General features: G+C 35.5%; 1 long non-coding RNA gene across 1 annotated transcript; it reads right to left on the reverse strand.

Moving 5' to 3' along the window:
- Positions 1-40,315: 40,315 nt before the first annotated feature.
- Positions 40,316-45,489, reverse strand: LOC131858691 (uncharacterized). Its single transcript, XR_009359026.1, has 2 exons — positions 45,339-45,489; positions 40,316-40,578 (listed from the first exon to the last, which is right to left on the reverse strand). It is a non-coding gene; the product is annotated as an uncharacterized LOC131858691 (long non-coding RNA).
- Between the last annotated feature and the right edge of the window lie 26,600 nt (positions 45,490-72,089).

The raw sequence follows: 72,089 nt of genomic DNA on the forward strand, positions 1-72,089 counted from the left end.
ATATATACATATATATGTATAACATATATACATATATGTGTATATATGCATATATATATACATATGTATACATATATATATATATATGTATATATATATATATACATATATATGTATCTATATATATATATATATATATGTATACATATGTATATATGTATACATATGTATACATATGTATATATACATATATATATATACATATATAGATATGTATATATGTATGTATATATATGTATATACATATATATGCATATATATATATACATATATGTACACATATGTATATACATATTTATGTATATATACATATATGTATATACATATTGGTGCAAGAGCACCTAGGACTTAGGCTCATAGTCCTTTCATAATTTTGGCTTGTACTGACCTTAGCCAAGTCAAGTTCCTAATAAGGACTCCAAGAGGGTACAAGGAGTGTGTGTTATGTTTGATTTGAGTCAAGTGTAGGCTTAGTTGAGTTGGTTTTCTTCCTAGGTTTGCACTTTGTGAATAGGTAGTAGTTTGAGTAGTTGAGATTGGCCTTCTTGATGGTCAAAAGTGGCATAACTTGGTATGAGAATTAGAGAGGTATATAATGGTCTTAGGAATGCTTAAAAAGTCATGAGTAATGACTTGAAATAGGTTGCATAGGTTGGCAAAGCAAAAAGTGGAAAGTTGTAAAAGTTGTCATGACAACTTTTGAAAGTTGTCATGACAACTTTTTTTCCTAAAAAGTGCTTGGTGGTGGAGTTAGGGATAGAAAAATGCCCTAGAATGCCTCCACATGTGGGGAAGACTATTTAAACCTCCTCTTTCATGGTTACCAAGGTTGGAAGTTTGATTTTGTAAGATTAACAATCTGAAACTACTCATTTTCGGACTGTTATCACAGTTTTGGTCTTATTTTGCATAAAATGAGAATGATAATGGATTGAATCCATTGATCCAATTATGGATTGAAGTTATTTGTTGTGTTCCAGTGTCTTTTATTTCATTTTAGGCTTTGTAGATAGGGTGTGTTAGTGTTTTCATTGTTTTGTTTCCAATCAGCCAGTTTTGGCTCGTAAATAGCAATTTCATGTAAAATGGTTGCCCCATAAAATCCCTCCGTGTTACCATCATGGCCTGTTGGGACATGGAAGGAAACCCCTTTTACAATGTATATATGTAGGGAGGAGTTCCTGGAAGTGAAGGTTGACATGGTTACCACCTTGTTCTAGGCGAGTCGAGGAGCAACCCGGCTAGAGAAGACATGGTGAAATTTGAGAGCATAGTCCAGAGGTGGACACAAAACATTAGCCTAATTATTTGGAGAGTTTCAAAAGGTCCATACATAGTTTCCAATACAAGGAGAAGCCTTAACAAGACCTTTAGATACCCATTCCTCAAATTTGAACAATCACTGCCGGTTAAGAGGCCTAGAAACCCTTGGAAACCCTCTTTTTTGGGTTAGGGCATTGTACGACAAGTTGGGAAACCAAAACCACTAAAATATCTTGGGGATAGGTGAATGATTGAAGAAAATAAAACTCTTTTCAAGGTCTTTTGGACCGTTTTCCTCAAAACCCTTGAAAACCGGATTTTGGAGGCCTAATAGGGGCTGATTCCTTGTAGCTCTATTTCTAGGCAAAATGGTGAAATTGGTAGGAAAGATAATGAATGCAAACCAAAAATGGAACCAAATGGAATTAATTCTATGTTAATTGCTACCTCCAAACCTGTGCAATGACTCACAATAGTATGGGGGTGAATTTGACAAGTTGTTGTCAAGATAACACAATTGAGCATATGGAAGTCACTTGGTAATGGTTGAGTTCCTAGTTAAACACTTGTTGCAAACACCTTGATATTGGCAAAGAACAAGCCCTAGAAGATATTGAAAAGGACTTGGAGGTCTTGGATTAAAGCTAGACCTGGAGAGGTTGGTGGAATTGAGCAACACCAACTAGGTGAAGTGTGAGCAAGCTAGGCAAACCCCATCAAATTGGTATCAGAGCCTATACGATTTGGGCTAGGAGAGTAGATGTCCTCAGTGGAATCTGTAGGAGGCAACACCATGGTGACCAATGTAGAGTTGGCAAACAAAGTGGATGATCAGGAGGAAGAGAATAGACTCTTGAAAGAAAAGTTGATTGAATTAGAAAGTAAGCTTGGTGAGATTGAAACCAAGGCAGTTGAAGTGTTGGTAAAGGTTGAAGGAGCAAAAGGGAAGGGTAAAGAGGTGTTAGAGATAGACAAAGTACCTAAACTTGATCTTGTCTTAGAACAAGAACCTTTCCTAAAGGCATTGAAAGCCTTAAGTGGTAAATCACTAGAAGGATTTCCATTGTTTATTGGTAAGATGGAGGCAGAAGTGGTTCTAGAATGGATAGAGGGCATGGAGAACCATTTTGAGTGTGAAGGCATAACTGAATCCCAAAGAATTAAAGTGGCCAAGTCTAGGATGAGAGGAACTTCTCTCACATGGTGGAAATTTGTGCAAGATTAGAGAAAGAAAATGGGCAAAACACACATCTCTTCTTGGAAAGGGATGTTAGTCAAAATAAAAGAAATCTATCTCCCTGATGACTATGAAGTGCAGATTCATAGGAAGAGACAAAACCTAAGACAAAAAGAGCTTGATGTAAGTGGCTATACGGAGGAGTTTCACAAACTTAGCCTTAGGTCCCATGCAGTGGAAGAAGAAAGTCTCAAAGTTGCTAGGTACCTAAATGGACTACGGTGGAACATCCAAGAGGAAATTAGTCTAATGAGCCCAAAGACAGTTCATCAAAGCTATCAAATTTCCCTTACAGTGGAAGAAAAACTAAAAAGAAAACATGATTCAAATAGTAATAGGGGCAAGGGTAGAGGAAAAGAAAATAGAGGCCATAGGGGGGGCTTTGGAGGAAGAAGTTCAGAACAAAGAACACAAGGCGAGTCTAAACTCACTTAGCAACAAGAAAGTGGCACTGGTAAAGGAGGATTCAATAGAGGAAGGGGGTCAAATAGTGGTTTTAGAGGAAGGTCTAGTGGACAAGGTAGAGGTTCCTCATATTTTGCAACAATGAAGTGTTACCATTGCAACCAACTTGGTCATCCAACATATAGGTGTCCAGAGAAGGGATCATCATCACAGAGTAGTGAAAGGAGAGTGAACTATCTTCAAGAAGAGACTTCAAGCAGCAAGACTTCAGAGGTTGCCTTAGAATCAGAGGCAGGTGACAACTTGATGATAAGAAGAACTTTGATAAAAGAACCTGTCAGAGAAGAGCCTAGCCAAAGGAGGTCATTATTTACGATCAAATGTAAGATAATAGACAAAGTTTGCAAAGTGATCATTGATTCAGGGTCAACAGACAACATTGTGTTAGAAGAGGCAATGAGTAAGCTTAAATTGCAAAGGATAACTCACAACAACCCATATAGAGTCACTTGGTTGAACAAAGGCCAACATGTCCTAGTCAATGAGAAAGCATGGGTGGATTTTACCATTGGGAGGTATAAGGACAAAGTGTTATGTGATGTCCTACCCATGGATGCATGCCATCTTCTATTAGGAAGACCATGGAAATTTGATAGACAAGATATTCATGATGGAGCCAAGAATGCATACTCATTCAAGAAAGATGGAGTCACATTCAAGATCCAATCTATCCTTGAGGAAGGTGAAAAAAGGGCAGCAGGTCCTAATGTTCTCTTAGTGAGTGAAAAACAGTTCTTGAAGATACTTGAGGAAGGTGAAGGTATAGGGTTTGCATTAGTAATGAAGCCTAAAGAGGAAGACAAGAAAGAGCAGCCAGATCTGCCAATAGAGGTTCAAGACCTATTGAACAAGTTCAAAGGAATAGTGAGTGATGGACAACCAACCACCTTACCTCCTAAAAGAGCCATAAGCCATCAACTAGACTTTATTCTTGGAGCATCCTTACCTAACAAGGCAGCTTACAAGATGAATCCCCAACAAAATGTTGAGATTGCCAAACAAATCCAAGAGCTTTTAGACCACGGCCTAATTAGGAAAAGCATTAGCCCTTGTGTTGTACCTACCATTTTAGCCCCAAAGAAAGGTGGTACTTGGAGATTGTGCACTAACTGAAGGGCTATAAATAGGATCACTATTAGATATAGGTTTCCAATTTGTAGAATAGAAGACCTAATGGATTGCTTAGGGGAAGCCAAATATTTTACCAAGATTGACCTTAAAAGTGGATACCACCAAATTAGGATTAAGGAGGGTGATGAATGGAAAATTGCATTCAAGACAACAGAGGGTCATTACGAAAGGCTTGTAATGCCATTTGGCTTATCCAATGCTCCAAGCACCTTCATGAGACTCATGAATGAGGTGATGAAGGACTTCGTAGGTAAATTTTTGGTGGTATAATTAGATGATATTCTCATTTTCAGTAAGGATAGGGCAGATCATATTAATCATTTGCAAAGTGTGCTACAAAGATTGTATGAAGAGAAGCTAACCATGAATTTGGACAAGTGTGAATATGTTAAGTAGGAGTTGATTTACCTTGGGTTTATGTTGTCTCAAGGAAACCTCAAGATGGATCCTAGTAAGGTTGAAGCCATAGTAAATTGGCCTACTCCTAAGTCAGCAATAGAGGTGAGAAGATTCCATGGACTAGCTCAGTACTACAGGAAGTTCATTAGGCAATTCAGTGCTATATGTGCACCAATGTTGGACACTATTAGAGGTGGAATGAAGGAAAAGTTTCAATGGAATGAACAATTAAATAGAGGTTTTCAAACCTTGAAGGAGAAGATAGCTACTCAACCGGTGTTAGTGTTGCCTAGTTTTGAGAAACTCTTCACAGTGGAATGTGATGCAAGCAATGTTGCAGTAGGTGTTGTCCTAAGCCAAGAAGAAAGATTAGTAGCTTTCCATAGTGAGAAGCTAACTAATGCAAAGAGGAAATAATCCTCATATGACTTGGAATTATATGCTTTAGTGCATGCTTTAAGGAAGTGGAGACACTATCTCCTTCCTAAGGAATTTATAGTTGTAGACACATAAAAATTTCCATTAATTTGTCCTCATTTAATTTAAAATTTCTCTAAACATTAGGTGAGTCATTATTACACTATTATTTCTCAATAATTCGTTATTCATAATTTCCATCTTTTATTGTATTGTTATTAATATCTTACCATTTATCCATTAAATTTATTAAATAAAACATTATATCATATTCATGCATACACCTCACGTTATACACATTTCTCTATTTATTTAATAAAACGCTTAAACATCCCCTCCTACCACTTACCATTTACCACTTACCATTTCCCATTCACCACTCATTTTCCCTATACCACCCATCTTGTATTATCCCATATTCATCCCACAACATGAACTCGCCCAGAGAAAATCTATTTAAACAAGCTCCTCTCTCTTATTTGAGCATCTCATCTTTATGCGCTGAACTTATGTCAGTTTGTATTCTCCATCATCTTTGCATTTCATTTTCTTTAGCTTCCTTTGCATTTCATTTTCTTTAGCTTCCTTTGCATTAATCATCTTGAATCTCCAAAAAAATCCATAGCTTCTTGTGTGTGCTTCTGAGAGCAATATTATCTACATAAGATCTTGGTTTAAGGAGTGCAATGGAGTAGACTATGTAACATGCATGTGTGTTTCTTTATTTATTTTGGCTTTGCATGTGTGTTTCTTTATTTATTTTGGCTTTGCATGTGTGTGTTTTGCAGGTACTTCATTGTTGGATGTTGGAAGATTGAATCTTGTATTCAATCCATTTCCTCCATCTACAATTGGCACGCTCGGTGGGACAGCCCTTGTCCTTTTATGAATCTTGTTTTTTGTTTTCAGGTCTTGCATGCTTTACATTTGTATTACATTTTATAGAATGGTTTATGAGATTTGTTTTGCTGTAGGCATCTAAAAAAACAAACTGATTCGTGTGCTTTATCTATATGTTCACCTTGAAGAGCTTTGATATGCTTTGATATGCATTTGCGTTGCTTCTGCTCGTTTCTAATTGTAACTTTGGACAAAGATTACATTATGTTTCGATGCATGTCTATTCACTGTTCCAAAGTGGATCGCATTTATCCTTATGCTTTATATTCACTATTCCAAAGCTTTTATCTTTAACAAAGGTGTGAAATCTACTAGCAAATGTTTTGGAATTTGGCCTCACTTAATACCGATTGTATTTGTTTGAAGGTTTTTGAAACTTTTGTCTATTGAGAGAACTATTTTAGCACATCTATTTTGAGCATATTCTGTCATCATTGCCTTGTTTCTATGATTTTTAATTTTAATTTAGATTAGATTTTAATTTTAGATAAAAATTAGATTTTTAATTTGTTAATTAGAATTAGATTTTTAATTTGTTAGTTAGTTTAGATTTTTATTTTTTGTTAAGTAGATTAAAATTTTAATTTTTTATTTATTTTAATTAGATTAATGTTTAGTTTTGTGTCAATGTGTTTTGATTTCTTTTTATGAACTAATCTTTGTTGCTTTGTGTGCTTGTGCAGGTTCCCTCTTATGGCATCCAATCTTGTGTGTCAAAGATAAACTCCTAAAACTACTAAAGTCATTTTGATGCAAGACGCATGTCGAAGAAATGGTGATTTGAAATAGATTGTTTGATTTTTTAGCTTAGATCACATTTTGAATTGGTTCTTTAAAATTAACCAGTGTCTTTCGTGTATTGAGCATTACGCTCTTTTGTGTTTACCTTTTAGAGGGCCTACCTCCAGAGAAGCCCTTAAGGCTTGATGAGAGGGAACAACCCAAGTGGTGACGGGCTAAAGCCAAGCTCTTCCAAACCACTATAAATAAATGTGTTTGTGACCAAAGTTGCAAGCAACGAGTGCTGATTAGTTCATACCGATGGCATGTCTCCCCATAAACCCTATAGAGCACAACCTCTATAGGCTGGGAGCCTTCCTTAATGGAGCGTACGCTACCACATGTATGGCCACTTGAACATATGCCCTTATTAGACACCTTTTGTGTTAGAAGCCAAAAACCTTCTAGTTGTTGACGTAGGAGGTCAGACCTCTGAAGCGGCTCACATTCTTATGATTCTTAGTAGAGATACAAAGTTTGCCACAGGGAGTTTTTGTGGGGACTGATGCTTGGCTTCCTCAAAGAAGTGAGTGTCGAGGGTGGAGCTAGTGGGGTCAAGCATCTAAGCATCCGCTCTGAATTGCGTAGCTCGAGGTAACCCCCCAAGTGAGATTCAACAACTATTGTCCTGGCGAGCCTTATGATTGTGCTTAAATGTGTTTGTTTTCTGAGTGTGTGCACAAACAAACAAGAACATTTCACAATCAACACCACACTTGAAATTGAAACACTTTACAAAAACCTTGGTCAAAGCTTTGAAGTATCCATCCACATTGTAAAACAACATTGTCCTTGAAACGTTGAACTTGTGTTCTCAAAACAATCATTTCAAATATCTTGAGACATCGCTTTTGAAGTTCTGATCTTTCAGGTCCTCACATAGTCACATCATTCTAGTTTCCCATACCCTTTTAGATCCTTGCATAGTCTTCACCTAGTTGCACCTTTCATCCTTGCATATCTTATTTAATCATACCTAGTCTTTGCATATCCCCCCTAGATTAAACCCATGCATAATCCCCTTAGATCATACCCATAATCTTTGCATAGTCTTCCATCATTCCTTAGGACATAACCTTAGACCTTTCATAAGTGCCTTAGGTCATTTCATCATTGGTCCTTGCATTTCATTATTATTTGCATACCAAAAAAAATCAAAAATAAAAATCAAAAAATAAAAAAAACCCAAAAAACATTGCTTGAACTTAGGATTTCTTATCTTAGGTCTGACATCAAATTTTGATCATCAATCCCCTTTATCACTTGAGGTGCATTTTCCTTGAGTTAGGGAATCTATCAGTGTCTTTGAGTTGGTATTCCGCTTGGAGTTCATCATATCCTATCATAGAATGCCCTCTCTTTGATAACTTATCCTTGTGTCTATCCATCATAGCACAAGTCAAACCCCACATTGGAAATATTTTCAGACCTAGAGTATCCTTAGTCCTTGCATCAAACATCATTCATTCTCATATCCTATTTAGGGTTTAGCTACACATCACTTTCCTATCACATAGATTGCATTTTTACATTGATCCTTAGTTGCATCCCAATTTCACTCATATCATATAGTTCCCCCTTTGCATTTTAGGGTTTTCATTCCATCTAGAGTCTCATACATTTTCTTAGGTCAAAGATCAGAACAATCGCTTATGTCTCCTAACTCAAGAATCAAAATGTTTCAAATCATCTATTTCAAGATGGAGATGACCTTATTAATTTTGATGAAGAAGAACACATTAGTGTTGCAACCAGTGAAACAAGCGATGAAGAAATAAATCAATCCACTATTGATGAAGCATTTCACGACCATAGATTTACTAAACTCCATAAAGAGGTGGTTAAACGTGATCCACAAGCATACTTCAAAGCCCTTGCTGACGAGGGAATTAAATTGCCACCTAATTTTGACATATCATTGCTCACAATTAAGGACAAACCTAGAGTTAGTGAGTCTAGACCCACAAGGACAAACAATGAGGAGAGGATAAAAGATCATAGACCTTTCTACTTGCAACCAGGATATAAGAGATCTACAAAAACATCGAGACCTATGCCTACCAATGATCCCATTTCGAGTGAATTGAGAGCATTGAGACAAGAAATAGACACTCTCAAGAATAAGAAGGCATCGTCACACAAATTTTCTATTGAGGACATATGTCCCTATCCTTTTGATCTGAGTATTCCGATGCCACCTTTTCCTAGTCATTGGGAAATACCAAAATTGGATAAGTATAGAGGAAATGGAGACCATAGAGATCACTTGAGAGAATTTTGCGCCGCTACCTTAGAATTTGCAGTAGATGAAACATACCTCATGAGACTCTTTTCTCACAGTCTTGGAGGAAGTGCCATGGAATGGTTCTCCTGATTACCTCCGACTATCAAATCTTTTCAAGAATTGGCTGATAAGTTTGTCTCACACTATGCTTACAACTGCGAACATGAGGTGACCATGATGGACCTCTTCAACACAAAACAAAGGCAAGGAGAATCCTTCATATCATTTTTACAAATATGGAGACATTTGACCAAAAGAGCACCTTATGACATTCCCGATAAGCAACTCGTTGACCTCTTTTGTCACAATTTAAACAAGGAAATTGGAAGAGAACTTCGCCTCAAGTGTTTGGACACCTTTGATGAGGTCATAGACATGGGATTCCATATTGAACAAACACTTATTGACGATGCTACTATATAGATAAACGATGATAAAGATTACAAAGGATCAAGTTCAAATCATAAAACACCCTTTTGGGCCAAGAACACGGATATCGTTAATGACAAAGTTGTTGATGCGAAGAATACTAAAACATCATCACCTGTTTACAACCTTAAGGGTTCATCCTCAGACAAAGGAAAATAAAAACAAAGAAGCTTCCCTAAATGAAATTTTACACCATTGGGACAACTGCTTGAATCAGCATTGAAAGAACTCGACAATAATCTTATAACATTGCCAGAGATACGAGAATATAATCCTCAAGTTAAACCCCCATGGTGGAATGATGATCACTTTTGCAACTACCATAGACACAAGGTTCATAAGACTAACAGTTGTAATAAACTCTGACATGTCATACAAGACCTTCTTGATGAGGGAAAAATTTCAGTTGATGGACATACTCCTTCCAGTAACTCTGATCGTGAGATATTCAAAAATCCTTTCCCTAAGCATGACCAAGTTAGAGGGAAGGCCCCAAAATCTGGTGATGGTGTGAATTATACCAATGCTAAATATGACTATACCATAAACAACATCAGCGAGGTTGATAATCATGTGAACACTTTTATCATAAAGGAGAAAGAAACTGATTGCAATGTTACCACCCGCAAAGGCACATTTATTCTTAAGGGATCTAATTCTAAACCTACTACACCATCTTCACAATACAACCTTATAGAGCATTTAGGGAAGACACCTGCACATATTTCTATACTTGAGTTGCTACGCTTATCCTCTGAGCATAAATCCATCCTTGATAAAGCACTCGCTACCACTACTGTGCCTACAAACCTACATTTAGATCAATTTCAAGCTATGGTGGGACATATTGCCTCCCCTCATACCCTCACTTTTACCGAGAATGATGACTTGTCCATGCAACAACCCCATAATGCACCTTTACATATTGAAGTCCTTGTCCATAGAGTTAAGATCAAGTCAGTTCTGATAGACGGAGGAGCACGTCTAGATATTTGTACTCTGAAATTGATTAGAGAGCTTTGATCTGATGAAAATTCAGTTGATCCAAAGAAAAAGATTACAATAAAGGCATATGATGAAGAGTAACGCTCATCTAAGGGATCAGTTACATTGCTTATCAAAGTGGGACCAATGGTGAAGGATGTGGTTTTTCAAGTCCTTGATCTCCCATTGACCTATAACATTCTCCTTGGAAGGCCTTGGATCCATGCAATGCAAGCTGTACCTTCTACCTACCATCAATGTATCAAATTTCCACACAATGGTGTTGAAGTAACTATACCAGGAGATCCAAACCCTTTTATGTATTGCAACAATTTGAGTTTGAAGACTGAATCCATCATTCCCAGTAACCGTGAAGCACCTCCTTCTCAAGCATACATTGATCCTGAATCCTTAAAAGCATCCACTTCCAAATCCAATGAAACTAAGATTAGAATAAAAGTAAAAGACCATGGAATAGGGGAGTATTCTATGAGTGGTGCTCTCTGCATTGGAAAGCTACCTTTGTCCCCTCGCACTTATGGAAAACCACAAATGACTGAGACCACATTGGACACCACTACTATAGTTTGTAAACCTACTATTTTTAGAAAATGGGGAGCTTTGTATGATGAAATGGAAGAAGAGGACCTCTTGAGATGGCTATACAAAGATGAAGATACAGAGAAAGCACAAATTGCACAACATGAAGTCAAAATACCATCTGAGCAATATGGAAAGGGATTGAAAATAATGAAAAGATATGGCTATGATGGTCACAGTCCTCTTGGTTTGCACAAACAAGGTATACTTGAACAAATCAAACCTGATGGTGGGCGTAAGGTTCCTAGTCTAGGGTATGATACACAGAACGATAAGACCTTGAGTACTAAGGGTAACTCGAGTGAGGTAGGGGAGTCTTCTAATGCAACACAGACTAATGAGGAAGGTACCATCAATGACTCTAATGCTTTCATTGATATATATGAATATGATTCTATTTGTACCCTTGAGCCTATTCATAACCTTGAACCTAATCATGATCCTTTACCTCTTGTTCACTCACAACTTATTGATTGGGGCCACGAGGGAGACCCCCAGTTAGATGTTTTTCAAAATGATGAGGCAATCATAAACTTTCTTGGAGCACGAAGTGATTTACCCCTTGAAGATCATAGGGCTGGATTCACCATAGAGCTCAATAATGCGACTTACTTTGGGGAAGGTGTCAAGCCTTTCAGTCACAAAATTATGGAAAATATCAATAGGTCTTCTAGTGAAAACCGCTTTGCGGCACTATTAGACCCCAAAAAAGTAAAAATAAAGGACGTATCAAAAGGTGAAAACCTCTTTGAGGCGCCTGAGGATGGAAGGCTTGACACGCTTCCCCTAGCATTATACCATGAAAAGTCATCTATGTTAGTGGAAAAGACAATACCGACAAACTTGGGCACAAAAGAGCAACCAAAGATTATACATCTAGCAAAATCATTGACCCCTGAAGAGAGAGTAGAGCATATCCAGTTTTACAAGGAAAGATAGGTTAATTTTGCATGGTCCTATGTAGACATGCCTGAACTTGACCCTAATTTAGTTATGCATCACTTGTCTTTACCACAGGGGGCAAAATCCATCAAACAAAAATTGAGAAAAATGCATCCTCATGTGGCACTATTGGTAAAGGTCGAATTACAAAAGTTGCTAGATGCTGGATTTATAAGACCTGTTGACTATGTTGAATGGATTTCAAACTTGGTACCAGTTTCAAAACTTGATGGGAGTGTTTGTGTTTGCACAGATTTCAGGGATTTATATAAAGCTTGTCCTAAAGATAACTTCCCACTTCCAAATATTGACATGATAGTGGATTCCACAACAAGACATGAGATTTTATCCCTCATGGATGGGTTCTCGGGCTACAATCAGATCCAAGTTGCTCCTGAAGACCAGATCAAAACAACATTCACTTGTCCATGGGGAACTTTTTGTTGGAATGTCATGCCCTTCGAGTTGAAGAATGCTAGAGCTACTTATCAACGTGCAATGACTACTATCTTTCATGACATGATACATATTTACTTGGAAGATTATGTAGATGACTTACTTGGAAAATCTTACACTAGGGCAAGACATTTAGAAATCATGAATAAAATCTTTACAAGGTTGGAAAAATATAAAGTCCGATTGAATCCAAAGAAATGTGTCTTTGTGGTAACCTCTAGGAAACTGCTTGGATACATTGTATCATCTAAGGGAATTGAAGCTGATCCTAAAAAAGTAAAAGCCATACTTGAGATGCCACCACCGATGAATATCCATCAGTTGAGATCTTTACAAGGGAAACTCCAATCTATCTGTCGCTTTATAGCACAACTAGCAGATAAGTGTCAACCATTTCAGCACCTGCTACATAAAAATGTTTCATTCAACTGGGATGACAAATGTGAACAAGCTTTTCAACAAATCAAAGAATACCTAATGTCACCCCCAGTGTTAATACCTCCTACAAATGACAAGCCTCCACTACTGTATATATCTACAACTACTACAACACTGGGGGCACTTTTGGCTCAACATGACTCTGAAGGAAAAGAACGTGCAATATATTACATTAGTCATACCCTAGTGGGATATGAGCCTAAGTATAGTACTATTGAGAGAGCGTGTCTTGCTGTAGATTTTGCCTCACAGAAATTGCGACATTACATGCTTACACACCAAACAAAGCTCATTGCAAAAATTGATCCCCTTAAATATCTTCTGAGTAAAGCAGCTCTTACATGACGACTGGCTAAATGGGTCATGATTCTTAGCGAGTTTGACATTGAGTATGTAGAAATAAATTCAATCAAAGGACAAGCTATAGCCGATCAACTCGCTGATGCCCCTGTCACCGATGATCATCCACTTGTTACAAAGTTACCTTATGAGTCAATCTTTAACATGGAATCTTCAAACCTTTGGACTTTATATTTTGATGGTTCCTTCACACATGGTGGCTCTGGTGCTGGAATTCTCTTCGTCACACCGCAAGAGGATTGCATACCAAAGGCTTATAAAATACAATTTCCTTGTACCAACAATATTGTAGAATATGAAGCATTACTTTCTGGGCTCCGTATGGCTGTACAGTGGAATATCTTAGATTTGCGTGTTCTTGGTGATTCCCAGTTAGTGATTAGATAGGTTAATGATGATTATAAGACAAAGGATGAAAATCTTATGCCATACAAGAGAATGGTGGATAATTTCAAGGCTTACTTTACCACAATCACATTTGAGAAAATTCCCCGGGACAACAATAGAGCAATTGATGCAATGGCTACAATCGCCTCCCTTGTAATAATGCCAAGTAATGCCGAATTTTGTGAGTTCTTGGTTGAACTGCTCTTGGAGCCGACCTACAATGTACCATAATCTGAAATGATATGTCTCATTGCTGGTCCTAATTCCCAGTGGTATGGAGATATTATACCTACTTACATGATAATACCTTACCTCCTGATCTATCCAACAAAGCTTGAAAACCTTTTATTCATCGAGCCGCCCGTTATGCCATTTTAGCTGAACCTTATATCGTCGGGGTCTTGATGGTACCTTACTTAGATGTCTTGAGCGTGACGAAGCCAACACTGCCTTCCGAGAGGTGCACGAAGGTATATGTGGGGCGCATTCGAGCGGTCCTACCCTGGCTAAGAAACTCTTATGTACTGGTTATTACTGGCCTACTATGGAGAAGGATGCTTATCAGTTTGTTAAGAAATGCAAGCAATGCCAAATACATGGAGACTTGATACATGCACCAACATAGGAATTACAACCGCTTATTACATCTTGGCCCTTTTGTCAGTGGGGACTCGACCTCGTGGGCAAAATCCATCCACCCTCATCCAATGGGCACAAATTCATCATCACTGCTACTGAATATTTCACAAAATGGATCGAATTCATTCCTCTTACCCATATCACTGGAAAACAAATTGCCACATTTATTTTGAATTACATCATATGTCGGTATGGTGTCCCCCTTTCCATCATTACTGATAACGGTCATCCCTTCAAGAACCAAGATGTTCGTGAGCTTTGTGAGAAATTTCATATCCAGCACCGTTTCTCCACACCGTACTATCCTCAAGGTAATGGCCAGGCTGAGGCCTCTAACAAAAACATCCTTAGAATCCTCAAAAAGATGGTCAATGAAGCTGGTCGTGATTGGCATATCCAATCAAACCCTGCCTTGTGGGATTACTGCACGAGTGTCCGCACTCCCATAGGTGCCACTCCATACTCCCTTGTTTATGGTTCTAAAGCTATATTGCCCATTGAGGTCGAGATACCTTCCCTATGGGTCTCTTTGCGTAACCTGATTAGTGATAAAGACTACAGAGTCTCCCACTATGACTTGGAATTGTTGGATGAAAGAAGACAAAATGCTTTTGATCACCTCAGAGCATATCAACAACACATGTGTAGAAGTTACAACCCTAGAGTCAGATCTCGCACATTTGAGGTTGGTGATCTTGTCCTTAAAGAAAATCCAAAGAACCAATAAGACAAAGAGAAAAGAGGCAAGTTTGAACCTAATTGGCTTGGTCCATATATTATCACTACCATGTATGGATCAGGAGCATATCAACTAGAAACTCTTGAGTGTGAACCACTTGAAGATCTAATCAATAGCATTCACCTTCATAGATTCTATGCTTGAGTATTTCAGAAAATTTTCTTTAAAAGATCCTGAAAAAATACAAAAAAAAAAGAGAAAAAGATCTTGAAAAAATACAAAATAATGATAAAAAGATCCTAGAAAAAAAAAAAATCTTTAAAAGATCCTGAAAAAATACAAAAAAGTGAGAAAAAGATGCTGAAAAAAAATACAAAAAAAAAAAAGAAGAAAAATAAGTTTGTCCATTGGTGAAAACTTGGCAAACAGGCGCCTTGGGCAAGTACCATGGTGAAAACCGGACAACCGGCGCCATGTGTAAAGATTTGGCTCCTCTTTCCTTCAGTACTCTACTTGATCATGCCTTATCCATATCTACTCTCCCATTCCATAATAGCCTCCCCCCACCATAGCTTGTGGATTGTTTGCATACCCCGCACGCAATGCTTCTCGCGCATACTACACTAGTATTATCCCTCATTGGGGCATCTTCTTAACCTTAGGAATGGGTTGGGATAGTCGGCGTCTCATGGTTGGAGGAACTATCTTCTAAAATGTCCTGAAAAAATTGTAAAAATCATAAAATGTCCTAAAAAAATCTTAAAAATCATAAAATGTCTGAAAAAAATCTTTAAAATCATAAAATATCCTGAAAAAATCTTAAAAATCATAAAATGTCTTGAAAAAATCTTTAAAATCATAAAATGTCCTAAAAAAATCTTAAAAATATAAAATCTCCTGAAAAAATCTCAAAAATCATAAAATCTCCTGAAAAAACCCTAAAAAATCATAAAACTCCAAAAACATGCAATAAACATTGCGATGACACAAACATGCAATAAACATTGCGATGACACAAACACTTCGGACACCTGAACCCATCAACTGTGAACAAAAAAATCATTCGACATGAAACATATTGTTTGCTTATTTTCTCTTGATTGTTTTTTATTTTCCTTTTTGGTGACATGTCTTTTAGCTTTTCCAGGATGTCTCTGACTAGAGATTTTATCTCCAGGATGTCATTGACTAGCAAGGCGAGGATGGGGCATGTTCACTTGTTTGCTGCTTATGGGATGTTCCTTAGGAATATGATGACACGTCTTAGGACATGATCGCTTAAGATCATCGAGGACATATTGGTCTGATACACACTAAGGCATTCCTTTATTGTCTGATATGTTTTCCTTCTCGCAATTGGAGTGACTGATTCATTTGGGCCTCATTCATATCCAGATGATTTTTTTTTTCCTTTTGCTATAATAAGCTCAATGATGATACAAGCACTTGAAAAAACACAAGAATTCTCATCACCTTTCATATCCTCTTTCTCATCACTCATTCTTTTTTTCTCATCACTTTTCTCTTCTCATCCTCCTTTTCATCTATCTTTTTCATCATTTCTTTCATCATCTTCTTCATTCTTCTTATTGCAGCAAGATTAATTAAACACTTTATCCAATTGACGCATGTCTTTGAATCTTTAATCTCTTTATCAACCATCTTTCTTCTTGCAATCCCAATGCCCTGGATCAATCAATCAATCATTGGATCACCTTATCTTGCGCTAGCATCCATCCATATCAGCTTAATCAGCTTATCAATTCGACTATACTATTCATTTCCATCAACTGTTCAGTTACGCCTCATCAACTATGCATTTCTATCAAATGTACATCTCAATCTAATCACTTGCGCAATATCAATCATCTAATCTTCTCTCCCATGATCTATCGAGAGATCAATCCCCATCATTTTGTTCGATCAATCTCTCGAGGGGGCATAACCAATCAATCATCAACCTTACCAAGACACCTCTGGGGCATATATCAGTTGATCATTTTCTTTGAAACAACGCGACACACTGCATTGTCTCAAAGAGGGGCAAAATGTAGACACATAAAAATTTCCATTAATTTGTCATTTAATTTCAAATTTCTCTGAACATCAGGTGAGTCATTATTACACTATTATTTCTCAATAATTCATTATTTATAATTTCCATGTTTTATTATATTGTTATTAATATCTTACCATTTATCCATTAAATTTATTAAATAAAACATTATATCATATTCATGCATACACCTTCATGCATTCACGTTATACACATTTCTCTATTTATTTAATAAAACGCTTAAACATCCCCTCCTACCACTTACCATTTACCATTTCCCATTTACCACTCATTTTCCCTATCCCACTCATCTTGCATTATCCCATATTCATCCCACAACATGAACTCGCTCGAAGAAAATCTATTTAAACAAGCCCCTCTCTCTTATTTGAGCATCTCATCTTTATGCGCCGAACTTATGTCAGTTTGTATTCTCCATCATCTTTGCATTTCATTTTCTTTAGCTTCCTTTGCATTAATCATCTTGAATCTCCAAAAAAAACCATAGCTTCTTGTGTGTGCTTCTAAGAGCAATATTATCTACATAAGATCTTGGTTTAAGGAGTGCAATGGAGTAGATTATGTAACATGCATGTGTGTTTCTTTATTTATTTTGGCTTTGCATGTGTGTGTTTTGCAAATACTTCATTGTTGGATGTTGGAAGATTGAATCTTGTATTCAATCCATTTCCTCCATCTATAGTAGTTTATATAGACAATCAATCTTTAAGCATTCTAAACTCATAAGACAATCTCAGTGACAAACACATGAAGTGGGTGGAGTATATGCAAGCCTACACATTCACAATCAAGCACAAAAAAGGTCAGTTAAACCGGGTTGCTGATGCATTGAGCAAAAGACTTTTGACAGTCCAAGAAATTCAGTTAAGGAGCATAGGTGTTGATAGTTTTAGAGATCTATACCCAAATGATGAAGACTTATCAAATGCCTACAAGGTGTGCAAGGAATACCAAAATCATTTTCATAGTGAGTATTCAGATTTTACCGTGCAAGATGGATTATTGTTTAGAGGTGGACAACTTTGTGTGCCTAGAGGGTCAATGAGAGAAAATCTCATACAAGAGAAGCATAATGGAAGCCTTAGTAGTCATTTTGGAATCAACAAGACTCAAGAGTTGGTTCAGAGGTATTACTATTGGCCTAGGATGAATCAAGATGTGAAAAAGTATGTGGAGACATGTATTGTTTATCAAAAGGCCAAGGGCACTTCTTCAAATGCCACTTTATACCAACCTCTTCCCATACCAAATAGACCTTGGGAGTGCATTAGTATGGACTTTGTAGTAGGTTTACCAAGGAAAAAGCAAGGGTTTGACAACATTTATGTCATTGTGGACAGATTTAGTAAGATGACCCACTTTGTACCTTGCAAGACCACTCATGATGCATTCCAAATAGCTCATTTGTTCTTCAAGGAAGTGATAAGGATACATGGTTTACCCATGAGAATTGTTTTAGATAGGGACTCAAAGTTCATGAGTCATTTTTGGAAGACACTTTGGCTAAATCTTGGCACCAACCTATCTTTTGGATCAGCCTACCATCCACAAATAGATGGGCAGACTGAAGTGGTAAATAGGAGCTTGGGAAACTTATTGAGGTGCCTTACCAAGGAGTATGGTTAGAAATGGGATCAAGTGCTTTCACAAGCTGAATATGCTTACAATCACACAATAAATAGAACCATAGACAAGAGTCCTTTTGAGGTGGTCTATGGTCTTCACCCAAGGGGTATATTGAAGAAGGGATTTAGGAAATGCAGCTACAAGAAGTGGATATGCAGAAGACTTTGCTCAGTCAATGAAGGAGATACATGAATCAGTCAAGCAAGCATTGATGGAGAATATAAATAAGATCAAGCAAAAAGTTGATGAGAGAAGGAAGAACCTACAATTCCAAGTAGGAGATCTTGTCATGGTCCATCTAAATAAAGAAAGGCTACAGTAAGGAGTACCTAACAAGTTGCAAATGAGAAGGTTAGGTCCATGTGCCATTCTAGCCAAGTATGGAGAAAATACATACAAGGTGGACCTACCTAGTGACATAGGATTGTCACCGGTTTTCAACATAGCAAACTTAGTTGCTTACAAAGGACCAATTCAAGGTTCAAATTGTAGTCACTTAGAGGTATCAGATGATGTAAATAACCTTCAAATACCAGCAAGACCAAATCCAAAAGCTGAAATGGTATTGAGTTCAAGGATTGCTAAGAAGACAAGACACCAAATCTATTGGGAGAACCTAATCAAGCGGCAGGGTATGGATGATGCTGAAGCTGCATGGGTGCTTGAGACAAAGTTTAAGAAGTTAGGCATTGATCAGAATCCAATCCCCAAGGAGGTGACTTAGTTTTCTTTTATTTGGGAGAATGGTGCACGAGCACCTAGGACTTAGGCTCATAGTCCTTTCATAATTTTGGCTTGTACTGACCTTAGCCAAGTTATATTCCTAATAAGGACTCCAGGAGGGTCCAAGGAGTGTGTGTGATGTTTGATTTGAGTCAAGTGTAGGCCTAGTTGAGTTGGTTTTCTTCCTAGGTTTGCACTTTGTGAATAGTTAGTAGTTTGAGTAGTTGAGATTGGCCTTCTTGATGGTAAAAAGTGGCATAACTTAGTATGAGAATTAGAGAGGTATATAATGGTCTTAGGAATGCTTAAAAATTCATGAGTAATGATTTGAAATAGGTTGCATAGGTTGGCAAAGCAAAAAGTGGAAAGTTGTAAAAGTTGTCATGACAACTTTTGTCCTAAAAAGTGCTTAGCGGTGGAGTTAGGGATAGCACAATGCCCTATAATTCCTCCACACATGGGGAAGACTATTTAAACCTCTTATTGCATGGTTAACAAGGTTGGAAGTTTGATTTTGTAAGATTAACAATCTGAAACTACTCATTTTCGGACTGTTATCACAATTTTGGTCTTATTTTGCATAAAATATGAATGATAATGGATTGAATCCATTGATATAGTTATGGATTGAAGTTATTTGTTGTGTTCCAGTGTCTTTTGTTTCATTTCAGGCTTTGTAGATAGGGTGTGTTAGTGTTTTCATTGTTTTGTTTCCAATCAGCCAATTTTGGCTTGTAAATAGCAATTTCATGTAAAATGGTTGCCCCATAAAATCCCTCCATGCTACCATCATGACCTGTTAGGAAATGGAAGGAAACCCCTTTTAAAGTGTATATATAGAGAGGAGGAGTTCTATAAGTGAAGGTTGACATGGTTACCACCTTGTTCTAGACGAGTCCAAGAGCAACCCGACTAGAGAAGACATGGTGAAATTTGAGAGCATAGTGCAGAGGTGGACACAAAACCTTAGCCTAATCATTTGGAGAGTTTAAAAAGGTCCATAAAGAGTTTCCACTCCAAGGAGAAGCCTTAACAAGACCTTTAGATACCCATTCCTCAAATTTGAACAGTCACCGCAGGTTAAGAGGCCTAGAAACCCTTGCAAACCCTCATTTTTGGGTTAGGGCATTATACGGCAAGTTGGGAAACCGAAACCACCAAAATATCTTGGGGATAGGTGAATGCTTGAATAAAAATAAAACTCTTTTCAAGGTCTTTTGGACCGTTTTCCTCAAAACCCTTGAAAACCGAATTTTGGAGGCCTAATAGGGGCTCATTCCTTGTAGCCCTATTTCCAGGCAAAATGGTGAAATCGGTAGGAAAGATAATGAATGCAAACCACAAATGGACCCAAATGGAATTCATTCCATTTTAATTGCTACCTCCATACCTCTGCAATGACTCACAATAGTATGGGGGTAAATTTGACAAGTTGTTGTCAAGATAGCACAATTGAGCATATGGAAGTCACTTGGTAATGGTTGGGTTCCTAGTTAAACACTTGTTGCAAACACCTTGAGATTTGAAAAGAAAAATCCCTAGAAGAGATTGAAAATGACTTGGAGTCCTTGGAGCAAAGCTATACCTGGAGAGGTTGGTGGAATTGAGCAACACCAACTAGGTGAAGTGTGAGCAAGCTAGGCAAACCCCATCACATATATAGGTATATATATGTATATGTATATAAATATATATGTATATACATATATATGTATGTATATAAATAAATATGTATGTATATAAATATATACATACATATATACATATATGTACACACACACACACACACACACACACACACACACACACACACAACCAAATCGAAATTGGCTGTGCATTAAGAAAAAAATAGAATGCACAAATTATACAATGGTGTGCATAAGGGGGGGGAGTGGGGAGTGGTGGTTGTGGTCAATCCCACAAACGTGGGCTTTACCCACGACTATGGGTTGCCACAACAGTGGCTCCCACAACTGTGGGGCCCATTGTTGTGGGGCTCCCATGATAGTGGCATCCACTGTTGTGGGGCTCATGGTTGGGGTTGAACCCACAACCCCCTCGGAAACACAAAGCCATAAACACATTTATTTTTTTATAAAATTTTGCAATACTCCCCAATTTGAAATTAATAAAAGTTGTAGGAATTCTTCCATAAAATTTATGAATACAAGAATGCATTTAAATCACAAAAACTCCAGATTCATTATAAGAAAACACAAAGGATGAACTTAAACCAAAATAGATTCAATTACAAATATTTCTTTCTCAGAAGAAGTAGACAAAAATAAGCACAAATATTTCTTTCCCAACAACACATAGATTTGTTTAACAACACTGAAACTTAATAAACAGAGGTTTTAATCCCAACCTTATATGCTTTCCTAAAGAAAAATTGAAGATGAATCTAATGGATGCACACACAACAATCCACACCAATCCTTCCAAAGCTTTTCACCAAAATAAATCCCTTCAAAATCTCATCAACACCTCCAAGAAAAAACCCCCAATCCACAACAGAGAGGAAATTTTCCAAAATGCAAGAACTCCATATTCTGGAAAAATTCCCCGATATAAAGGATTTTTACCTAAATATCGTTTTAGGGCAAAAACATTTTCCTAAAAATTAAAATTGAATTTCTTTCCTCCAATTTAATAACACTCGTATTTTTAATTTCCTCACTCACAAACAAGCCATCTAGATTTTTAATTTTTTAAAAGTTAAAATAACTTTTTACAAATAAACAAGACACAATATTAAATCCACTATATGATATATACAAAACAATTAATTTAATTAATCAACCTAGTAGGATTGATTTATTTATTTTAACATATAAGGTGCCCATATTAATTTATCCTTAATTTATTTTATACATGACAATACAAGTTAATTATTAATTACCATAAGGTATTGATAATTAATTTCACATAAAATAACACTAGAAGAAATTTAATAAAGTCATAAAACGCATAACACACAAACTCATCTTAACAAAATAAAGACTTGACTTTCATACCAAAATTGGAAAGGTTGACAAGAGACTGACAATGCTCACTATCGATCAAGGCTGGGGCTGATATTTAGGGCCTTAAGACTATTTCCTCCACTTCCATCTGGTTAATTAGGTATGCTCAGACCTGTGGAGCCAGGTGGAGTCAGTACCTTCTACTTGCAATTCCTGCATCACCGAGCCACACACACACACACACACACACACACACACACTGCCAGGAAACCCCGAAGGGATTAAGCTAAAACACAAGAATAGAGTGCAAATATTTTTTTTTAAATTTAAACACAACATAATGATACAATGAGATATCATAAGTTCAGATAACATAGCGGAAGACTCAAATAACACCTAAAGAGTTTCCCAACGTGATTACTTAATTCGACACTTAACTTGACTCGTGCTAATTAATCCAATTAAGCTGAATAACTTAATGACAAGATAATACTTAAACAAAGGATAATTTCTTCCGATAAATTAACATTATAGATAACATGATAAGGTTCATCCATTGAGGTTAAAAGTAGAGATAACATGATTAAGTTCATCCAATAAAATTTAACCATACATTATGTTCAAAATTTCACTAAAACATAAGTCATGCATCTAATTTCATTACATACTTTAATTTCATTATAAACTAACGAATACTTTCCAAGCATACTTTAAATGCATTATCAAGAACTGAATACATTCCATGATTCAAATCTACATTCTTTCGTGATCCAATTTACTACAATTAATAAGATGACTACATACATGCATTTAAGATTAACTTCATCTAATCCATATTATACATTCTAACATAATGTCATCCATACATGCTAAAATAAAGAGGAAACATAAGAACATAAACACCACATAACACCGAAATGATATCGGAGTTCACCCCTAGTGGGCTACATCTCTGGGTCCTCTCAACTGCAAGACCCCTCTGATTAAATAATAGGGTGAAGAATACATAAGGTTCACGTCATTTGCATCCTTCCATCAAGGCGTACATAATCCAATAATACATACGACCACATCGGTCAAATAAATACAAGAATGATCCCTGAAAAGGAAAATGATCCAACTGAACATAATAAGAAGCAAATACAAAGATCAACTGGAGCATCCGCGAAACTAAGTCTTTGCAACCCATCATAAGCAACCCATGGTCTAACATGAATATCAAGTTCTCACAAGGGCATAAACAACATGATGACTCCACAACAATGCTCCTATCAAAGACAACACAACAACACACTAGTGAACATAAGGGACAAGTGTCATCACATAACCTGGTATGGTTACCATGACAGGTCTTCGTAGGTTTCGGTCCCATCCACTAGGTTACCCTGGCAACCTATTTTGAACCTCCGACCCATCCAAGCCTCATGTGGACCCACACATCCTTTTGTGAAGACTAGGTTGTTGATTTTCCATTTCAGGCCTTCTCACTACATGTCGAGTCTGCACTAGCCCTCATCCCATGCGTGAGGCATAGTTATCTTACTTAGGGTTTTGAATAACTAAACTATCTAATATGCTATTGGGTTATCACTTATTTAGACACACTTTCGATGGGTTACCCAACAACCACTTTGGGTGTGGCCCCCAATCGAAAGCCACTTTCCCAAATGACACTAGACTATACTCAAATGAACTCCTAAACCAAGGAATACAAAAGGTCAAGTAAACATAGTTCAATATGGTAGGGATACCCACTTGGTCAAACAAGACTTCATACAAGGTGCACCGACTGACAGTACTCTAATTAGAGACCTGACCAATATAATATACACAGAACACCCAATGATATAAAACCAATTATTCATTAATCACATAAAAATATGATATTCATTTTCAAACTAAAACATCATTTTCATTCTATCTTGACACAGTTTACCAAACTTATTGTTGGTTCGAAGCCAAGATATCCTTTCTAGAAAACATAAATATACATTTTAAGAAAACTTAAACTTAGATAATCATTTCCTAATGAAATAAAGTTCTCGAGCATATATTAAAACGATATACCAACTAAAGATATCGATTAGTATATATATCTCTATATATATACCTTAATTAATAAATTAATAACTTGAACAGTAATTAATATATATTTAAAAATATAAACTAATTAAATTAGCAATTAATATATATAATTAATAATATATATTAATTTATAAATTACTGTAATTAATATATATTAATTAATAATTAATAATTAATATATAATTAATAAAATATATTAATTAAAAATTATTAATAATAAAACATTTAAAAAACAAAATTTAAATTTAATAATTTTTGTTTTGTTTTAACAACCACCATGGTGGCCCCACAGTCGTGGTCACCGTGGGCTGTGTTGTGGTCTCCACATTGTGGAACCACAACTGTGGCCTCCACAAGGTGGAGCCACAACATGTGGAATCCACAGTCTGTGGTCTCCACAACGTAGAGCCACAGGCCGTGGGTATCCATGGGGCAGTGGGTAGAGCGAAAGCTCCCCATGCCCAAAATGCCTAACCAGTTAAATTTAATTAAATTTAATTTTTTTATTTTTTAAATAGCTTCTTAAAAATAAACAAACCCCCATTTTTTTTTAAAACAGTCTCAGGCTGAGACTTAAAACATTTTTCCAGCAACCCCATGGTTTTAAAATGATAAAATTTGTTGAATAACCTCCCAGAATAGGCAAATTTTCTCAACCAGAAACCCATATTTGGGCATAAATAATCATTCCTCACAGATTTATTCAACCCATCTGCCAAATTCCAAACTAATTCCAATATGAAACTTAATCTGAGAACATTTAATGGGGATTTAACAAAGTCTAATGAGAACAACCAAAATTCAATCTGGAGATTTGAAAAGGGAGCAAGGAGGATTTAAATTCAGAAATTAAACTACAACCTTTCATTTTCCCCAAATAAATGAGATTTTTCAACAACACAACTAGATTTCTTCCAAAAAACAAACAAACTCTGATAAACAAAGAAATCAAAGATATAAACCATAATCTTACCTCATATAGCAATCCTGTAAAAGATTTAATGAAGAGCCCAACCTGCAGGCTCAAGAAATTTCTTCTCCTCCAAAATCCCCAAATTTTTATTCCCAAAAATCTTTTTAAAAAATACTCTCCAAAATAATTCCCCCAATATTTTTCCAAAACCTAGGTTAAATGGGAAAAGTTTGACCAAAATCTCATTTTTGGATTTAAAATACTCTTTTAAATATAAATAAAAAATCATTCTTTCAAACTATATCAAATATATATATTAAACTTGCTTTTCTAATAAAAATTGATTTTCTCAAATAATTGAAATTAACCTTTCTATTCCAAAATGCCAAAGAGGTAAAATTATTTATATTTCAAATAAATTTATCTTTCCTTTCCAAAAGCATAAACTGAATAAATTTATCATTAAAATTAACCATTTAATCGAACTTGCTACCAACTTGAATTGAGCAATTCTAATTAATGATTAATCGCATAAAAAGGGAACCTATTTAATTTAGTCCCTAAAATGCTAATGCATAATCACACATTAAATCAAATTAAATACTAAGGATTAAATACTCAGTTTAACCACACACAAAACACACAACCCAAGATAGTCAAACAAACAGACGACTTGCATACCCAACCAAAGGGGATACTGACAGACGACTGACGACACTCACTTGAGCACGACTAGGGTCAAACGAGGATCTTACGACCACCTAATCCAATTTCTAAGGGTCAATGAGGGGCACTCAAACCTGCGAATCTAGGTGGAGACGAACCTCGTACCTATGCGGTACTGTACTTGCAATCTTCTGCAACCAAGAGTCATACATGCATATATATATACATATATATATACATATACATATACATATATATATATATATACATATATATATATATATATATATACATACATATATGTATGTATATATATGTATATATATATATGTATATGTATATGTATATATATATATGTATGTATATATAATGGAAGTGTTAGCTCGAGATTAATAACACAAATCAAGAGAACAAATAAACTTACATAAGATTTGATGCAAAAACCGCATTAATAGGTACACACAATAATCATATCATCTGACTATAACATTATAACATGGTAAACTAACCAAGGTCAAACCGAGATTAGAACCTGATTAGGGCAGGGGTACTACATTCTCCCCCCCTAGGTTTTGACTTACTCCTGGAAGTCGTAAGGCTAGATGGAAAGCATGCAACACACATTAGCCCTGAAACTCATTTAACAAATATCAAATTGCACATCTAAATCTTTTCACAAAAAAAAAATGAAACATTATTGCTAAATCCTCTACGAATGCCATTATACATTGGTAAGTTACATCTAAATCCATACATTTCTTATAACATTCTAGGAACTATCAATATTCATAACGGAGAAACAAGAGTTTCCTTCCTTTCATTACACCAAATTAAAGCATTAAAATAAGTAAGCAACAATTACCATACTCATCTACCAAATATAAAAAGAAACATGCCATTGCAATCAATTTCTTTTACCAATCCATCATCTTTATACAATTTATCGCATATAACTAGCTTCAAAATTCACATTCTACAACCAAGTTAACTTTCATGAAATAAGAGCAACATATATAAGTCAATTGTTTACACCTGCTAGGCATATAAAAATCTTTCCAATGACTATGTCCCATAACATAGTGACAAGGTAACACAATTTACTCCATGATTGCACATAATAACCATTCACATAACTGGAATGAATAACTCAAAAGGCCACATGTGAGCATGTCTAATGCTCGGTCATAGATAAAATGCATGATTAACATCTCTATGCCTGATCTCAGAACAATGAACATGATCATAAATATCCAACATCTCACTCAAGGGCTTGATGGTGCTAGGGTACACCATAGCGGTGTTACCTTCCATACAAAACCTTCATGAACATCCCTTTTTGAGTAAGGTGGTTAGCCTCCAAGAGATAGTCACCACACATAGGTAGGTAGTGGGTCCTAGCTGCATCACAGCCTTACATACCCCCATCCTCAAGGTTCCCTACGTCTACTTCCTCGTATACACTCAACCAAGACCGTCTCACACGTCCTTGGAGAGGAATTCACTTTTCAACACAGGACCAACATGCGAAAACAATAAGGATAAACTAGTTTAGCCACCAAAGTACATATGAATAAAGAAAATAAACCATCAATTTCAATAGTAAGGCAAGAAAAATCCAGAAATTTGCAACACCAAATCAAGTAAGCAAAAGATCGCAAGATCGTGGCTAAACCTTCAAAGTCAAAGTAGAATAAATTGCTGGTCCACAAAGAAATAAATAAGAATATCACAACTGCACATAACATCACTATGTGACTAGCATCTAGCCGCCAACGAGGAAGGAAGGAACAATTGTCTAGCTATTGCAGTAGCTCATCATGTGGTGCGGCCTAGTCACACATCCACACGACATGGCGACATGCACCTCGACATCACCCCGCATCACGTCGTCACATGACATGGAAATACTCCAAGCAAAGAAGACACACAATGGATGTATCTCACATGGTAGTGTACCTCGCGGAAGAAGGCACACACAGGTCACATCCCGCATAACGACGTATCTCTCGGGATACTCGCCGTAAGCCAACGGTATAAATGGCTAAGGTCCACCCACATCTACCAACACCTACTAACCGGCAACTCATGTGGATAAACCTACCTTTCATGAAGACAAGGCAAAGGATCCTCCAAAATACACCATCACTATGCTCAAGAATTGCCATCAAAATGCTCAAATAAAAGAGGGGAATTGGCTGGCACACATAAACCTTATAAATTGGTTCATCAAAAAGGGAAAGTATTGAGTACACCTTTAATACAGTTTCATTATATAACTATATTTTTCCTCAAAATAGAGAAGCTAAAGTTGCTTCACGTCGACATTACTCGTACGCCGATCCATACTATTCAAGGAATGGTGACTTCTAATACTACCCCTTAACATATTGAATTGCCAACAACCCGAGGTTTGGTACTCAGTAGGGTAACAAATAAGCAACATCACATAAACAATATGGTTTCCCATACTCAAAGTAAACATATCCTCCATGGTTGATTACTTCACCATCCCATGGGCACATATAGCAAGCACAGGTTTCTTACAATACACAAAGAAAGGACCAATACTAGTTTAGTCACATTTATAGGGAGTACTTTTCAGTACACTATCCTCAACTCAGGGAAGGTTTTAATTATGCTTCCCACATGAATAACTGAACAAAATTTATTCTAGGTACAAGTACTGAAATTCTTAACAATTCAAAATTACATAAGGAAGTAATGTCATTCCTATATCTTTCACTAATTCCACTAAGCATTCATATTCACATTACTAGACATACAAATTTTCTTTCTGAAGCATAAGACTTCCATCTTCCATCTTTCAATATGAAGCCAAAATGCAAAAAATACAATTTCTCATGCTTTATAAACATTCTATTTAAATCAATGCATTCTTTAGTAGCATTTCTAAAAAAACTTATAATCTAGGTAAAGAGAAGGGAAAGAGAGTTTGATAGACAAACTATTTCATACATAGACACAAAATCAACAAGATCACACTACATGCTAACTTTTCTCACTAGAAGTCTATCATTTTAATTGAATGGTTTTCATTTCACTACCATTTTAGAAGAATTACCAATAGGCCCAACATGACATATCCAATTATTATGGTTGTAATAGAATTTTGTAGTTTTCCAAACAACAGAGATCAAGACAAACAATCTTTTCGATAATGCAAAACCTCTTGTGAACACTCACTATTCTTAGTTCAATACGAAACATATCATAATTTGCAACCTATCATTGAAAATCAAAGTATGATAAGAAGGTAAATGAGGAGCTATCAACTAAATAATACATATTAATGCATGCACATCAAACAAGCTTTTCATTTGCACTTTCTAATCATAATAAGGCAATTATATATATCCAAAAGAAGGTTCAATATAGCATTGTTAAAATAGGTCCTCAATTGAATCGGTATAATGAAGCACATAAAACAATCTTTCATGGAACACATCAACACACTCTTAGCTACTATAACATGTTCCCTTTTTATATATCTTTTACAAACAAGGAAGTTTCACATAACAACTATTCACACACTAATGCACATTACTTAAGATAGAATTTAATAATGTTACTCCTACAATACCCATGGATAATTCTTAAATGTAAACATACAATTTTCTCCCAATAACCAATGTGAACTTTCAAACCCATAGCCCTTTTATTATCTAGAAGCACAAGCATCATTAGGCTCACACAAGGGTTCAAGAAGTCACAACCTTTCTCTCACAATAAGAAAACTCACATAAGAGATAATTACACATATAACAGACATTTTAATTTCTAGAGAGAAAAAGGAGGAAGGGTGATAATCATTCCATTTGCTACAAAATAAGCATTCAACATTTACCATACAAATCCTTCAAGTGGACAACACTAAGCTAGATCATAGTCTTAAAACAAACACATTACGTACTTCCAAATTCAAGACAAGCACTGACCACCCCAATGAATTAGTCTAAAGAGTACAAGAATCAAAAGGGAGGTACAAACGACTCTATCTCTAAATAAGAGTAATCATAGAACAAGATATCTACTAAGCCACAAAGTACATATAATCACTCAAAAGCACCAACATCAAGAAGGTGAAAGCAAGGTGTGAACACACACGTTACACACAATTAAGGTTTTCTCGAAAGAATACACAAAAGAACAGAAAATGAGTCCCTAAGATCTTAAAGATCCCATGCCTCAATCACATGCATACAAAAGAGGACAAGCACACAACATAAGGTAGATACACCTCACACCAACTAAGGGCACAAGTGACACCAGAGATCCCAGTGTTTGCAACATGGGCTCTGATACCAAATGTAATGCCCCACCAGGAAACCCCGAAGCGATTAAGCTAAAACACAAGAATAGAGTGCAAATATTTTTAAAAAAAAATTTAAACACAACATTATGATACAATGAGACGTCATAAGTTCAGATAATACAGTGGAAGACTCAGATAACACCTAAAGAGTTTCCCAACGTGATTACTTAATTCGACACTTAACTCGACTCACATTAATTAATCCAATTAAGCTGAATAACTTAATGACAAGATAATACTTAAACAAAGGATAATTTCTTCTGGTAAATTAACATTATAGATAACATGATAAGGTTCATCCATTGAGGTTAAAAGTAGAGATGACATGATTAAGTTCATCCAATAAAATTTAACCATACATTATGTTCAAACTTTCACTAAAACATAAGTCATGCATCTAATTTCATTACATACTTTAATTTCATTATAAACTAACGAATACTTTCCAAGCATACTTTAAATGCATTATCAACAATTGAATACATTCCATGATTCAAATCTACATTCTTTCATGATCCAATTTACTACAATTAATAATATGACTACATACATGCATTTAAGATTAACTTCATCTAATCTACATTATACATTCTAACATAATGTCATCCATACATGCTAAATTAAAGAGGAAACATAAGAACATAAACACCACATAACACCGAAATGATATCGGAGTTCACCCCTAGTGGACTAAATCTCTGGGTCTACTCAACTGCAAGACCCCTCTGATAAAATAATAGGGTGAAGAATACATAAGGTTCACATCATTTACATCCTGCCATCAAGGCGCACATAATCCAATAATACATATGACCACATTGATCAAATAAATACAAGAATGGTCCTTGAAAAGGAAAAGGATCCAACTGAACATAATAAGAAGCAAATACAAAGATCAATTGGAGTATCGGCAAAACTAAGTCTTCACAACCCATCATAAGCAACCCATGGTCTAACATGAATATCAGGTTCTCACAAGGGCATAAACAACATGACGACTCCACAACAGTGCTCCTATCAAAGACAACACAACAACACACTAGCAAACATAAGGGACAAGTGTCATCACATAACCTGGTATGGTTACCATGGCAGGTCTTCATAGGTTCCGGTCCCATCCACTGGGTTACCCTAGCAACCTATTCTGAACTTTTGGCCCATCCAAGCCTCATGTGGACCCACACATCACTTCGTGAAGACCAGGTTGTTGGTTTGCCATTTCAGGCCTTCTCACTATGTGCCGAGTCTATACTAGCCCTCATCCCATGTATGAGGCACAATTATCTTACTTAGGGTTTTGAATAACTAAACTCTCTAATATACTATCAGGTTATCACTTATTTAGACACACTTTCGATGGGTTACCCAACAACCACTTTGGGTGCAGCTCCCAATCGAAAGCCACTTTCCCAAATGACACTAGACTATACTCAAACGAACTCCTTAACCAAGGAATACACAAGGTCAAGGAAACAAAGTTCAATACGGTAGGGATACCCACTTGGTCAAACAAGACTTCATACAAGGCGCACTGACTAACGTTACTCTAACTAGAGACCTGACCAGCTATGGTCAACCATAAATCAGCATTCGACACCTGCATAAAGGACATGATTAGATACAACACCATTACATGAAAATAGTCAAAACTCGAGATCAAGGACGTAAGCAGGTTCCCAAATTAACATATGACAATATTCAACAAACCAAAATCAAGGACTTGCCATTTCTTAAGCAAATGCAAATACATAAAATTAAACATGCATAGGCATAGATCGGGAAAGACAATCTTCTTCCATATTGTTTAAACATTAAATTCGGTCCAGTTTTCTAATGGATCTAAGTTTAATTGCAGTATGTCTACCATGTCTAGGTACATGTCACTCATGGTTTTCTAACTCACTAAAGGTCGATTGCATCATACAATAATTTAAATACTTCATTGTGAGTTTTCAACCACAAACACATTAATATAAATATAATATACGCAAAACACCCAATGATATAAAATCAATTATTCATTAATCACATAAAAAATATGATATTCATTTTCAAACTAAAACATCATTTTCATTCTATCTCGACACAGTTTACCAAACTTATTTTCAGTTCGAAGCCAAGATATCCTTTCCAGAAAATAGAAATATACATTTTAAGGAAACTTAAACTTAGATAACCATTTCCTAATGAAATAAAGTTCCCGAGCATATATTAAAACAATATACCAACTAAAGATATCGATTAGTATATATATCTCTATATATACCTTAATTAATAAATTAATAACTTGAACAATAATTAATATATATTTGAAAATATACACTAATTAATAATTAGCAATTAATATATATTTAATAATATACATTAATTAATAATAATAAAACATTTAAAAAACAAAATTTAAATTTAATAATTTTTTTTTTGTTTTAACAACCACCACAGTGGCCCCCACAAGTTGCGGTTACCACAACCGTGGTTTCCACGAGTTGTGGTCTCCACAGCCATGAAGAACCATAGACTGTGGTCTCCACAGTCGTGGCCTCCACGATGTGGAGCCACAACACGTGGACTCCACGGTCTGTGATCTCCACAACGTGGAGCCAAAGGCCATGGGTATCCACGGGGCCGTGGGTAGAGCGAAAGCTCCCCACGCCCAAAATGCGTAACCAATAAAAGTTTATTTTTTTTTAATTTTTTAATTTTTTTTTAAAATAGCTTCTTAAAAATAAACAAACCCCCATTTTTTTTTAAAACAGTCTCAGGTTGAGACTTAAAACATTTTTCCAGCAACCCCATGGTTTTAAAAATGATAAAATTTGTTGAATAACCTCCCAGAATAGGCAAATTTTCTCAACTAGAAACCCATATTTGGGTATAAAGATTCATTCCTCATAGATTTATTCAACCCATCTACCAAATTCCAAACTAATTCCAATATGAAACTTAATCTGAGAACATTCAATGGGGATTTAACAAAGTTTAATGAGAACAACCAAAATTCAATCTGGAGATTTGGAAAGGGAGCAAGGAGGATTTAAATTCAGAAATTAAACTACAACCCTTTCATTTTCCCCAAATAAATGAGATTTTTCAACAACACAACCAGATTTCTTCCAAAAAACAAACAAACTCTGATAAACAAAGAAATCAAAGATATAAACCAGAATCTTACCTCATATAGCAATCCTGGAAAAGATTTATTGAATAGCCCAACTTGCAGGCTCAAGAAATTTCTTCTCCTCCAAAATCCCCAAATTTTCATTACCAAAAATCTTTTTCAAAAATACTCTCCAAAATAATTCTCCCAAAATTTTTCCAAAACCTAGGTTAAATGGGAAAAGTTTGACCAAAATCTCATTTTTGGATTTAAAATGCTCTTTTAAATAAAAGTAAAAAATCATTCTTTCAAACTATATCAAATATATATTAAACTTGCTTTTCTAATAAAAAATGATTTTCCCAAATAATTGAAATTAACCTTTCTATTCCAAAATGCCAAAGAGGTAAAATTATTTCTATTTTAAATAAATTTAAATCTTTCCTTTCCAAAAGCATAAACTGAATAAATTTATCATTAAAATTAACCATTTAATCGAACTTGCTACCAAGTTGAATTGAGCAATTCTAATTAACAATTAATTGCATAAAAGGGAATCTATTTAATTCACTCCCTAAAATACTAATGCGTAAACACACATTAAATTAAATTAAATACTCAATTTAACCACACACAAAACACGCAACCGAAGAAAGTCAAACAAACATACGACTTGCATACCCAACCAAAGGGGATACTGATGGATGACTGACGATGCTCACTTGAGCATGACTAAGGTCAAACAAGGGTCTTACAACTACCTAATCCAATTTCTAAGGGTCAATGAGGGGCACTCAAACATGTGAATCTAGGTGGAGACTAACCTCGTACCTATGCAGTACTATACTTGCAATCTCCTGCAATCAAGAGTCATACATATATATATATATAATGAAAGTGTTAGCTCGAGAATAATAACATGAACTAGGAGAACAAATAAACTTATATAAGATATGATGCGAAAACCACATTAACAGGTACACACAATAATCATAATATCTTACTATAACATTATAACATGGTAAACTAACCAAGGTCAAACCGAGATTAGAATCTGATTAGGGCAGGGGTACTACAACACACACACACACACACACACACACACACATGTATATATATGTGTGTATATATATGTGTATATATATGTATATAAATATTTGTGTGTGTGTGTGTGTGTGTGTGTTCAAACACGGTAAACACACCGATGAAGGAGAATCGTGACGTTCTGTGTCTCACAAAAGTGAGTGACGTAAAATCATCTCCTCGCACTCCATACAGACTCCACACATACACGAAGATAGATACATAATGCAAATCATAGATAAGGTAAATGTGTTAGTCCATGATCAATAACACATAAATAAATTAACATCTAATCATCCATAAGGAAATAACACATAATCAATATTCAGTGAATCACACATCAAAGCATAGTCCATCATAGCATAATATTTGAATAAAACTTCACCACATAGTGTATCCACAAAACCACTATAAATTCAACCATGTTCAAAAAGAGTATCGAGCAAGTCTGATCAAGGGAGGGGTACTAGACAATCAAGATACACAAGACACCACTTCACAAGATTAGAAAGTAAGGATAATAACCAAAGAAACATCCAAATAACATCCAAAAAGACTTCCAAAGAAATAATAACTATCAAAACCTTCAAAGAGCTAACAAAAGACTTCCAAAAACTTTTAGAAAGACTCCCAAAGGCATTCTACATAAAAACTGACACAATAGGATACTAGGATGCATAAGGAGACAGTGTCATCACATAGCCTCTCATGAGTTACCCTGACAATTTGAACCTCTCCTAACTCCAAACTTTGACCCCCACAGAGAACTCATGTGGTATTGTACAATCCTTCTCATGAAGACAAGGTATTGCACAACATGCCAGCTCCAACGTCTCTTCAGACAGACATGCCTTCCCAATCTCATACTTTATCTATACGAGCACATGAGGCCATGAGTGGGGCACAAAAAAATATCTTATTAGTGTGTAAAACCCAACCCATAGTTCTATTATTAATGTTATTACTTATTAATCTACTCTCCAATGGGCTACCCTTGTAGCCACTTAGAGCCCCAGGCCCCATAGAGAGCCACTCCCCCATAATGCATCTAGATAACCTATCCTCTATGGCTCAAAAAAAGCATCATGAAATATATGATATATAAATAGGAACATCATGAATCCATACACATGAATAGATTGTGTGCAATATGCAAATAGGACTTCCATTCAAAGACCAATCATAAGGTCAAGTCCTAAAACTAATTCATAATATCAAAACATTGTTCCTTTTCAAAAACCAAACTAGGAAAGGGGATATGAACACCAATCCAGTCAAATTAGATGCAAAAATCCAAAATTGACAAGAAACACAATCACCCTAAGCCTCTAGGACTGACCAGGAGTCAAAATTAGGTCAAAATTGTAAATTGAGATAAATGCATAAAAGTTGCATAATTGATCACTAAAGTTGCACATTTGAGCTTTTGAGTGCATACAATTGAAGCCTAGGGTTGTGCAACTGAGCCCAATTTGCTACACAGTTGAGTCCAATCTGTTGTGCAATTGAAATAACGACTCCAATCAAAATTACAACAAAGAACCCTTTTAAAAAGGACCTGATAACATCCCAAAAACATAGAAACACCAAACAAAGGGTTTCATACAAGGATTTCAATCAAGCACAAAGCAAAACAAAATAATTGAAACAATAAATCCCCACACCCGATTTAAGTCAAACACATTTTTTTCATAGCACAATTAAAAAATATTTTCAAATGGTAACTATAATCAAATACACATTCTCAAATCCCCTTAATAATTCATTGCAATTAAAACTGCAAATTAAACTAAAATTAAAACTGGGAAATAGAAACTACTTGGAGAGAGAGAGAGAGAGAGAGAGAGAGAGAGAGAGAGAGAGAGAGAGAGAGAGAGAGAATTGCAGATAAATTTTGAAACATGAATCTCTTTCCAATCAACAAAATCCAACAATTAAGCTCAAGAAATCAAATCCACACTTCAAGCAAATTCAGAAAAACAATCTTCAATCAACATTGAAATGTTGCAAATCCTCCAATTTCACGACACAAAAATCCCTTCAAAATTTTCCACAAATTCAACAATTATTCTTCTCCAAAACTTCATAAAAAGTCACTTCCAAAATATAATCTCATAAAGAACAAATAAAATTCAATTATCACCTAAATAAAGCTCACAAAATCATGCACGAAAACCCTAAGTCAAAAATCATAAAAATAGCGTTAAATCAATAATATTAAATTAATTTTGAAAATAAAAATCCCCACCAAATAATTAAACAATAATAAGAAAATATTAAATCACCAATTAAAAATCCCCTAAAAATAGTTAACTCCCACTTGACAACCAAGGAAAGAGTAAATAATCAATTTCAACTAAAAAATATAATTATCCATAAAAATAGGACAACTAGTTCCACCAAGAAAGAATAATTTAGTTCCATAATAAAATTAAATTTTCACAATAAAATAATCCTCTCAATAAAAATAGTCACATGCTCAATAATAGATTACTTAATAAATAACATCCAATAATAGAATATATTTATTAATTTGAAAATACAATTAAAATAACAACAAACAATAATTAGTTATTAATTAATTTATAACGCTAAAATTATAATTAATATCAATAATTAAAATAACATAAAATCTCACTCACTCAAATAAATCATAAAATAATACCAATATCAAAACAAGACTTATCACCGACAACAAGGTGATTAGATATTGTCTATATGACACATCCGATGAGATAAAATAAAGACTACATAATTGTCCCTAGGTTAGGACAATGGCTAGGGTTAGATACATTTTGGGTTTTGTACTATCTCCTATACCACCATTGGGATTTAAAGACACACTCAAACCTGTCGAACTAGGTGGATTCAATGTCTGGTACCTACAACCTGTACAAAACATGTTGTATACATACATACATACATACATACATACATACACACACACATATACACACACATGTTTGTATATATATTGTGATGGTGAAAAATTAGGGTTTCCACAATTAGATCTATGAAAACCAATAATTTTTACTTGGGGACCATTACATTAAAAAGGGGTAAACCTAATGGATCTAGCCATAAATTAGCAAGGAGAAGGACTGAGAATTGGATTGGATTTACTGGATTTTAATTGATTTCCCTCTTTTAAATTGAATTGTGAAAATGTTGAAATTAGGGCAAATGTGTTGGAATTGATGCAAAAACGTATGAACAATGAGCTATAGTTGTCAGATCAAGCCACAAACCTGGATCTAAGGAATATAAATATATTCGGATATGTTCCCAGAAGGAGTTCCTGATTTATTGGGACCAATATGGTGGTTTCTCTGGTCCTTCGCACTTTTCATACTCCAATATGGGATTGATTCGTCACTGTAAATAAAGCCAATTTTGAAGATTGCAGCTCTGTGCCTATTCCTGCACACACTAGAGAAGGGAAATAGGTTGGGAATAGGGGTTTTCCTTAGGTCAAAACCCAGTTTTGGAATTAACCATGAAATAGAAATGAAATATGACTGAATTTCAGTAATGACAATGTTCTCCTTTTGAGGGAGATGCTGAATAATGATTGAAACACTGATAACATACCTCCTTGAGAAGTTTTGTTTGTCTCCATATGGAACTAGGGTTTCACGAAGTCTTCAATAACATAGAACATAAAAATCAACTCTAATGCTTGAAAGAAGACTGATTGCTTGCTCACTTGAACTTGAATGCTTGATTTCTTGATGTTGAATTGAATTGATGTGTGTGTGTGTGTGTGTCTTTAAAATGACAGGGGTAGAACTACTTTAATATCCACTTGTCAAAAAACAACTTAATTTTCTAACATGAGCCGACACGAGATCTAGGTCCCCACCAAAAAATTATGACCATTAAGGGGCCTCAAAATAGGTCCTAATTGAGAGAACCAGGGTGCTAGTTCCCTAGTCCTGACCAATCAGGCACCAAAAAATGAGGGTAAATGAAGTGCAAGAGGAAAATCATGACAAGTTTGCATAATGTGAGCAGAATCAAGGCTCTGATTAGGCCTCGGGACATGCATGACAAGGTGAGGGCCCAAATGAGGACAAAATTGTAAGGGGGTACAATCTAGGATGCTACATTTATCCCCCACTTTAGTGGGAGTATAAGACTAAGCATGCTCTCAGTAAAGTATAAAGATTCACATTGAAAGACTTTTATCAAGATGCCAAGGAGGCAAGACACACCAACCCCCCAATGGACTTCAGGTATCTTACAACTTCAAGATCAAGATAAAAGGGACATCATAAAAAAGAGAAAGAAAGAGAACCATGACTACTAGCCTAGTAAGGTTCACTTACCATAAGTCGTGAAAATACAAATACCAAAATTACAGAGCAAAATGCTAAGTTTGCAAAGTAACTTGAGCATCAAGACATGCAAAGAGAGAAATATTGAGCAGAGTGTATGCCCCCATATTAAAGCGATTGCGTACACCACAATGGGAGCAATTGCGTTAAGGTAGTATATATGCATTCAAAAGACAAGCACATTATCACAATGATATGGCCTCAATAAAGGAAAAATCAAAGGATGATAATCACAAAGCACAACACATAAGTGTTCTACTTAACTCTAGGGTCACTATATTCTTATGATAAATAATGTATATCATGTATATATTTGCATTCAACCATCCTCATCTCCCAAAGGAAGTAGAACCACAATGGAAGAAGGGAACATGTGTCTTTTGAGTCAACATGGAAGAGACCAAAAGGGATCTCAATGCTTTGCATCATCCTCAAGTAGACAACACTAGGGACAAAAATAGAAGAATTGAGAAACAATATATGAAGGTTGCAAACAAGCAAGAGGGGAGAGAGAGAATCTATAACATGAATGAAGCTAATCAAGCATGTCATTTGCCTCCCAATCTTGTTGAACATTGTTTTTTGAAGGTCTAAAATATGCAAGAGGAGCAACTTCAATCACGGAATATGTAGCTACCACAAGTTCCACACAAGGACTATGCTCTAATGATGGATCACTTTATCTGTCACTAGGAGCTAGGATTAATGCTTGTGAGAATTGTTTAGATAAATCATTGTCAACATCAACATATTCATATTCATCATTAGAATCATTAGCATCAACATTGTTAGCATGAACATCATTTTCATCCATCTCTTCATCAAGATTAATAAAAATCAGATCTTTAATTGGAATAGAATATGAACCATCATTTTTCTTAAGCATTTTATTTCTTGGAGATTTAGGGCAAAATTCCTCCCTAGGGTTAGGCGAAGGTTGGAAAAATGAGATCATATCAACATTTGATGTCTTCGGGGAGGAAATAGGTTGAGAAGCAAGTTCACAAGCTTTAGCATGGTGTCTCCATCATTGTTCTCTTGCACAACAATTTTTTTAAAATTTTAGCAGAGGGTTGTGAAGGTTTAGGATCAATAGGCATAGGATTATTCTCTTCTTTTAAAGAAGGATGCACAGGAGAAGGTTTTCTTGGTTGAAAGATAAGAGATGTCAAGCGCTTCCCTTTGTAAGATGTAGGAGGCATAACCACAACATATAAAAGAGGAATAGAGGGTGTAGGAAGGAGACTAGGTCCATCATGAGGAGGTGGAATATATTTATCATGAAGAAGAGGAATGGGTTTAGGATCTCTAGGCTCACTAAAAAATAAGATCATTCCATTCTTTCACTTTTGATATGACTGAAATAGAGAACCACTTCTAGTTTTAAGAGGTTCAAATTGTTTAGACCAAAAGTAATCAAGATTAACATCACCATGCCTCACCATGAGTTGATACTATTACCAAAATTTTGCTATAGCTAAATTTTGGTGGCCTATTACAAGCTTTACAGAGTGCAATTGGAGGAAGGTACACAAATTTTTTCACTAGTTCTTTAAGTTGCATGTTATGCTTTAAAGGCCAAAATTCATTTCATATATGCAAATATTTTAGACAAATGATAACAAAAGATTTCATAAAAATATCTTTTTATTACGAAAAAATGTGTAAGGTGTCCCACACAAGCCGTGGGAATAACTGACATAGCTATAGGCATATACTCTAATAAAATTATTCACCTAATCTATATAAACAAATGAAAGAATGAGCATGACAATAGGGTGACCTATTATTGCCTGGAATGACGAGCCTGATTTTGAAGAAGTGGTTGAGTTTTCATCTACTCGTCCATCTTCAACTGCTTCAGCTCTCATTCCATTAGTACCTGAAAGAAAATTGAAAAAACATGTTAGAGAAATGAAGATAACTATACTATCACACTCAAAGTCATCATAATACATAGCCTATTTGCACAAGAATATCAAAATATACATCTATAGCCATCATAATGGTAGAATCAGAGACAAGGAGGCAAGGCAAAGAAAAATGCCATGAGATAGCAGCAAGTATCATGTTTTATCTAAAGTGTTTGTTTCATGTGTAGATATAGGGATCAAATAGTGAATTATATGTTTTATCATTCAAGTATGTGGAGTAAAATGGTCTCCCACAAGGGTAGAGCTTAGCATATTGAGTAGTGGTGCCAGAACATTTAGATACTAAATATCAATCATTATATGAGCCATCAAAGAACAAGTACCTACATCCATTAGCACACACACTAACACATGATGGGATCAAATAATCAGATGACAGTGGGTGTACTTGTCGACACCTAAAAATGTCTCGTTAATTCTACACTAATTATTCATCTATTTAATTAAGTACTTATTTAATTATTTGATTAAACTAACTATTTCTTCTAATCATCGCCCTTCAACACTTCTAATTATTCTATTTCTATTCTTGAATCATTTTAATCAATTAACCATATATCAATTATTAATTAAATATCAATTATTTAATTAATTACAATTTATTCCTTAATTAAATAATCTTTATTATTTAATTAATTCAATCTCCTAAGTTTAAATAATTTCATTTAAATTATTTAAATTAATTAAATAAATTCCTCCAATTCCCCAAATTATAATTCCAATTAATTCCATCTAATTTCATTTCATTTTTCTTCAAATTTGATTTTCACTTCATTTCAATTAATTTCACATTTCCAAATTCACATTTCACTAAATCTGAATTTCAGTTAATTTCATGTACATTTCAGCATTCGAATGACCAAATTCAAATCCAAATTGAAAATGAAAATCAAATTCAATTTCAAAATCCTACAACACATGCTAAATTAAAACCGATCGATCAAATCAGTTGTCTAATCAATTAACTTAGTTAACTTATCAATCATCCTTTTTAACTCAAAATCATATTTTTATGACCAATCCATCAATTCAGACATCTCCCTAGTCTATTCAGTTTACTGATCAATCAAATGAGTTTACTAGCCAATCTATTGAGTTCACTCTCCAATCAATCTTGTTAACAAGTCAATCAATCTTAGTTAATAAATCAATCAACTTTGTTAACTGATCAATCTAAATCAATTGTCTCCCAATCAGGACTTGAGTTCTATTTCTCACCTCCTTTGTGTTGAAAATCTATAAATTCAACATCATTTTCTTAATTCAATCTAGCATTCTAAAATCACAGAATCTGAGTTCAAAATATTTGTATGCAGGAAATTGGTGCAATACCTAAGAGCCACCAACCACTCAAATTGGAGAAGCACAATGGAAGCAAAGATGCAGAATGAGGGAGTCCTTATTTGAATTTATTCCTTATTTCGTTTTGATTTTAATTGATTATGTTTGTTTGTTTGTTAATTAGTTGAGAATTGGTGATTCGTTCTTATTTGCTAATTATCTTAATAACACATAACATTCAGGTGTAGAAACAATACTATTAGGTGCAAATACAAGTCTTCGAGCAAAAGACTATCACAATGATAGAGCAAGGAGCAGTAAAAGTAGATCATAAGATTGCCATTCATCACCAAATCATAATGTGCAATCTGTCTCAGTCATTAAAATAGAGACTAATAATAGTCATTTAATGACATCCAAAAGATAGTCATATTTTTGTGACTTTAACAGTGAAGGAAGCTAATAAAGTAGTATGGGTAGCTATCTATACATATTCACAGGGAGAGTAAGACAACCATCCATCCAATAATCATGCTTGGAGAAACAATAATAAACCACAACCCTTGGTCATAGTCACCATGATAAGTCCAACATACATAAATATAGGGCAGGGTTAAAACCAAGAAGCCACCATTAGCATTCACATGACCTTCAAGAAAAAATCAAAGATGCAGTCCTTGAAAATGTATGAGGACAGACATCAAAGAAAAAATAGTGAAAGAATGATAGTCTGCTAAGACTATAGACAAAGTCCTTGACAATGAATATCGACATTAAGGGACAGTCCATAAAAGTGGATATACACAATGCCAAATATTCAAAGTAAACAACCAATGTCATATAGTACATAGACATTAAAGGTTTTTGATCAGAAACCATGTAGGCCTACGGGATAAAAAGAAAATGCTTGTGACAAAAATAGTTCCAAAAGTGCCATGAACAATGAGGCAACCAATGCGCTCAAGATAGTATTATCACAAGCACAAAGGCTATTTATCACAATAATTGAATTCCCCTATAAGGTGTAAGAGCATTCTTCATTAGCAATCTTCAATATAGCTTATTTAAGAATCTCAAGCCAAATAACACTGTAGAAACTTAGTATTGCAATAAGTTCATGGATGCAGTGGTTCTACATTATGATCATCATACAATAATCAATGCTCAACAGTGCTAGGAATAGCAACATCCATTAAGCAGTTATAAAAAACATGAAGTTCTTATCACCATAAAGATAACAACTTAAGGATATAGAGATTTTACATCAACAATACCATATCATAGTGGACCGCCATGACAAATAACATCAGTTTTATAGAGTTTCTGCACATCACAATGATGAACTTATGATAATCTACGCATTTCATATCATGATAAGGTTGCAATTGTTAATGAGCAAATACAGTCTTCAAAATACTATCACGTAGACATCAAGAATGCAGCTATGAATGACATATCAACACAGTACCTCAAATGCATTGACAAGATTGTTGACAGTTAATAGTTTTTAGACCACATAAGGAAAGTACAGTTTAAGGAAGCAACTATTCAATCCATTATACAAATCTTGGTATGATAACAAATAAGAGAGATTGTGATAGTCATGTTCAACTGTCAAGAGGATAGATAGAGCCAAGAGATATTTTGAGAACAAGTCTACCAGTCACCAAATCAACATCCAGTTATTAAACCAGAAAGATTTGATGCATACACAATCATCACTAGCAAAACAAAAGGGTAGAACAACTGCACTAGTAAACAAAGAGCCCTAAGACAGTCACTGTTTTTTCATAGTACAACAACTTTAATGAGAGTACAATCTTCAAAGCTTTAGAGTTGGGACAAAATCACTGCCAAATAAATCCTATAGCACAAAGAATACAATCAAAACAATTTGAAAAGCTTTTTGAGATAGTTATACCCAAGGAGTAACCATGACAAGTGTAAAGATGAAAGGCCTTTATAAGCACAAATAGTAACCTTCAAAAGAAAGGCACAAAATCATAGTATACAGTTTGTCATTGGTTCATTCACAGTCCAAGGTTGAGAGCATCAAAGTTTTAAAGAGATGAATCCCAATGAATCAGAGCAACATCTCCATTTTTTAGAAAGACACAGTGGTACATCAAAGACAAGAGTTATAGTCCTTAAAAAGAGAGAGAAAAACAATCACATGTATTGGCCTAAATAATTGATATCACAATGTTATGCATCTAGACAGAGTCAAGGAGATAGTGGTAGAGGACTGTCATAGAGAATACAGTGGTAAAAGAGTTAGGAAATGTAATATCCAAAGCCATATCACTATTATAAGGCACTAATATCAGTAAAGTTACCTTGGAATCACTATTGGGACAATATGGTCCATGAAAAGGGTAATTGTGATAGATGTAATCACCAGTAAAATTACATTCGATAAGGTGTATTGCATGGTGAAGATCTTAAGTATGGATTTTATTCCATAAGGGTGTTTATTACAATATAACGACACTTCAAATCACACAAGATTGGAATACACATCAAAGCCAAAGAAATAAGATATCGTAGCAATCACTATATTGGAGCCTCAATGATCAAAGACAGTGATTAAATGATCATAGTCATAAACTGTTTAACATTAAGAGCAACTTTTGACTTTAAGAAAGAGCTTCCAAAAACCCACAGTGTAGAGGCAACCACTTTAAACAGAAGAGCAATCAAGATAAATAATTTGGTATTTGTCAAATCCAAAGGGAATTCATTTGAATATGGATATATCCTTGCCAAATATGATTGTCCAAACACATTCAAAAGAGGCAGTAGTCACAATGAAGATGATCCTCATTCAAGTAAAACAGTCATTACACAAGAATATCCTGTTATAGAAAAGAAGCTCTATCAATGGAAGAATACAATAATGTTTGAATTGAGTGAGAGAAAAGGAAACAATGAATAGATGTTTTACTATTTTGATATAAAAAGAAAAGACAATCATGCTATTTAGGCACAGTTTATAGTCACAGAGAGTTCATCCAGCAGCCTCCATGGCCTGAAAGGCGGTATAAGTGCAGTCTTCAAAATATGATAAAACCTAAAGGAATCATGAGTACAGACCTTAATGAACCCACAAAGTAGTATAAGGTATTAAAAAATAATAGGATAGAAAGATCTCCAATATAACACAGTCCATTAATTTCAGCCACTGTCCTAAAGTCACAAGAATAGCATGAATGTCTAAGAAAACACAACCAAAAGAGCAACCATTATACTTTTTTTTTTGTAGTAAAGGACATGCAAACACATAAATATTTCAGATTCAGTCACAAATTTCATGCAGAGGAAGGCTTCATGCAAAAAAACCTAATAGATGCATATGAAAAGAGAAATATATCTGCAACAATTTTTCCAAAATAGCGGCATGAGAAGAATGAAGAACAAAATCACATACCACACAATCAAATCCCTATTGAATCTCTTGTTCAAACCATATTTTAGACTCCAACTAAATCATGCATGGTGGCCACAATAAAACTTCTCCAACAAAAAACATAGAATGAAATAATGCATGCATTAGGGCTTTTTTTTCTTTCTTTCTTTCTTCAATATTGCCCTAATTCGATGCATAAAGATATCTTCTCATTTTATTTGTTTTTTAAGAAAACAAATAATTCGTGCATCTATTGTAATATCAAGGTAAGGACTTATTGTCTTTCGACCTAGGCTAAATAAAGCCTAAGAAGGGGATCGAAAGGCTTTTAAAAGCTTTTTATTTATTTTTCTTTATTTATATTTAATATAACTTAGTTAAGGGCTTTTTATTATTATTTAAAAAACTTTAATTAAATTATATTAAATAATAAATAAATTAAAAGTGAATTATTCAAAATAGATTTTTATTTTTATTTTAGCACTTAATTAAAATGAATTGTTTTAATTAAATGTTAGAATAAAAATATTTTAAAGATAAAAGGCAAAAATAATATACCCCATCATGCAAAAATCAAAAAGAAGAGAGGTGTTTTTTTATAGCTATTTTTGGCTCAGAGTCATGTGGATTTTTCAAAGAGATTAGTGCTTTTTCAAGGAGCTATTTTTGGCATTATGTAACAGTTTGAGTTACTCATGCATACAGTTTCAGTTGGGAAGCTATTTTTAGTAGCAGGGACTATCATGATGAATAATTATTTATACCAATAATTATAATAATATAATAAATGATAATAATAAATTAAAGTCCAATAAAATAAATTAAAGGAAATATAAATAAATGCTCCAATTAAATATAGAACCACAAATAATATAAATAAACAAACAAACAATTATGTAATATTATCCTCACAATCACAACTCCCAAGAGGGCCAATCATAACAAGGTGTACGTACATAAATAATAATAAATAAATAAAATAAAAAATACAAATAAATAAATAAATAACCAAAAAAAATAAAATTAGATAAACAATAAATAACCCAACAATAAATAAATAAACAATAAAGAGGATAAATAAATAAATGTACAGACAGGCATAAATACCCATCCAGTAATTAAATAATAATAAAAAAAAAAAATCCAATAAATCAAAAGCTCAAATAATAAATCAAAACCAATATAAATAAATAATAAATAAATAATAAATAGATGAGCTAAAAATAAATAAATAGATAAACAATAAACAAATAGTTAAATGTACATACATATTAATGCTCTAGCCAATATAATTTAAACTCAATACTATAAATATCTCCCACATATAAAATAATCAAATAAATAATAAATAAATAAATGGATGTACCGATAAGCATAAATAGTCAACTAATATAATTTCAGCAATTAATTATTAATTAATTCCTAGTGTATATATATATATATATAATAATAGTTCACACATTAATATCAAATATTCATGCCATCCATTAATTTAATTTAACACTAAATGAACTATATAAACTGATTAATTATTAATTAATAAGTAATCACAAACTCACAAGGCAACCCGACATAAGGTTGAACAACATACCACATGACGCAGACCAAGAATTCAAGCCAAGACACTAATTGACAAGGGTATCAACTTAAGCCTAGAGTATGAGAGGGAATCACATGCCATCTCCAACAACTTGCCATTGGGATAAAGACACTCTCAGACCTATGAGACCAGGTGAAGTCGAAGTCTAGTACTTGCAATCCTACATCCACCACTAAATGCAATACAACATATATACAACACATTTGCATCATAAATGATCAGGCAAGTGATAGAGAATCACAACGTCATATCGTGCTCTCAATGAGTGGTATGACATCGTCTCTAATAACGAAGACACTAGAAGACAACTCACAAACATCATAGCATCAACTCAGTCATCATAATCATAGAGTAGGGTTAGCGTAATCATGATGTCATCAAAATCCCATAAGCAATATGATCCATCATGAATAATGTGTTGGTATTGTGTTGTCATTGATGTCAATGGTATAAGGTGGCAATCGGTGTGGGAGATGTATGTGCAGTATTGTCATTGATGCATATCAGAAGTGGTGTCTTTGATGTCAACTAGCTTAGTAGGTCACTGGTAAGGAAGAGAGTGTCATCCAACATAATGATCATTGGAGTCACCGGTACACAAGTTAGTGTTGACTTGTGTTGAAGACATGGACTAGAGACCGGTATGGTATAACAATCGGTAAGTGTTTTGTTAGCAGTGCATTATTTCCAACCGACAAGTGGATCTGCAAGGTGAGCTAATGCATAAGTGCCAGCCGGTATGATGTGTGGATGTGAAACAATGGGACTCCCACCGGATAAAGTTGAAGTCACCGGATAAAGAAGATATCACCGAATGAAGAGAAGACTGATAGAGAGTGTGCCCAACAGGATCATATGTGCATGTTTGAAGATATGCCTACTCTAACAAAGAAGCCATATTGGTGTAATGTCGGATGCAGATGACAAGGATCCACTCCCACCGGTAAGTGGAACTTATCTCCTATTATGCATCAAATGCATCATAGTCCTTCGAGATAAGACAAAAGAGTAGAAGGTAGGTGATTGAAGACTCACACCAGATCAACCGGTGAAACACTAGGTTGTCTTAGGTGCATGAGATTAGAGATATGTGCCAGATTAGTGGGGCAGACATGATGTGTTGCCGGTACAGAGAAGGAAGGATAGGTTTGTCACTTTGACAAACCAGTTGAGATGATGTTCAAGATGATGAAAATAAATGTAACGGTGAACAATTGCAGATAGAGGATGCAACCGGATTGAAGATGGAGAAAGGTGTTGCTACAGATGTAGACAGATGGAGATTGTTAAAGGTTGATGACATGGTTTCATCAAGGTGGTTACCGGTAAGTATGTCCACCAATAAAGCTGACAAGGTGCAAAAGTGAAAGGCTCCCATCTATTGAAGATGTGCATGAGGTAGGTTGGCAAGTGTACTGATTGGTTTAGGTGTTCCACCAGAAGAGAAGCAAAGTACAAAGTTGCAGGCAAACTGGCTAGGGTATAACCGACAGGGCTTGTGAATCGGTGGATGAACCTGGTTGTGTGCCATTGGTTGGTGACCAAGTTGGACTGACATAGTAAACCAAGGTGGATGCCGACATAGGTGCCACATGGAGTTGAAGTGGCATGCATGCATAGGTCAGTGTAGTGTGTCGGTGAGGTTGTTGGTGACTGTTCCAACATTTAATGATGACTACGAAACTCGAGGAATGAAGGCAGAGCTTTGCGGCTCGAGATCAAGGAAATAGCAAGGATCCAAGACAGACTGATCTAGTAGAGCAAAGTGGGTGAAGGAAACCGCATCATGCATGTGATTGACCAGACACAAGGCTGAAAATCATGCTACAGATGGCTAAAGATAGAAGATGTGTGTTGAAAGGTAAAGAGTATGGTGATGCTGATTGATGATCTATAGATCATAATCAAGGACATGATAACTGATTGGATATGATGTGCCATGATGATCAGAGAAGAGGTTTGATTCAGATCCAGTGCATGGTGAAAACCCTAGCGTGCCAATGTTCAAAATCATGTTTAGGTGGGAAAGTCTGGCTATATGAGTGTGAACCAAAGATGTAAATGATGCTACTACATGAGAGAGAAAAGCCAGTGAAGGGAGTCAAAACCAGAGAGCTAACCAGTCAAGTGCTCAACAACAATCAAAGAAGAGACTAAGTGTGTGAGAGAGAACCAGTTAGAAGAGTTCAACCGGTGAGGGTGAGGTAACAGGTAAACTGTCATTGAGTCAGATAGTGAAGTGCACCGGTAGTGATTGAACCGATAGAGAAGATTGCAAAGAAGAGAAGATAATAGAGAGAATCAGTGAAGAATCGGTAAGTTGTGAACTGGAAGTGATCCATTAGTAGACAACTGACAAAGTGAAGAAGGCCAGTGGTGGTTAGCAGCAGTGTGATAGAAGAGAACCGGTAGAGAGAAGTGTACCGGCAAAGAAGAAGCAGAGGTTGAATCGATAAGGTTGTAGAAGAGAGTGAGCTGTAGTAGGAGATAAGGTTGCAGCAGAAGATAAGGTTGCAACAAAGAGGTGAGTAGAGAACCAACAGAGAATTGGATAGAGGAGAACCGATGGAGAGACTTGCATGAGAGTTACAAAGTTCTTTTCTAGCAAGGAAATTACTTTTGTATTTATTATATGATCTTGTAATCACTGAGTTGGAGCTCGGTGTAGGGGTTGGTTCTCCTTGGGTTGGTGCCCTAAATGTTGTAACCAAATGTTTCATTGTGAGGCTGGATTGGAGCATTAGTCTCCAGCAGCATTTATCACTAAGATTTTTCCCATCTTGGGTTTTCCTCGTACATTTGATGTTATGTGATGTCCCTTTTATGTGTGGTTGTATTTGTGTCATCCTCCCATCTAACTAGTATGTCTGCTTTATGTTAGATCTGTTAACCGGTATACACACATAGGATAGAAAAGGGTTAAGTTTGGAAATCACTGATTCACCCCCCCTCTCAGTGGCATCTTGTGTTCAACAATTGGTATCAGAGTGTAGGTTCCCGATTGATAAGCTTTCTCTAGCTTGGGTAGATTCTGGTATTTGAAGATAATGGTTTTCTTAGTGTCAATCCCTACTCCAGTTTTTGATGGTTCAAATTATTCTATTTGGAGTCATAGGATGGAAGTCTACCTATCCTCTTTAGGGTTTGATGTATGGATGTCAGTAGTAAAGTCAGTACTCCCACTGGTCCTGAAGCGGAAAGAAGAAATGCATGCAATGTCTAAGCCATAAATTTTATACTCAATGGACTATCCGGTGATGTTTGCTCACAAGTGGATAGATGCAGATTGGAAAAAAAGCCTATGGGACAGATTGAAGAAACTTTATGGCAATGAACCTTGTACTGCAGAGCCGATTTGTGAGAGCAAGAAAAGAAATGGATCACATAGGTCTGCAGATGAAGATAGATCAGTGAGCAGCAACAACAATGATGAAGAATGAACCCACCTCTTCATGGATCAAGAGTCAAATGATGAGAAGCACACATCTATGAGTGATCATGTAGATCATTCCTACTGGAAAGATGTGTTTGGCAGTAATAGTGAAGATGACGAAGAAGAAGAAGCAGAAGTTGATCTTGAAGGAGAACTAGTAAGTGCACTCGAAGAACTTAGAATGAATACAATTTTTTCAAGAATGTTGCGGTTGTGGAACAAAACTGGTTAATCAAATGCCTTGAAGAATCTAAGAAATGTATCTCAGAGTTGAAGACTCAACAAGAAGACACCAAGGAGTGTCAGTCTAATGATCTAGCATCTGAGATAGAGGCCAAGGATAAAAAATATCAACAGCTAGTAGAAGAAATGGAGAATCTTTGAAATGACCTTGAGATATGTCAGGATGAACTCAAGATAAAAATCTGGTTTGATGGCATCAATGATGCCCTAGATAAAATGTTGAAGAAGAAAAAAAATTCCAAAGATACCGGAGGATTAGGATGTGGTACCGGTGAATGCTCTACAAGAGAGGAGACCTCCTACAAAGATATTCAATTTGTCTCCTCAAATGGAAATGGCAAGAGTCAGACCTTCATAGTTAGAAATGCTTCAAGGAAGAAGGTTGACTTGACAACAACCGGTGAAGACATGAAGCTAAGGATGAAGACCGGTGCTGCAAGAAGGAGCAACAATACAGATCCCAAAGGAAAAGGAAATATAGGAGAAGGGAAATTCACCAGAAGAAAGAACAGAAGAAGACAACATAGAAGACAAGGAAATGATACCGCCCACAAGACAAAGCAAGTGTGGGAAAAGAAGGGATTAGATGGAAGAACTATAGAAAGTTAACATCCCAGGATCCATCCCTGGAGAAGTAGACATGGAGATACTAAACCGGTAAGATCTCCACAAGCATTGAAAAATAAATTTGTAAGTTATGTGCCCCCTTTCTCTAGTTATTGTTTTGCATGCAAATAATATTGCCATAGGGAAGATGAATGCAAAATGAAGTCTAGGAATAGACAATATGCTCTTCCTAGAAACAATATTGTTGTTTGTCGGAGGTGTAATGGCTTTGGCCATAAAAGTCATGATTGCAGAAGGATGAACTTGCAGTCACATGACAATCGGTGTAGCAGCTATGCTCAATATGAAAATGGGTATAGAGCATATGAGAGACAAAGGGTTTCTTGGAACAAAAGGAGAAATGCCCATGTTGGATCAAGAGGTCCATCAGTTCTGGTAGCCGATTACAACAACATGACCAGAAGAAGATGGTCTAACCAGTTTGATAGAAGGTCCCCCAATCATGTGTATGGCATGAACACCATTTGCTTCTACAACAATGCTTCCAGTCATGATGTTGAATTTGGTAGAGCAAGGACAAATCAACAAAAGGAAGTAAGACCTACTCCCAAGACTGAAAAATGGGAAGAAGAGTGAAGTCAAGAAGGTATGGAGGAAGAAGCAAGAAGATGCAACCATGGACCGACACTAGGCATTCAATGCATAGGTGATATCTCCTAAGGCTTAAAGAAAATGCAGAACCTTAGGGAGAGTAGTAAATTGACCATATCATTCACCTCCTCAGTGAAAGAGGACAAATGTAAGAATAGGTTGTTGTTGGTTAGAAGGAAAAAGGTGAGATAGGTGTGTGTGTGGTTGCTGCATTGGCTACACACCAACAGATAAAGATGGATCACTACTGCATGTGTTAATGGATGACAAATTTGCAATTGGGATAAAAAATAAAATTGACACAAGAAGACAGGAGTTAGAGGAAGGTGCTCAGGTAGAGATGATGGATCGGTGTAGGAAACCAGTATGTGCAGTATGTTATCGGTATTTGTAGGGTATGTAGGAAAATGAGGTCCAGGATAATTACATTAACTTTGATAGCATGGATTGAGGTGTTTATTTCTCAGGTGGTACTAAAAAAGTCCTCAATGACATATGTTGGCCTAGTAGTTGATCTTGTATGCATGCATCCTTTGTGGGCTAACCGGTTTTATTTATGGCATGATATTGTATGGCATTGTGTACACCTAGGATTGTGTCATATACTGTGATAGATATAATGGAGCTAAAAGATCATTAGTTGATCATGTAATGCCCCGCCAGGAACCTTATAGGGAAACAACACATCTAGGCAACTAAAAGGTGAAATAATTTTTTTTTTATAAATACAAAGATTACTAAAATTTCTCCCTCCACTCTGAGACAACAGAGTCTAATAAAACACATCAGGAATATAATTTTATATTTTTTTTTGTTTTCTAAAATTTACTAAAATTTCTTCCATAACATTTACTGGCAAATAAATCTTGCCAAAAGATTCAAAACTCTAAGGCAGAAACGAGATTGATAAAAATCCAAATTCCTTTAAAAGGGAAAATCTTCTTACTCAAGCCATAAGGAATAAATTTTTACCCAGATTTCTAAATCTCTTTTCCAACAAGAAGAACACAATCAAATGCACAGGAAGAAATTATTTGAAGCAAAGGAGGGTAAATCTGGTAAAATTTTGCCAGCATAACCTCCTACATTTTCACAAAATCAAAGCTAGATAACTACACAGAAAGGAAATAAATAAAACAATATACAAAATCAATACTCAACCAAAAATGGAAGACACATCCATATTCTATTAATTTTTTCTTTTGCAAATACACAGCAGAAAACTACAGAGAAAGGAAAGATATTAGCTAATATAACAAAATAAATAACCAGGCAGAAGCTATCCAACCTTGGAAGAACTCCTGGAAGATCTTGAGGAATAGCACATGCAACCAGATATTCACGCCAATCCTTCCTTCGAGATCCTTCTTTCTCCAACATGTATCCAAGAATTTTTTTAAATTTCTTCCTACAGACTGCTGCCTCCTTCCCTTGAACTCCTAAAAAAATTTTTTGAAAAATATATTTAACCTAAACCTTTTTAGGTTGAAAATATTTTTCTCTCCAAAATATAATATTCCATTTTTTAAAAAAAAACTAAAAGGATTTTTATTTTATTTTCTAATTTCAAATGAAACTGCAATTTTCCAAAAATCATTACTTTCCTCTTTTTTTCTTTTCTCATGCCCGTTTAATTAACTTTCTAAAAAAAATATTTAAGAAAAGTAAATTTACTTTATTTTATTTATTTCTACTTTATTTTTAAAATCTAGAGAATAATAAATTCATTTAATTTTATTTATTTTCCCACTAAAGTTTAAATAAAATTATATTTTTAAAATAATGCAATTTGCAAACTAATAAAGGAAAGTAATTTTATTTTTAAAATCTAGAGAGCAATAAATTCATTTAATTTTATTTATTTTCCCACTAAAGTTTAAATAAAATTATATTTCTAAAATAATGCAATTTGTAAACTAATAAAGAAAAGATTTTATTTTTAAAATCTAGAGAACAATAAATGCAATTCATTTATTTTCTACTAAATTTAAATAAAATTATATTTCTAATATAATGCAATTTGCAACTAAATTTAATCACTTCACTTGATTAATTAAATACATAATCACCTAAGCATTATAATTCATAAGTTAAATATGCTAACTATAAAGTGACGCCATAAACTCAATTAATTAATCCAATCTAATAGGGCACACAAACCGAGAAGACCCAAACAAAGACTCTAAAAAAGTCAAACAAATCGACTCGATGACCGAACAAAACCAATAGGGACGACCGACTGACAACACTCACAAGAGTGTAACTAAGGTACAATTAGGGTCAACCACTATCTCCTCCACTCCCATCAGACAAATAAGGCACACTCAGACCTGTGAAGCTAGGTGGAGACGATACTCCATACCTACCCGATACTTGTACCGGCAATGACTTGCATCATCGAACCACATATGCATATATACAAATATAGAATACACGACACACACACCAATGAAGGAGAATCATGACGTTCCCTGTCTCACCGGAGTGAGTGAAGGAAAATCATCCCCTCGCATCCAATACACTCGCAAACATGCAACATATGACTACACATTGCATAGATAAAGTAAAGTGTCAGTACATAGCAATAATCCATAAAATACCACAAATCACAAGTACTGAATTACTGTAAATAAAGTATGCATCGCATATCCAGATAAAGCATGAAATAATGTAATATAAGTTTGAATAACACATAATGGTAATGTCTTTGATCATACCAGCTCTCCTAAACCGGTAGTGGAACTTGACTTGGATGAAGAGACTATACAGATTGGTAGCGGTGAAGTTACTCCGGTTGGTGGCGCTGCAAAGAGGACCAGGGCTAGTGTCAAGAAAGTTGTGGCTGCTTCTGCAAAGGATCTCCATAATCGCAGGGATAACATCAAAGAGTTGCATGAAATTAGCAACACCCTAGTGAATGCCCTAGAAAAAATCAACTAGTTTCTCTCTTGGAGTTCGGTTGGCTTGCTGGCTTTGTGGGGCTTTCTCTTGTTTTCTTTGGTTTTCTGCTGGCTTTTCGATGGTCTGTTCCTTTTTGTATATCTTTGCTTTTGTTGTTTAAGTCCTGCTTGTAAAGGGTTTCGGGGCCCCTTCAAAACCTACTTTTACCTTAATCAAAAACACATAATGGTAATGTGTCCACTGAAAGTAAACAATAGTAAAATATGAGTCTAATAAGTTCAATCAAGGAGGGGTACTACATTCTCCCCTCCAAAACTAGGCTTACACTTGGAAGCCTAAAACAGATAGGAATAGAGCTCTCTCATCTTCACTGCATCCTCCCAAGTCGCCGAGGTCTCATAGGATCCTTACCTGGTTGATGGTACAACCCCTGAGGGTCAAATCCCGACACTAAAGAATGCGCACAAGCTCCATGGAAAGCTGCTCGTCCTTGACCTACAAGGAGTTCCAATCAAGAACATGTGTCACATCAGGATGATAAGGTCAAAGAACTGAAACATGAAAGACATCGTGGATGCGGGATAGACTCGGTGGCAAGGCAAGATGGTAGGCAACAGATCCTATCCTCTCGAGGATCTCAAAAGGGCCAACAAAATGAGGCACCAACTTAGAACCCTTTCCATAATGGATCGGACTCTTTCGTGGATGTACTCCCAAGAACACACGGTCGCCAATAGAAAACTGATGATCAACCCTATGAGCATTTGCATACTTCTTTTTCCTATCCTGTGTAGCTCCCAAATGCTCATGAATCCGCTCAACCTACCGCTCCATCTCTCAAAGAATATTCAGTCCTATAAGCACCCTATCCTCTAGCTAATCCCAACTCAGAGGAGTGCGGAAAGGATGACCATACAATGCCTGAAAGGGGGACATACCTATGGAGCTATGATATCCATTGTTATAAGCAAACTCCACTAGATAAATATAATCCTCCCAGCATGACTGCTAGTCCATAACATACATGCGAAGCATGTCCTCCGAAACCTAATTCACTCACTCGGTCTGACCATTTGTCTCTGGGTGATAAGCTGAACTAAAGTTCAACTAAGTCCCCAAAGCTTGCTGAAGTGAGGTCTACAATGCTGAGGTAAAGACATGATCTCTATCAAAAATGATCCGCCTTGGAATCCCATGCAATTTCACCACATCCTCTAAGAAAACTCGTGCCACCACTGCTGCTGTATAGGAAGCTCGAATAGGAAGAAAGTGAGAAACCTTTGTCAATCTGTCATAAATGACCATGATGGCATCATGATGACGCGAAGAGATAGGCAATCCAACAATGAAATCCATGAAAATGATATCACATTTCCAATCCGATACCAAATTAGACTGTAAAAGCCCTACCGGGTATTGATGCTCTGCCTTCACTCACTGACACTCTAAACACTTCGACACAAAATCAGCAATGTCGCATTTCATACCACCCTAATGATAAATTTTTCTAAGATCTACGTGCATCTTCTTGACACCTGGATGTGTCGAATAAGGTGCATGATGGGCCTCAATCATGATCAAAATGCGAAGACTCTCCAAAGGAGGTACATAGATCCATCCAAGGTGACGAAGAAGTTCATCTGCCTCAAGGTTATATCTAGAAAATCTACCCTCTAAAGGCCTTCCAGACTCTATCATGGCTCTAACATCCTGATACCAAGAATCCTGAGGAAGAACTCCAAGGATCCTCCCTCTCAAGTCTACTCCAAGGGACAATGCTGAAAATTCCTGCCGCCTACGACTCAAAGCATCTGCCACCACGTTCTCTTTCCCCTGAATATAATGAACCTCAAAATCATACTCGCAGAGGAATTCCATCCATCTCTGCTGTCGAGCATTCAAGTTCAGCTGTGTGAAGATATACTGCAAACTGCGCTGATCACTATGCAGCTCAAACCGATGCCCTAACAGAAAATGTTGCCATCTAACCAAAGCATGCACTACAACTGCCAACTCCAAATCATGAACTGGATAGTTTAGCTCATGGTTCTTGAGTTTGTGAGACTCATAGGCAACCACACGTCCATCCTGCATAAGCACTGCACCCATACCTTCTAAAGAGGCATCGGTGCATACCATAAAATCTCTAGATGGATCAGGAACTACCAAAATCAGAGCAATGATAAGGAGTTCCTTCAAGGTACAAAAAGCTAACTCACACTGCTCTGTCCAAACAAACTTCTTCCCTTTCCTCTGAAGAGAAGTGATCGGGTGCCCTATCCGGGAAAAGCTCTGAACAAAGTGACGGTAATATCCGGCCAAACCCATAAAACTCCAAACTTCTGAAACATTGGTCAGCGCTGGCCAATCAACAATGGCTTGGATCTTTGAAGGATCCATGGATACGCCTTCTCCCAAAACCACATGACCAAGATAGTTCACCTCTGACTGGAAGAAGTCACACTTTGCCAAGTTGGCATAAAGTTGATTCTCTCTCAAGTACTGTAACACCTAACGCAAGTGACCCTCATGATCTTCCATAGATCTAGAATAAATCAATATGTCATCCAAGAACACAAGGACAAAATGATCAAGGTAGGTGTGAAAAACCCTATTCATGAGGCTCATGAAAACTAAAGGCGTGTTCATCAACCCAAATGGCACCACTATGAACTCATAGTGTCCATAATGAGTACGAAATGTTGTCTTATGAATATTTGCATCCTGAATGTGCAACTGATGGTACCCAAATTTTAGGTCAATCTCAGAGAACACCTTGGCTCCCTTTACCTGATCAAAAAGATCATCTATATGAGGCAATGGATATCGATTCCAGATGGTTACCTTATTCAGCTGTCGGTAATCAATGCATAACCGAAGAGAACCATCCTTCTTCTTAACGAAGATAACAGGCGCACCCCAAGGAGAAACATTGGGATGAATGAACCCCTTGGCAACCAATTCTTCTATCTGCAACTTCAACTCACTCAACTCATGAGTAGTCATCCGATATGGAGCTCTTGAAATAGGTTCTGCACCAGGAACCAAGTCAATGTGAAAGTCTATGTCTCGCTTTCAAGGCATACCAAGAATATCCAACGGAAACACATCAACATACTCTCAAAGAATAGGGTGACCATCAAGAGTGATTTATCGACTCTCTTTTTCATCCACATCCTCAAGAGTAACTGCAAAAAGCTGACACCCTCTACACATGCACCACTTAAGTTGCATAACGGAAATCATACGTAGGGATATCGATCTCTGAACTCCAACAATCTCCACTTCCCTGCCAAGGTCATCTAAACACTCCAGTGTCTTCTTGCGGCAGTCTACATGAGCACTGTGAGATGAACGCCAATCCATCCCCAACACAACTCCATAAGAACCCAAAGGAATGACCCGAAGGTCAACTGAGGTAACTACGGTTCCTAGGTCCAACTCACAACTAGGAATAAAGGCATCTACATAAACATGCACACCTGTAGCCAACTCTACTTGCCACATACAAATATAGAATACACGACACACACACCGATGAAGGAGAATAGTGATGTTCCCTGTCTCACTAGAGTGAGTGAAGGAAAATCATCCCCTCGCATCCAATACACTCACAGACACACAGCATATGACTACACATTGCATAGATAAAGTAAAGTGTCAGTAGATAGCAATAATCCATAAAATACCACAAATCACAAGTACTGAATTACTATAAATAAAGTATGCATCCCATATCTAGATAAAGCATGAAATAATGTCATATAAGTCGGAATAACACATAATGGTAATGTATCCACTGAAAGTAAACAATAGTAAAATATGAGTCTAATAAGTTCAATCGAGGAGGGGTACTACAGATCACATATGCACAACTCAACTAGTATATGGTGCAGATTGGAGCTCTGGTTTAGAACGTGACAAGCAATAAGGACCTAAGATCTATGACTTAGGGGGAGTTGATAGCCATATCTTCTGATTATTATCAAACATGTTGGACACAGGGGGAGTGCGAGTATCTATGGTTGTACTAGTATGATTGAGACTTTGGGATATGCTCATCTGAAGTTGAGAGGTATTTCAATGACTTTTAGACTTGTACTTTATTGAAATTACAACTGGACCACCAGGAGTGTTGCTTGCAAAGAGGGAGATTTACCTATACACGAGAACATACAATTGCTATCAGTGTAAGCTTCAACACTTGATATCAGCAAATTGAGGTCAGAATAACTTCTACATATCAAAGGGGAGATGATGCAGTCTGACCGATAGGTAAGTTTTATTCACTGACACATGTTCATTCAATTGGTTTCAGACTTGTATATGCAATTGGCATCCAGTTTTTATATAAACTTGGTTGTTGAGCAGTTGGTGTCAGTTGGTTGTTGAGCCCTACATCTCAAGTGTTGTGATTTGAGAGGATGCAAAGTATGAAGGTAAAAGGAGGAGAAGCAACTGGTAAACAAAAAGGGAGAGAGAAAAATATGTCAGTGCATGGTAGAGACAAGGAGGAGAGAAACCCTGTCAGTCCCCTTTGCCATGGTTGTCAAAGGGGGAGAAAGAATTTGTAGTATATCGGATACTACATGTGTTGACATCAATGCCTAAGGGGGAGATTATTAGCATTGTGTTGTCATTGATGTCAACTAGTATAAGGTGGCAATTGGTGTGGGAGATTTATGTGTAGTATTGTCATTGATGCATACCAGAAGCGGTGTATTTGATGTCAACTAGCTTAGTAGGTCATCGGTAAGGAAGAGAGTGTCATCCAGCATAATGATCATTGGAGTCACCAGTACACAAGTTAGTGTTGACTTGTGTTGAAGACATGGACTGGAGACCGATAAGTGTTTTGTTGGCAGTGCATTGTTGCCAACCGACAAGTGGATTTGCAAGGTGAGATAATGTAGAAGTGCCAACCGGTATGATGTGTGGATGTGAAACAACATGACTCCCACCGAATAAAGTTGCAATCACAAGATGAAGAAGATATCACAGGAAGAAGAGAAGACTGATAGAGAGTGTACCCAACATGATCATATGTGCATGTTTGAAGATATGCCTACTCTAACAAGGAAGCCATATTGGTGCAATGTCGGATGCAGATGACAAGGATCCAATCCCACCGGTAAGTGGAGCTTATCTCTTATTATGCATGGAATGCATCATATTCCTCTAAGATTAGACAGTTGAGTAGAAGGCAGGTGATTGAAGACTCACACCAGATCAACCGGTGAAACACTAAGATGCCTTAGGTGCATGAGATCAAAGATATGCACTGGATCAGTCAGGTAAACATGATGTGTTGCCAATATAGAGAAGGAAGGATAGGTTTGTCACTTTGAAAAACTAGTTGAAATGATGTTCGAGATGATGAAGATAGAGAAAATGGTGAACAACTGCAAATAGAGGATTCAACCGGATTGAAGATGGAGAAAGGTGTTGCTATAGATGGAGACAGATGGAGATTGTTGAAGGTTGACAACATGGTGTCATCAAGGTGGTTACCGGTAAGTATGTCCACCAGTAAAGTTGACAAGGTGCAAAAGTAAAAGGCTCCCATCTATTGAAGATGTGCATGAGGTAGTTTGGCAAGTGTACTGACCAGTTTAGGTGTTCCACTGCAAAAGCAACAAAGTGCAAAGTTGAAGGCAGATCGGTTAAGGTATAACTGGAAAGGTTTGTGAACCAATAGATGAACCTGGTTGTGTTCTATTGGTCGGTGACCAAGTTGGACTGACATAGTAAGCCAAGGTGGATGTCGACATAGGTGCCACGTGGAGCTGAAATGAAACATATGCATAGGTTGGTGTAGTGTGTCGATGAGGTTGTTGGTGACTGGTACAACATTTAATGGTGACTACAAAACTCGAGGAATGAAGGCAGAGGTTTGCAGCTCGAGATGAAGGAAACAACAGGGATCCAAGAATAACTGATCTAGCAGAGTGAAGTGGGTGAAGGAAATCGCATCATGCACGTGATTGACCAGACACAAGGTCGAAAAATCTTGCTATAGATGGCTAAAGATAGAAGACATTCGTTGAAAGGTAAAGACTATGGTAATGGTGATTGATGAGTTGCAGATCATCAATTAAGGACATGAGATCTGATTGGATATGATGTGCCATGATGATCAGAGAAGAGATTTGATGCAGATCCAATGCATGGCAGAAACCCTAGCACACCAATGTTCAAACTCATGTTTAGGCGAGAAAGTCTGGCTATATGAGTGTGAACCAAAGATGTAAATGATGTTGTTGAATGAGAGAGAAAAGTTAGTGAAGGGAGTCAAAACTAGATATTTAACCAGTCAAGTGCTCAACAACAATTAGAGAAGAGATTGAGTGTGTGAGAGAGAACCAGTTATAAGAGGTCAACCGGCAAGGGTGAGGTAATCGGTATACTATCATTGAGTCACATAGTGAAGTGCACTAGTAGTGATTGAACTGACAGAGAAGATTACAGAGAAGAGAAGAGAATAGAGAGAATCAATGAAGAGTCGGTAAGCTGCGAATTGGCAGTGATATGTTAGCTGACAATTGACAAAGTGAAGAAGACTGGTGGTGGTTAGCAGCAGTGTGATAGAAGAGAACCAACAAAGAGAAGTGTACCACAAAACAAGAGGCAGAGTCTATTCTAGTAAGGCTGGAGCAGAGAGTGGGTTGTAGCAGGAGATAAGGTTTCAACAGCGAGGAGAGTAGAGAACCATCAGAGAATTGGATAGACGAGAACTAGTGGAGAGACTTTCATGAGAGTTACAAAGTTCTTTTGTAACAAGAAGATTACTTTTATATTTATTATATGATCTTATAATCACTGAGTTGGAGCTCGGTGCAGGGGTTGGTGCCCTAAATGTTGTAACCGAATGTTTCATTGTGAGGCTGGATTAGAGCAATAGTCTCCAGCAACATTTCTCACCGAGGTTTTTCCCATCTTGGGTTTTCCTCGTACATCTGATGTTATGTTATGTCCCTTTTATGTGTAGTTGCATTTTTTTCATCTTCCCATCTATCTGGTATGTCTTCTTTATGTTAGATCTGTTAACCGGTATACACACATAGGATAGAAATGTGTTAAGTTAGGAAATCACTAATTCACCCCCCCTCTCTATGGCATCTTGTGTTCAACATAATGAATACATGTAACTCATCAAATATAGATCCATCATCATATCCAATAAAATCATGAAATAGGGTTAGTACATAACATGATGCCATCAAATAATCATAAAATAGACTAAGCTAGATCAATATATTCCTTTGATGTACAAAAATATAGGATGAATCAGGGAGGGGCACTACATCCTCCCCCCCCCTTGGGCTCGACTTACTCCTAGAATTCATCAAGGGTTAAGTTGAAAGAATACACACATCAACTCAAAACTTCTTAATTCAAACATTTCCTAGCTCGAAGTAAGATAATGACAACAAGAGTTTCCTTACTACACTTCAATTATTCAAAGTGCATGCATTACATAAGAGATAAAACAAGTCATAAAACTCTTACCAGTTACAAAAAGCATGTTAAATCCGTAAAATATCTTCAAGAGAACTTTATTTAACAATATTTTGCAAGACTAAAACTATAATTCCTATCTCCAAGTTAACATCTATAAGAAAAAATCACAATAACTCACACCATTCAAGCATGGCAACACTACTTTAACATCTAGTTATATGCAATTAAGCAGATAAATATGCATTTTACACAATATTTTACTCATAGGCACATCCTTATATTATTTAAGAAGTCTCATGTCATACACCTATATGAGGAGAATTTGGATAAACTTCATTCCAGACCGAATAAGATCAATAGAATCTCACAATTACCAGAAATCTAAATCCTATAGTTTCAAGAAAAACAAGATTTACAGTATTCAAACTACTCAATCTCTACCCCACTTCCACTATGCTACTCTAATAAAGACATTCATGGACCTTTCATCCAATCAAATTATTCAAGGCACTCTAATCCATTAATTATGCATGATATATATATACACATAAGCACTCCTTGAAGGTATGAAATCAATAGTTCTTTTGCATTAAACTATTTCATATATTACAAACTTCTCAAATCCAAATGCACTTCTATCTAACATCCATACAATCCTGAAATTTACCGGTGCATTTTATCTCATTAACATATTTCATTTATTCAACTGATATTGACTTTATCTAATTATTCCTTAAGTCTAGTGTACTTCTATATGGTGTCCTCCCTTGCACACACTAAAAAAAACTCAACGGAAAAAAATCTGAGCGGTGCATGTCGCTAGAAAAAAAATCCGGCCTGCTGGGGAAAAAACACAGGTGGTGACAGAGGCAGCATGGCAGTGGTCGGCGGCAACAAGGTGGCCGACAGCAACGATGACAGTCGGGAGCGGTAGGCGGCTACTGTGAGGGCGGTTGGGAGTGGCAGGTGGCTTCCATGAGGGCGGCTAAGAGGGTGGGCAATGGCTGGGAGGGTGGCAGCGGAAGGGTGACTGGGAGCCTGAGTGGCGGGCGGGCTCCTGTGCGGTGGACGACTGGAGGCGGCAGCACGGAAAGCGGCCGGAAGGACGGATGCTGGAGCGGTGTGCTGTCAAAGCGCGATAGACTGGGAACAATGCATGAGGCACGAGAGGCTGGAGGGCGGGTCCACAGCCTGCTGCAGGTGGTATGGACCTGCAGAGGTCGTCCCCCCCCCTCTTTTATATGCCATTTTTTTTAATTAAAAAACAAAACCTTTTTTGTTTTTCAAAAAAAGATTTTTTTTTTTTGAATTTCGGCCTGGGTAAGCCATTAAACTACCCAAAAATAATTTTTTAAATTTTTTATTCATTTTTTTGTCTCAAAAAATGTGCCCAAGAAGGGCAAAAATATAAAAAAAAATTGCCAGAGCCACAGTTGTCTAAATTGGACTAATTTTATATGAAAATGGGGGGTTTTTGGGTGTTCTGGTCTCAACGGTGAGATCCATTTGAGCCCAAAATGCCTAGAAACAAAAATTCTCCACAAATTCAAATAAAAAAACTCTGAAAAAGATTGAAGCCCTCCTCCAAAAATCTTCTGAAAAATAAGGAACAAGTAGCAGCAGATGTAGGCTCTGATACCATGAAGAAGTTGAGAAAATACAACTTCAGAGATCCCAAGAGCACCTACAAGAAAAATACCTATTACAAGAGAAGATTGGAGACAGAAACACAATAATGGCTATGAAGAAAAAGATTATCATTCAAAGATGGAATGGAAAAGAAAAATACAATACAATCCTATAAAAGGAGAATATGCAACCCTAAAGATGTGCAACCCTAAAGAAACCCTAAAGGGATAAAGTGTATTTAATAATTAGAATAATTATTTTATACCTACAATATTATTAAATGTCTAAGTTTAGGTTAAGCGTAGAGTATAATAGACTAATAATTAAATAAATAATTATTAGCTAATACAAGTTAACTCTAACACAAATGTTAGAACTTCAATTAATCACTTGATGATATACTATAACATACACCATTTCAAGATCAATGCTCAACAAATAGCATGCAGATGATTAGAATGTTCTACATGATGTCGTTAAAAAATTTAGTCAATCATATACTTACACGAGTAAATTACTCATAACCAATAAATCTCATTATTTTAGGATAAATTTAATATCAGATTTCAATCAATCCCATTCCAACCACCTATGATCATTTACCAACGTACCCTTAGCTAATCAATTGTCTGTTTTAAGCATAAAACTAGATATCATAACCTTACTTGTCACCACTTAATTTTCTTATTTTCATTTAATGTCACACACAAATTCAAATACATACATACATTACCCTTATTCAAACTTATCTCCTACCATCTCTTAATTATATTCATTCGAAAACCAAATATTCCTAGTGATTCAAGAAGCACAATTATCTAGATACGTAATACAGCCTTATACAATTCATTTTCAATCCATCCTACTAGAATTCATTGATAAAATACTTTCTTAAAATTCAATAGGGTAAGGAGATAGCACCTTTCTGTAATCCGTCCATTCAATCAAGCAGATCATTTCATCAAAACCACACAACTCCTACGTGAATCTAAAACTTTAATCTTACCCAACCAAGTGAAGACATAATGACACACATGCAATGCATCAATTTTCCTTCATTCATCACACATGCTTTAACATGATCTTTTAACGTATTAGTTCATAAAACTTCCTACATTATTTATGCAAGAGATATCCTACCTACTAAATAGGAATCATGGATGCAATACATAAATTTTGATCTTCAATGCAAATTTATTCCATACAAACTTCCTTTAATATATGCAAATATCATATTCATCAATGATTTTTCAGTGCTTCTATTTGATATCAATAAACTCCTAAGTACTTGAATCTTATACCCAAATAGAGAGAAGAGGAAGGAAGAGCATTGGCAAACAATCAATATATGCACACAAGAATTTATGTATGAACAATTTTGAATTTCCTAGACATGCCACATTTATTGTACCATGCAACCATTTACATCATTTTCTAAGATATGTAAATTCAACCTCCCATGAGGCCTCCTAACATTACAATTTCAGCTAAAAATATCAAGTCCTTATTGAAAGATATGATTTACTCCAACAATCTTTTTTTAAATGCAGAATCACACACATATATAAACACCCGATGGTTTTATTTGGTACCCATACTTCACTAGTTAACTTCCTTACATTTTACATAGGAGAATAAATGGAAGAGAAGGGCATCATTAAGCTACTATTTATTTATATATAGGTGCATCACACGCAAGTTCTTCAATTTCCCATTGTGGTCTATACTAAATTATTCTTATAATACAAACACTTCATCTTACTATTCATAAGAAGATCAACATAACAGGCTAATCTTATGAACATAGCATTGGTTAAGATAATACACACAATCTTTTCTCATTCTACAACATAATCATTATACATAGGGAGAACAACCTTTAATATCCAAGAAAGCACTAAAAATTACAAGGCAAGCAAGACCGCATAGAAGCATATAGATATTTCTCCCATCCAAAAGACACGCATAAGGAATGACTACACATATTACATAAAAGTATGATTTATAGAATAGACTAGGGAGAAACATAAAGCATAGACATCTAAGGTCTCCAAGATTCCAATGATCCTTTTCCAGCTCAAATATCAAGGGATAACTTAAGTCAAGAGAACATTTTAGCACACTACACAACACTAAGAGCAACAACCTTAACCAGAGGTCCCAATGTTTGCAACATGATCTCTGATACCAAATGTAATGCCCGCCAAAATACCCTAGAGAAATTAAGCAACTAACATACTAATAGAGATTTTTTTTTAAACATCATCTATTCCAACACATAACATCTTCTACTCATTGAATTGATATCCATCAACATAATATGCACTTAACCATCATTAACATATATTATAAACACATGAACTAATTACACAAGTGGAAATAAACACTACATAAACTTCACTTCTATCTCCCTAGGGTATCTCAACGTCATTACTTATGAAATCACCACAAGCAAATGTTATCATGATCACTACTACTATCTAATGCACCCTAATACCATGAGTTTCTATTTCCTTTCATCCATATATGTATAATCATTTACTAATTCAATACAAAACATATCCATTACCATTTATTCCTTCCATGCAACATAAGTAAGATCATCCACTAACTACCTATCATGAAATGCAAACCATTACAATGTTAACTAATCCATTCCAATTAGGTTCATTTTAGAGCACCAATACCAAATATTCCTAATTCTTTTTTTTCATTCAAATTCCAACATGATCATATACTTCCCCCATCATTATTAACTTAATATCACTATGTTCTATTCACATTTCTAATTCATTAATAGCATACACATAATACCAAATGCACAACCATAATTTCATTAACATTATTTTTCATTTCAAAATTCTATTACAAAATACACTAAAATACATCCATACTTATCCTCCTACTAGAGTCATAACTGCATCCCACTTCATCTAATGAAATCTAATTCATTTCCTTAAGGTTAACCATTTATCCTAACAACTACCCATTCACATTCATATTCTAGAGATATCCACTTACCAAGTATAACAAATTTTGTATTAAGAACATTCCTTTAATGCCATCATAAATACTTAATACATATTGAATATTCACTTACAAGAAAAGCATTACAATGACTTCAATTCACTACTAGTCCACAAGCTATGGGATACATTACAATATATCTCAATGTTTTCTTTCACCAATCATAATCAAGTTCTAAGTTAACATCTACCATTATATACGTATATCCAATATATCAAGAGCATTAATCTTCTACTACATTTACATGATATATACATAACAAGTGCCATAAGATCAAATACATCTATCTACTACAATATTCATCCATAATCCATCACGATAGAAGAATCCACATCCACGAAAGAATCATGTAGTACCCCTACCCTGTTCAAACCCTTTTTGGCCTCATTGACCAAGGTTGAGTTTTCAGTGGCTTATGTGGATGGTTGATTTATTGTGGTTGTGATGTGTATTCTGGTATTACGCTTTGGAGTGTGTTTGGTGAATATGATTATGCAGTATAGTTCATTGAGGAATAGATATTGAATATACATTATTTCTTATTGATGAGTAGTTGTTAACTCTACTTCTACATCGTATTTTATTAATGAGGAAATGTTAAGTTTATTTATGAGTTACTAATGAAGGACTAAACATTTACTTTACATGTGAGTTGCTTCACGTATATGTCATCATGTTGTATGGAAGTGTATGGGGTGCGAGGAGATGATTTTTCGTCACTCATTTTGGTGAGACACGGAATGCCACGATTCTCCTTCACCGGTGTGTCTACTGTGTTTGTATATATATGCATATGTGGTTCGTTGATGCAAGAAATTGCAAGTACAAGTACCGTATAGGTACGAGGTATCATCTCCACCTGGCTCCACAGGTCTAAGCGTACCTAATTAATCTAATGGAAGTGGAGGAGTTAGTTCTAAGGTCCTAATGTTAACCCTAGCCTTGCTCAATTGCGAGTGTCGTCAGTCTTTTGTTTTCCTTGTCGGTTCACCAAGTAGGCCACTTTTCCAACGTTGGTATGTGTGTCATGTTCTATTTTGGTTTTAGTTGGGTGTTGTGTGTTATGTGTTTTGTGTGTTTAATTATTCTCTTCTTGAGTAGTTAATGAGAATTTAATATGTGTCGTGTTGATTAAAGGGAATTAAGAATAAATTATATTAGAATCATTTTTGTGGTTAATTAATTAATCGATTATTTTTTACTGTCTAAGTTAGAGTGAATGTTGAATTATTAGTGAAAGCTAAATTATATTTGACTTGAGTAATTGATTTAAAAATGAAATAAAAATTAGACCATTATTTTTATAAATTGATAAATCAAATTCTATTAAGCTAGCAAATTAGAGTATTTATTTATTACCATATGGTGGAATTAAATATGTGTTATATATTTTTGAACAATTAGTATTATTTTCCAAATTTTGGAGATTTCCACCCTACAATGGATTTTTGAAATTTTGATTGGGAAGGATTTGCTTGGAGAGATTTTATGGGTAGGAGCTTGTTGGATTTGAGCGGGAAAACTCTTGTTGCTACTCGGTTTTCATGAGTTCTTTCAGAGTCTTTGGCTCCATGTTTTATTTTGAAATTCTTCAACTTGAAGGTGGGTTTTATTTGATTTCTCCCTTGATTCTTTATGAAATTGTGTAATTCTTATTGCAAATGGATAGCAAATGGATTTAGAACCTTTCTCCAACTTGAATTTTGATTTTAGTTTAGATATGAATTTGTATGTTTCAATTTTTAAAATGAGAGTTGCTTTAGGGAAATGCTGCCCAAATTTTTATGTATGCCCAGAAAGTAAATTTTATTTCAAAAGTGTGATGTTGTTCACCCATCAACCAATGGGTTTTAAGGAATTTTTGATTTGGTAAGTTTTAATTTTTTGAGTTTTTGGAGGTTCATCAATGGTGGATGGCCTCCAAAACTTGGTTATTGGTCTCCTCAGACTTTTTGAAAAATGTGAATCTGATGTTTTAAATGTGAATTTATTATGTGGAATAATGATATTCTATATGAAAATTTCATTTTGGATTGCATCGGATCCATTCTCCTAGCATTAGGGCCAATTGAGTAATTGAATACATGTGCCGGAAATGCATTGTTGCCATGAGTTATATGTGTGAATTTTAAAAAAAAACTCAATAAAAACAAAATCACAGTAAATGTTATTTCCTGTGCAATTTGTAATATTTAATATTTTTTTTAAATTCAATATATACATATACAACACACACACACACACACACACACACACACACACACACACACACACACACACACACACACACACACACACACATATCTCTGTGTGTGTGCACAATTTTTAATTTTTAATTTATAAATTTATAATTTTTATTCGGAATATGGTGTTAGATGAAATTTGATTAAAAAAAAATTATCAGTTTAGTAATTAATATATAAATATTTTATACTATGTATTTTGAATTTACTATATGAAGAAAATGTTAATTATTTATTTAATGTAAACACAATTTAGTTGTACAAATGAAATTTACATTGTTAGCCATCAATTACTGTTAGAGTAAAAGGTATTAGTTTACTTAATTAAATAAATCATATTGATTCAATAATTAAGTCACCTTTTCTCTATTTCACTTAAGCTAAATTTAGGAAGCTAAACTTAGGAATATTAATAATTAATTTATTATTAATTATTAATTATTTTTAGGGTTTTCATTTTTAGGTTTGATCTCTTGTTATAAGGATTGATCATTTTTGTAATTCATAATTTGATTATCATTTATTGCATTATTTTGCTCTAGGTTTTTCAAAGCAATCTTTGTATATTATGAATCTTCCATTGTTGTGACAGGTTATTTGCATACAGGTGTTCACTGGGTTTTGTGAGGTTGTATTCTACAAATTTAACAATTACATTAAGTCGATATGACTTTGAATTGGAAAGATTATTTTGATTTAAATATTAAATTTAGTTTTCAAAAGTGTTTTAAATTTTAATTTTCATTATCTTGAAATTCAAAATTCAAGTGGTCTTTGTTATAGCCAAATTGGATTTAATTGAAATATATTTGTCTTTAAATGATGGTTTATTTAGGCTTCGAGATGTTATTCTTTTTAAGGTGTATGGTTTAAAATTGAATATTGAACAAGTTTATTTGAATGTATGTTTACTTAGATCGTCTTCATGCGTTATTCCATATTGTGGTGTTCTTATCATGAAAGAGTCAGTTATTGAAATAGTTGCAATTAGAGATTGTTAGTTTTAAGTATATTTTGAGTGATTGTTCAAATTCCTTAACATGGATGAATTTAGAGTGCAAGTAGATTTGTTTGAGTGTTTACTCTGATTGGTGAATTTTTGGTGTTGATTTGGTAGAATCATTCTCGTGTCATGATGGCATGTTGTTGAATATCAGTTTATTGTGCAAGCTGATTTGGTTAAGTTTTGGTTGTGGTTGTACATGCTTTATTGTGGTTTTGTTCTTGTTTTGTGGATAGACCAGTTGTTCGTTTCACACCTCCAATTGGTTTAACCATGGTAGAAGGTTCGTTTAATCATATTGTCCTTCAGTTTTGTTTTTTTGAACTCCTTATGTTAGTTGACTTTTGTGTTTTTCTTTGGGGTTCTTTGAAGGTTTTGTAGTGTCATAAGGAAGAGTGGCTTTTGAGTGGGGGCCGCACCCAAAGAGGTAGCAGGGTAACCCATTGAAAGTTGAGTAATAAGTGATAACTTAATTTAAAAATGGGGGGTTGGGTTTTACAAACATTAATCAAGATAAATTGTGCCCCGGTCATGGTTGAGTGCTAATACAAACTCAGGATGCAATGGGAAGGCCTGGAATGGCAAACCAACTACTTTGTCCTCATGAAAGGTTTGTTGGGTCCACATGAGACATGGATGGGGGCTGGAGATTCGGGAGAGGTTACCAGGGTAACCGAGGATGGGGTTCGGGGCCTATGGAGGCATTCCAGGGTAACCCATACCAGCTATGCGATGACACTCTTCCCTTACGTTCACTAGTGTATAGTCATGTGTTGGCTTTACTTGGAGCACTCTTTTGAGAGTCGTGCTTGTATGCTTATTTCTTGTGTGAGTTCCTCATGTACATGTATGACCATGTGATGCTTTGTTATGGCTTTCTTGAGGGCCTTAGTTCTATCTCCTCACACAGAGGGGTGGTTCCTTTTGGGGCCACATGGCCGAGTGGTAGTGCCACTTTCCATTGGGTATTTTGTTTGTGCTTTCTTGTGATGGATTATCTTTGCAGGTGCTCCAGTTGTTATTTTTGCATTTACTCCATTCCATGTTTCAGATGGATCCTTTTGTTCTTCTCATATCATTCATGTATATCTTGGACCCTTATGTGGTCAGTTGTATCATTTGTTTATGTACGCCTTGATGGCAGGTTGTAATTGATGTAAACTATGTATTTTTCATCTTTTATTTATTAGAATAGTGCACTTGAAGTGGACCCGAAGATGTAGCCCATTAGGGGTGAACTCTAATATCAATTGTTGTTGTATGGTGTATGTGTTCATCTGGTTCTTTTTAATTTTAGATGTATGAATGGTATTATGGTCAAAATGTATAATGTAATTTAGGTGATATTAATCTTAATTGCATGTATGAAGTTATCAATTAAATATAGAATATGGATTATGATGAATGTAGTTTAAGTGATGTAATGTAACAAATGGCAGTTGTTTATATTCAATCATGCTTAGTTTAATCTCTTATGGAATTTAATTGCTATGTTCATGTGGTAATAATTCTATCATGAGTAGTTTTAATCAATCTCATTGTTAATTAGATTAATACACCTTAATGTTCATCGGATTAATTGAGTAATATTTATTGGAAACCCTGTAGGAGTTTGTGTTAAGTCTTTCACTTGTTCAACTTCTATTGCCATGTTTATCTTGTACGTTATGTATTCTAATTATTTTATAATAAAAAATTGCACTATTTTCAAGTGTTTTGTAGTTGTTTCCTTTAGGATTTCTTGGCAGGGCATTACAAATCCAATAAAGACATCCCAATGGAAAAATGCATCAACCACCCAACCATGCGGAACCAAAGGAACCACCGCCCATGCTAGGAGATGACACAGGGTCCCAACACACACTCTAGACCTAAGCTAACACCTAACAACCAAAGAGACTCAACAACTCAAGCACTACAATAGTATATAATCATACATCAATCACAAGTATAAACTCCCAGAGGCGTACCATCCAATCAAGATATAAGTGTAAATCAAACAAAGGACACATGT

This window comes from Cryptomeria japonica, chromosome 10 (genome assembly GCF_030272615.1).
Source record: "Cryptomeria japonica chromosome 10, Sugi_1.0, whole genome shotgun sequence".
NCBI classification, from domain to species: Eukaryota; Viridiplantae; Streptophyta; class Pinopsida; order Cupressales; family Cupressaceae; genus Cryptomeria; species Cryptomeria japonica.